Source organism: Caretta caretta, chromosome 2 (assembly GCF_965140235.1).
Source record: "Caretta caretta isolate rCarCar2 chromosome 2, rCarCar1.hap1, whole genome shotgun sequence".
NCBI classification, from domain to species: Eukaryota; Metazoa; Chordata; order Testudines; family Cheloniidae; genus Caretta; species Caretta caretta.
Genome location: NC_134207.1, coordinates 68,233,370 through 68,305,458, shown reverse-complemented (window position 1 = coordinate 68,305,458; position 72,089 = coordinate 68,233,370). Strand labels below are relative to the sequence as shown.

Below are 72,089 nucleotides of genomic sequence, written 5' to 3'. Positions count from 1 at the left end.
GTTGAAACTGCTAAAACCTGATTGAGTTGTCTCCATGGCAGCAGAGTAGGCCGAGAGGACAAATGGGAACCCAAGTCTTCAGTTTCAGCTGGTGTTGCTTTCTTAGGTTAAGAACTTTGGATGGTCCTAGAATCACTTTGCTGAACTCATGGTTTTCCTTTCTGGTGAAGGTCAACTAAGTACCCAATCCAGTCCTTGTGGAGATTGCCAGCACCTCCCTTTGGTGGGACCAGTTGCCAGCTTCTCTAAGGAAATACTTTTTAGGTTTCTGCTAAAAATCTGTCTCTTGGTGCAGACAGTCCCAGCTGTATAGACCTATTTCAAACTCCCTTTTTGACAGACTTTATGGTGAGGCAACTCCAGAAATATTTGGAGGCTTCATATTTCCTTGATCCCAGCCAAACTGGTTTCAGGCCTCATTATGGTAGACAAACTATATTATCTGTTTTGGAGATTATTTCCCACTAGCAATGAACAAAGATTAAGTGTCCATAGTGATCAGCTACAGCAGTAAGAATAATGATGTTTGGGGACATCTGCAGTAGATGGATATACTCCAGAGTGTCATGGCTCTTAAGTTCTAAGAGAACCTCAGGGAGAGTGCTGGGCAATTGTTTGTCCTGTCTAAGAAGGCAGTCCACATCTTAAATGTGTGAGAGACAATCTTTAGGGAATCCCAGCCAAGCTGAAGTTGGAATCTCTTCTCCCCCAGGAATAGGAAATGGGATGATGAAATAAAATCTTCAAGCTCTTGTTTGTCATTTAGGCAAGAATCTTATAATTTACATGTGGATGGAACTTCCCTCTCTTCCAGTGTCTAGCTAAAAAGGGTATGTCTGCACTGAAGAGTTAGCCCAAGGTAGCGTAGCATGGGTGGAGTGTCCCCACTGCACAGTCCTTCCTATGCAACTGTGTCCAAAATGGTGCTGTACTAGCCCATGTGCTGGGATGGATTTCTGGTGGGCTATCCCATGGTTTGCAGTGCATTACCCTGGGTGGCTCCACGAATTCATTCGCAGAGAGGGCTGGCCTTACACTGAGGTGAACTGAGGTGGCTGCCTCAGGTGCCAGACTGGGGGGGGTGGGGTGGGGAGCGCCACTAGGACCCAGAGTGTAGAAAATTGTGTCTGCTGGTATACGTATTCTCTCTGCTCTAGATGCACAGAGATGGTGGAGTGCTGTGGTGGAGGAAGGGATATAACAGGCACAAGAGATATAACAGGCAGGCAGGAGGAAAGGTGAGAGGGAATAACAGAAAGCAGCAGGAGCTGCAGGGAGAGAGAGGAGGAGGAGCTGCTTATGTACCTCTCTAGCACCCCCAGGAGCCTGGACTGATTAACACCAGCTTCTCAGGGAGCTTCCTGTTTCCTGCTGCTGTTTCCTTAACCCACTTGAGGAGAACAGGCAGTCAACTGAAGTAGTAGGAGCCAGTTAGGCCCTTCAGACGCTGATATTTTCCCTCACTCAGGCCCTGCTACATGCCTACTTATTTGTCCCCTTCAATTGAGTGTTGAGAGCCACTATAGCTGGCACAAAACAGCAGTCATGAGTAAAAGAAGAAAACGCCCCTCTGGGGCAGCATTCAGAAAAAGAAAGAAAAGCTTCCTTTGCTTTCTATCTAAGCAGGAAGGAGCTCTCCTGAGATACATAGACACAAATGTTAACGGTGAGCCTTCTGGCCCCAGTGAGGATGTGAGTGGTGAGGAGATGCCTGCTCTTCCAGTTAGTCAGAGTGCAGGTGACCTGGCAGCTACTGCAGTATCCATATCTCCATCTCAAATGGATGTAACCATACACATTCCTGAAGAAAAATGTAGATCAGAGAAGAGTGTGGTGGAGGCACAAGAAACAGCTGCTGCTGAGTTTCGTTCCTTCAGTCTAGATTATCCAGGACTCTGGACCCACTTGAGCAGTAGCCTGAGGGACTTCCTTGTACTGCATGGGCCACAGCAAGTGAAAAACTCCATGTTCCCCAAAGACAATGAAAATAGAAGTTTCCATCCAACATATTACTGGCGTGAAATCCCCAATGGTGACAAAGTGGAGATGCCATGGCTTATGTACTCAAAAACCCAGAATGCTGCGTACTGTTTTTGTTGCAAACTCTTCCAGTCTAATGTTCCAGCCACATTGGGTTCTACAGGAACAAAGGACTGGAAAAATCTGGCTAGAAATCTGGCATGCCATGAGAAGGCAGCAAATCACCAGAGAGCATTCCATAGGTGGAAAGAGCTTGAGATGAGACTAAGGTTAAAGGCCACCAGAGATGATCAGCATCAAGAGAAGATTGCATCAGAGTCTCTTTACTGGCAAAATGTTCTGAAAAGGCTCATTGCCATTGTGAGAATGCTTGCTACCCAGAACCTAGCACTGCGTGGCACTTCAGATCAGCGGTATGTGCCAAACAATGGAAACTTCCTTAAAATGGTGGAGCTGATGGCTGAGTTTGATGCTGTACTCCAGGAGCATCTAAGAAGAGTCACCACCCAAGAAATGTACACACCCCACTACCTTGGAAAAACAATTCAAAATGAGATCATGCAGTTACTGGTAACAAAAGTCAAACAGAAGATTGTGGCAGATCTGAAGTCAGCAAGATATTACTCTGTTATTCTGGACTGCACACCTGACATCAGCCATATGGAACAAATGACTTTAATGGTGCGTTCTGTAACAACAACAGAACCCAGTGAAAATGTCCCTGCAATGGTGACTGTCAGAGAGCATTTTCTAGACTTTAGTGACATTGATGATACTACAGGAGCTGGTATGACAAATGTGCTCCTTAAAAAGATGGAAGATACGGGAATTGCGATAGCTGACATGAGAGGTCAGGGTTACGATAATGGTGCCAACATGAGAGGAAAGAACAGAGGAGTGCAGACATGGATCCGAGAGTTAAACGCTTGAGCTTTTTTTGTTCCATGCAGTTCTCATTCATTCAACTTGGTGGTCAGTGATACAGCATCAGCTTCTAGTGAGGCTGCTGAATTTTTTAATATAATTCAAAGCATCTATCTATTTTTCTCTGCATCCACTCATTGCTGGCAAATTTTGAAGCAACATCTGGGAACATCCTCTCTGACACTGAAACCACTGAGTGCCACATGATGGGAAAGTTGAGTGGAGGCGATAAAGCCTATCAAACACCAAACTGGGAAGATAGATGATGCCATAGTTGCCATTATGGAGGATAATGCTATGACAGGAACTGTTCGTGGGAGAACAGTGGCAGTGGGAAATGGAATCACCAGAAACATACGCAACTTCGAATTTCTGCGTGGCTTAGTATTGTGGCATGACATACTGTTTGAAATAAATGTTGTAAGCGAGAGACTCCAAGGTGTTGACCTTGATATATCTGGAGCAATGGAACAACTGGACAAAGCAAAGTCATACCTACAGTCTTACCGGTCAGATGAGGGATTTCAAAACGTTCTGAAGAGTGCACAGAAGTTGGCAGAGGAACTTCACACTGAAGCTATTTTCCCATCCATTCAGGAATACAAGAGTCACCCAAGAAGAAGACATTTTGATTACGAGGCACAGGATAATCCCATAAGAGACCCCAAACAACAATTCAAAGTTGAATTCTTTAACCAGGTGCTAGCTTGTGCAATACAGTCAGTTGAAGAACGTTTCATGCAGCTCAAGGAACACAGTAGTATATTTGGGATGTTGTATGATATTCCCAAACTCCTCACTATTCCTGAAGAAGACCTACACCAGCAATGCAGGAACTAGAGACAGTGTTGACACATGATGACATGCGCGATATTGATGCGAGTGAGTTAGGTGATGAACTGAAAGCCATTTCAAGATACATTTAAGCAGGACCAACTCCAAAGGCTGTTCTGGAATATATGTGCACAAATAAGATGACCACCCTCTTCCCAAATGCTTTTGTTGCTCTGCGCGTACTTCTAACACTTCTTGTAACAGTTGCCAGTGGAGAATGCAGATTCTCCAAGCTGAAGTAAATAAAAACACATCTACGCTCCACAATGACACAGGAGCGGCTGGTTGGCCTTGCAACCATCTCAATAGATGGCCCAGACTGTGGACCTTCAGCAGGAAGCAGTTCAAATCTTTGCAACCAAGAAGGCACGGAAAGCACCACTTTGATTATGCAAACAGATAAAAATGCCAGTGTTTACTATGCAGACAAGAAAAGTTACATTTGCTGTACAGGTGTTTGAAAGTTCAGTGTTACTTAAAATTTTTGAACAAGGCATTTTAAGTTGTTAGTTCTCCTTTATTGGGGTAGGTAGCAGAGCAGTACCATGAGAGGAGTAGAACAGGAAGAAGGCAGCATTGAGACCTTTCAGAGTTTTGTCCCAAGCGAGAGGGCCTGGGGGTGTCATTTGAGCTTCCCACCTCAGGTGCCAAAATGTTGTGGGCCGGCCCTGTTCGCAGAGACTCTTGCTCTCTCTGCCCTAGCATGGAAGCAGCTTGCCTAGCATACTGTCTGTGACAGTGACATGAGAACAATAATTTAAGTTATTAACTTCCAAGTGCAGTTCCCCATTATTAATGCAGACAGTTCTGAAGGCAAAAAGTAAACTGCATTTGGCAGCAAGACTTTTTAATGAGAATGTAATTAAGCAATTCAGTCTGCAAACCACAAAATTATTTGTAGCGCACCCGACTGATTTCTCTGTCTGTTTCTGCCCTGTGCATTAAATATAAAAATGTCATTTTGGATACATTTCCTAAATTATGGATCTTACTGATATCACACCCCAACTTTAGCAGAAGGCTGGTGTTGGCTTCTGGCCAACTGGCAGCAAGGAAAGAGGATCGCTGTTCAAATGATGTGGAAGCACAGCAGAAATGGAGCAGACAAATGCAGGCTAGAAATACTGAGCTACTGTAGGTGGTTTCCAGGGTAGACTAGGGGAGGAGGTAGATAAGAAGATGCAGCTCAGTTGGATTTGTGAGACAGTATTGGAGGACTCATAGCACAGAGGCTTGATTAGCCTGTATTATCACTGCAAAGTAGGCAGGTTGCCAGTCTGGGCTGAAGTGAAACTTTAGCTCAAGCTTATGCCCTCAGCCACACCTCCTAGCCTGGATTTAAAGCACCCTGTGTGGATAGAAGAGGGGCTGAGAGTAACACACAGACTAGAGCCCAGGCTAACCCTGCTGTGAAGACATACCCTTAATTGTCAGCCTTTGGGGTAATGCCCTATTTCCAGTGCACAGTGGTCTATTCTGTGCTGTTAATCAAGTTACAGAGATTGGAGGGGTGGGTGGGAAAGAGGGTAAATTTAAACGGTAGGAATAGCTATAAACAATAGCTATAATATAATAGCTGAAAGACATAGAAAGCTGAAGAGTCCAGGAATCAAATTTCCTGATCCCCCCAAAGGTGTCCAGTATAGTTTTCACCCCAAATTGGAAACTGTACATTTGTCTGTCTTATGACTCAGCTATACTGCTATCTATATGTGAATAATTTTTTGTTCCTTCAAGACAGAGTCTCTTGTAAGCCCTAAAGTGAAGTGAAAGGTATTAGCTATACTCAGAGAATGTACAGCATATGTCCACAACATTTGGAAGAATTGAGGATTATATTTGTTTTCCCTCAGAATGAATGTTGCACCCTAGAAATGATATGAATTGCATGGAAGAAGAAGAAAAAGGATTATTGGAAGGTATGACATTGAAATATTAAATTAAATTGCTTAAAAGGGGGAAATTCCAGTTATTAGTCTGGGTGAATATAGAAATACAATCGCTGAAATGAATAAAACATAAAAAGACCCTGATAAAAGGATAAAGAAATTTGTTATACACTGTTGCCATCTACTGGCTATAGATGGACATAGCGGAGAAACTGAAGGCAAAAATGAGAGCCCATTGGCAAATATCAGAGGGGAATCCGTGTTAGTCTGTATCCACGAAAACAATGAGGAGTCTGGTGGCACCTTAAAGACTAACAGATTTATTTGGGCATGAGCTTTCGTGGGTAAAAAACCCCACTTCTTCAGATGCATGGAGTGAATATTACAGATGTAGGCATAAATATACTGACATGTGAAGAGAAGGGAGTTACCTTACAAGTGGAGAACCAGTGTTAACAAGGCCAGTTCAGTCAGGGTGGATGTGGTCCACTCTGAATAATTGATGAGGAGGTGTCAATACCAAGAGAGGGAAAATTGCTTTTGTAGTGAGGCAGCCGCTCCTAGTCCCTATTCAAGCCCAAATTAATGGTATTAAATTTGCAAATGAATTGTAGCTCTGCAGTTTCTCTTTGAAGTCTGTTTTTGAAGTTTTTTTTGTTTAAGGATGGCTACTTTTAAATCTGTTATTGAATATCCAGGGTGATTGAGGTGTTTTCCTACTGGCTTTTGTATGTTACCATTCCTGATGTCTGATTTGTGTCCATTTATTCTTTTACATAGAGACTGTCTGGTTTGGCCAATGTACCTGGCAGAGGGGCATTGCTGGCACATGATGGCATATACCACATTAGTAGATGTGCAGTTGAATGAGCCCCTGATGGTGTGACTGATATGGTTGGGTCCTGTGATGGTGTTGCTCTGATGGTGATACAGGGATTGGTTCCTGGGTTATGTTTCTGTGGTATGGTTTGTAGTTGCTAGTGAGTATTTGCTTCAGGTTGGGGGGGCTGTCTGTAAGCAAAGACTGGCCTGCCTCCCAAGGCCTGTGAGAGTGGGGATCATTTTCCAGGATAGGTTGTAGATCACTGATGATGTGCTGGAGAGGTTTTAGTTGGGGGCTGTACATGATGGCCAGTGGTGTTCTGTTATTTTCCTTGTTGGGCCTGTCCTGTAGTAGGTGACTTCTGGGTACCCATCTCGCTCTGTCAATTTATTTCCTCACTTCCCCAGGTGGGTATTGTAGTTTTAAGAATGCTTGATAAAGATCTTGTAGGTGTTTGTCTCTGTCTGAGGGATTGGAGCAAATGCGGTTGTATCTTAGAGCTTGGCTGTAGACAATGGATCATGTGAGGTGTCCTGGATGGGAACTGGAAGCATGTAGGTAGGCATAGCAGTCAGTAGGTTTCCAGTATAGGGTGGTGTTTAGGTGACCATCACTTATTTGCACTGTAGTGTCCAGGAAGTGGATCTCTTGTGTGGACTGGTCCAGGCTGAGGTTGATGGTGGGGTGGAAATTGTTGAAATCTAGATGGAATTATTCAAGGACCTTCTTCCCTTGGGTCCATATGATGAAGTTGTCATCAATATAGTGCAAGTAGAGGAGGGGCACTAGAGGATGAAACCTGAGGAAGCGTTAGTCAGCCATAAAAATGTTGGCATACTGTGGGGCCATGTGGGTACCCATAGCAGTGCCGCTTACTTGAAGGTATAAGTTTTCCACAAATCTGAAATGGCTGTGGGTGAGGACAAAGTCACAAAGCTCAGCCAGCAGGTGTGCTGTGGACTCATCAGGGATACTGTTTCTGACAGCTTGTAGTCCATCCTCATGTGGAATATTGGTGTAAAGAGCTTCTACATCCATGGTGGCTAGTGGTATTTTCAGGAAGATCACCAATGAATTATAGTTTCCTCAGAAAGTCAGTGGTGTCTCGAAGACAGCCAGGAGTGCAGGTAGCGTAGGGTCTGAGAAGAAAGTCCAAATAGCCAGATAATCCTGCTGTAAGAGATGCCTGAGATGATGGGGCGTCCAGGAAATCCACGTTTATGGATCTTGGGTAGCAGATAGAATACCCCGGTCAGGGATCTAGGAGTGTGTCTGTGTAGATTTGTTCCTGTGCTGTAGCAGGGAGTTTCTTTAGCAGATGGTGTAGTTTCTTTTAGTACTCCTCAGTAGAATTGGAGGATAGTGGCCTGTAGAACGTGGTGTTGGAGAATTGTCTGGCAGCCTCCTGTTCATAATCTGACCTGTTCATGATGACTACAGCACCTCCTTTGTCAGCCCCTTTGATTAATAATGTCAGAGTTGTTTCTGAGGCTGTGGATGGTGTTGCGTTCTGTATGGCTGAGGTTATGGGGCAAGTGATGCTGTTTGTCCACAATTTCAGCCTGTGCACGTCTACGGACGCGTTCTATGTAGAAGTCCAGTCTGTCATTTCGACTGTCAGGAGGGAAAAAAAAAAGCAATTTTCCCTCTCTTGGTATTGACACCTCTGCATCAATTATTGGGAGTGGACCACATCCACCCTGAGTGAATGGGCCTTGTTAACACTGGTTCTCCACTTGTAAGGTAACTCCCTTCTTTTCATGTGTCAGTGTATTTATGCCTGTATCTGTAATTTTCACTCCATGCATCTGAAGAACTGGGTATTTTTACCCTTGAAAGCTTATGCCCAAATAAATCTGTTAGTCTTTAAGGTGCCACTAGCCCACTGGCAAGTATCTGATAAGAAATATGAGGATTGTCCTCTTCCAACAAATTCCTGAAACAAGGTATAAAACCCAAGGCCATCATGTGGAACCTCAGAGTTTGCCGAACCCACCAAAGAAGCTGCAGAACCCAGAAGTGTATCCGATGAAGTGAGCTGTAGCTCACGAAAGCTTATGCTCAAATAAATTGGTTAGTCTCTAAGGTGCCACAAGTCCTCCTTTTCTTTTTGCGAATACAGACTAACACGGCTGCTACTCTGAAACCAGATACATGAACCAGTGATGTGGACAGGCTGTCCCTTCACAGGATTACCAGAAGTCAGAAGAAGTGGTGAGTCTTCATTGCCTCTCTCTTTGTGTTCTTTAATATAAGTACTGAATGTTACCTTCTTGAGTCTACACTCTTTCTAGTGAGACATCAAGGAACTGCATTTTTGGATTCTAACTAAGCAATGCTCTATGCTTGTATCTCATTTGCAAGTCCAAGTAAATTGATCTAAGAGAATCTAGTCCATTGCAGACCAAACACTAGACCTATCAGGATCACATTAAGATAAAGTACAACATTACATCTTAGAGAATTACTTGAAGTGTGATAAATGCATTAGAGATACTAAAGAACTGATTATATTCTTACATGATTCTTGGTGACTTAATACACTTATTGGTTAGTTAAGAATAACTAAGTATTCTAATCTGTGAAGTACTGCCCAATGTAAGAGTTGATCTGAGACGAACATAGCATAAAAATTGGTAATCTAATGATCCCTGGACTCAATAAAAAAGGGTTATTATTAAATTCAATTCAGATATTGGCTATAATTAAATTGAAATATCTAGTTTGTTACATTTCAGCTTTAAAAACTAACTGGTACCTCAACAAATTCATAAATTTAACCCCATTCACACTTACATAACCTACATTAACATTATTAATAAATGTAGTATCCAGTGCTTAATTTGTAATGAAAGAGGTGCTGGGGCTCAAGCAATTTTTTTACTTTCATAATTGATTCAGCAAGCCCGGTGGTGCCGGGGCTCAGCCCTCGCACAAATTAAGCACTAGTAGTGTAGAACCCAGTGGGGTGGGAGGGTTCCAGATCTTGGGCTCCCACCTGAGCGTAGAAGTCTACACAGCAATGAAACAGTCCTGCGAGCCTGGGTTGGCTGGCACCAGCCAGCTATGGGTTTTTCTTTGCGCTGTAGACATATCCTTTGACTTTGAAATTCACTCAGCTCAGTCCAAAATGACCTGAATCCGTTGGCTTCTAGTGCATACAGCAAGACCCATCTGTTTCTCAGACCTTTGGAAGTTGATTAGGATAAAGCAAATGGGATGCTGAAGTTTGCTGAAGATTATTTGATCATAGCTGGTTCTGAAAGTGCGAGAGGCTGATTGGAGATTTTATTGTATAATTTTGTAAGTGATTTTAAGGAATGGCAGGGCAGAGAGAGCTTTTAGGGTGTTCTATAAATGGAAACAAATGGCAGCTAATAAATTTTGCCTGCACCTCCCCAGTGTTCTCCTGAATACAATGCCCCCTGACCTTCTGGGTATGGACCTGGGTGGCTAGCCCAAACCACTTCATGTGCCACTATGGCAACACTGTTATTTTTAGGCACTAGCCTGAGCGGAGCTAGTGAGTGTAAAGTTACCTGAGTGAGAATTACACCTTCCAGGGGTTGTGTAGATATACCTTTAAAGGGCCAGCATGCTCTATTAAACACATACAAAGTTATTTTTGTAATTGTAAGATTCCAAAAATTCACTGTCACATATGTTGTCAGATTATGCGAAGGAATGTGAAGAGCACAGGGCAATATTTGAAAAAAGGAGCTTTTTAAAATGTTCCTTCTGCAAAAATTAATAAATATGATTCAGCATGAGAAATGTCAAGGCAGTTAGTATCTTGTTAGGGGAGTACTTGTCTGATTTTTTTTTTTTACCTCAGGCTCATAATGGGAAACTAACTTTAAGCTTGATTAGGCAGCAGCTACCACTCCATAAAAATGTGTATACTCTCTCTTGTTCCAGTATCTTTTATTGAATGATATACGCCCCCTCTTTCAAAACTTCAGATAATGCATTATTCAAAATCTTACACAATCTTGGGAATCAGCATTGTCAATAGTTTCTCCATAGATAAGATGGTATTGATATTTGCACTTAGAGCTGGACTAAAATCCCATTGTGTCACTTATGCATGATTTAGTGTAATCTCCAAATTCAGCACAATAACTCTTCACAGGACAAGTGAATGTTGTGTGTAATTTCTTTAAAATATATTTTACTAAATTAAAATGACTAAAATTACATATTTCAGAGTAACAGCCGTGTTAGTCTGTATTCGCAAAAAGAAAAGGAGTACTTGTGGCACCTTAGAGACTAACCAATTTATTTGAGCATGAGCTTTCGTGAGCTACAGCTCACTTCATCGGATGCATACCGTGGAAACTGCAGCAGACTTTATATACACACAGAGAATATGAAACAATACCTCCTCCCACCCCACTGTCCTGCTGGTAATAGCTTATCTAAAGTGATCATCAAGTTGGGCCATTTCCAGCACAAATCCAGGTTCTCTCGCCCTCCACCCCCCCACACAAATTCACTCTCCTGCTGGTGATAGCCCATCCAAAGTGACAACTCTCCACACAATGTGCATGACAATCAAGTTGGGCCATTTCCTGCACAAATCCAGGTTCTCTCACCCCCCCACCCCCCTCCCAAAAACCACACACACAAACTCACTATCCCGCTGGCAATTTCAGCTTCCCATTGTGGGCTAAATAAAAGAGTCTCTGATCTAGCTACATCCTGACTGTCCAGCAGCCTGAGGAAAGAGTGGCCTCTACTGACAGGCTGGAGACAGAACTGTTTATAATAATCACACACACACACAATATTGTTAAGGTTGCAGAATCAAACACATTATTCAAACCTTGCTCTGAAGATAGAATTATTAATTTCCTCATGGGATTTTGTGTAGTGCTAATCACTAGAGTATCTGAGAGCTTCACAAAACTTAATGTATTTATTTTCACAATACCTCCTATTATATCCCCATTTGGCAGATGAGAACTGAGGCAGAGAGAGATTAGGGTCAAAAGTTTCCACTAATTTCAAGTGCCCAATTTGAGACATCTAGGACCTAATTTTTCAGAGTACTTGGCATTATATAGCACTGCATATGGTCAAAACATTTTACACTGAGTTGCAACTCTGACTGCTCAGCACTTTTGCAAATCAGGCCATGGAGTTCAAGTCAAACATCCAGAAAACGAGGAACACACACTTAAGCACAGCAACCTTAATTCTGGTATATCTTGACTTGAGTGCTTGACTTTGCACCCTTAGTAGTGTTCTTTTAACAATGTTTTGGGTGTGTCAAAGATTTAGTCCCTCTGTAGCACCTCATTGGGGTGTGACAGGATCACATACTTGGGTTCCAATTATCCAGGTTGGGGTAGTTAACATCACCAGACTGAGGACAGAAACTTGGCCCTCTGGCTGACTTCCTCTGGAGTCTGCCCTTCTGAGATTCCAAGAAAACAAAAAGAAAGAAGTCAAGGGGTGGGGGAGGGAAAAAAAAAAAAGGGACAACCTACCAGCCCCAAAAAAGCCATTGGCCACTCTGCCTTCAAGATGCTCTTGGGGCAAGCTGCAATCCAACTCAATACTCTCTGGTCAACCAGCAGAAAATGCCCTAAGACAAGTAATTGTCTATAGTCTGTCCCACCTTTCTCTCAAGGTACTCAGACATTCTATGAAGTGAGCTGTAGCTCACGAAAGCTCATGCTCAAATAAATTGGTTAGTCTCTAAGGTGCCACAAGTACTCCTTTCCTTTAGACATTCTATAGATATGGGAACAGGTACTGCTCTACATCTGGCTTCTCCCTGGGAGCTGTGTGGGCTGTAGAAGTCTGTCCTCCTCCCAAAGCTGCCTCCTACTTAGCTGGGCTCCCCCCCACACTTTTGGGGGGAGAACTTTTCCTCCAGTCCTGACATGCCTTGCAGGCATAGGAATAGCTCCAGTTGCAGCCCAAAGCAACTCCTTAACGCATTCCTGTCTGGTGTGGACATCCATCACAGTATGTAATAATACACACACACACATACATGCTCACTCTAGTTATGTTAAGATAAACACTAGTTAACTGTATTTCTCTGGAAAATATATCAGACACCATTAGCTATTGAAATCTCTCTTCCACAGTCACAAAGGTTCAAACGTTGTATTTAATCAAGGGAATAAATATGGTAACTAATTGCTGCCATCTATACTTTAAAGTATTTCTTGAATTGTAGTTGTCAAGGTTCCTCCCCCACTCTGAACTCTAGGGTACAGATGTGGGGACCTGCATGAAAAACCTCCTAAGCTTATCTTTACCAGCTTAGGTCAAAACTTCCCCAAGGTACAAAATATTACACCCGTTATCCTTGGAATGGCCGCTACCACCACCAAACTAATACTGGTTACTGGGGAAGAGCTGTTTGGACGCGTCTTTCCCCCCAAAATACTTCCCAAACCCTTGCACCCCACTTCCTGGACAAGGTTTGGTAAAAAGCCTCACCAATTTGCCTAGGTGACTACAGACCCAGACCCTTGGATCTTAAGAACAATGAACAATCCTCCCAACACTTGCACCCCCCTTTCCTGGGAAATGTTGGATAAAAAGCCCCACCAATTTGCATAGGTGACCACAGACCCAAACCCTTGGATCTGAGAACAATGAAAAAGCATTCAGTTTTTACAAGAAGACTTTTAATAAAAAATAGAAGTAAATAGAAATAAAGAAATCCCCCCTGTAAAATCAGGATGGTAGATATCTTACAGGGTAATTAGATTCAAAAACATAGAGAACCCCTCTAGGCAAAACCTTAAGTTACAAAAAAGATGCACAGACAGAAATAGTTATTCTATTCAGCACAATTCTTTTCTCAGCCATTTAAAGAAATCATAATCTAACACATACCTAGCTAGATTACTTACTAAAAGTTCTAAGACTCCATTCCTGTTCTGTCCCTGGCAAAGAGCAGCACACAGACAGACACAGACCCTTTGTTCCTCTCCCTCCTCCCAGCTTTTGAAAGTATCTTGTCTCCTCATTGGTCATTTTGGTCAGGTGCCAGCGAGGTTACCTTTAGCTTCTTAACCCTTTACAGGTGAGAGGAGCTTTCCCCTGGCCAGGAGGGATTTCAAAGGGGTTTACCCTTCCCTTTATATTTATGACACGCCCCCCAAATCTCAGCTAGGGTGAAACACTGGCTGGGATTTCTTCCTGGAGCTCTAGGAAAAACAGAGTTAATAAGACACATGCATCTCTAAATATACTACCAAGTACATAAAGACTAACAATATTTTCCACATCTCAAGGACGATTTTAACCAGTTGATTCTGGGAAACTTTCACTAAGCCTAAACAGAGTGCATCAGCCACTTTGTTAGAAGCTCCTGAGATGTGTTGGATGTCGAAATCAAAATCTTGGAGAGCTAAACTCCACCGAAGAAGTTTTTTGTTAGTTTCTTTGACGGTGTGAAGCCACTTCAGTGCAACATGGTCGGTTTGCAGGTGGAAACGCCGTCCCCAAACATATGGGCGTAGCTTTTCCAGAGCGTAGACAATGGCATAACATTCTTTTTCAGTGACTGACCAGTTGCTTTCCCTCTCAGACAGTTTTTTGCTGAGAAACACTACAGGGTGGAATTCTTGATCAGGTCCTTTCTGCATTAAAACTGCTCCCACACCACGCTCAGATGCATCTGTGGTTACTAGGAACGGTTTGTCAAAGTCTGGGGCCCTTAGTACAGGGTCAGACATGAGTGTCGCTTTAAGCTTGTTAAAGGCCTTCTGACACTTTCCGGTCCACTGAACAGCATTTGGCTGTTTCTTTTTGGTTAGGTCTGTCAGTGGGGCAGCGATTTGGCTGTAGTGCGGTACAAATCGTCTGTAATAACCAGCCAAGCCTAAGAAGGATTGAACCTGTTTCTTTGACTTTGGGACAGGCCACTTTTGGATAGCATCCACTTTGGCCTGTAGGGGGCTGATAGTTCCTTGACCCACCTGGTGTCCAAGGTAAGTCACTCTGTTTAGGCCTATTTGACACTTCTTAGCCTTAACAGTTAGTCCTGCCTCCCTTATGCGCTCAAGGACTTTTTGTAGATGTTCCAGGTGGTCTGCCCAGGAATCCGAAAATATGGCCACATCGTCAAGGTAGGCGACTGCATATTCTCCTAATCCCGCTAGGAGACCATCTACAAGTCTTTGGAAAGTGGCGGGTGCATTTCGCAGCCCGAAAGGGAGTACATTAAATTCATACAGCCCGAGATGTGTGATGAAGGCTGACCTTTCCTTGGCAGATTCATCTAGCGGTACCTGCCAGTACCCCTTGGTTAAGTCCAAGGTAGAGATGAACTGGGCCCGTCCAAGTTTCTCTAATAGTTCATCTGTGCGTGGCATTGGATAGTTGTCTGGGCGAGTTACAGCATTTAGCTTACGGTAGTCCACGCAAAACCGTATTTCCCCATCTGGTTTGGGAACTAGAACCACTGGAGATGCCCATGCACTTTCAGAGGGGCGGATTACACCCATCTGTAACATATCCTGGATCTCCCGTTCTATAGCAGTTTTAGCTTGAGGAGACACCCGGTAAGGTTGGACCCTAATTGGGTGAGCATTACCTGTGTCAATGGAGTGATATGCCCGTTCAGTCAGTCCTGGGGTGGCTGAGAACGTTGGCGCGTAGCTAGTGCACAGCTCCTGGATCTGCTGTCGCTGCATACGCCCACGGGTCATGGAGAGGTTCACCTCTTCCACACCACCAGCACATTTCCCTTCGTAGTAAACACCTTCAGGCCACTCAGCGTCGTCTCCTCCCTGGGCTGTAAACTGACAAACCTTTAATTCTCTGGAATAAAAGGGCTTTAGAGAATTAATATGGTACACCTTAGGCTTCCGGTTGGAGGTGGGGAATGCTATGAGATAATTAACAGCTCCCAGGCGCTCCTGGACCGTGAATGGCCCTTCCCACGATGCTTCCATTTTATGGGCCTGGAGCGCCCTTAAGACCATGACCTGGTCTCCTACTTTGAAGGAACGCTCTCTGGCATGTTTATCATACCAGGCTTTTTGCTCTTTTTGAGCATCCTGTAAGTTCTCTAGCAAGGGCTAAAGAGGTTCGGAGGGTGTTTTGTAGGTTGGTTACAAAGTCCAGAATGTTAGTTCCTGGAGACGGTGTAAATCCCTCCCATTGCTGCTTCACCAACTGCAATGGCCCCTTAACCTCACGGCCATATACAAGTTCAAATGGGGAAAACCCTAAACTGGGATGTGGTACAGCTCTGTAGGCAAAGAGCAACTGCTGCAACACTAGGTCCCAATCATTGGAGTGCTCATTTACAAATTTACGTATCATGGCCCCCAAAGTTCCATTAAACTTCTCCACCATGCCATTTGTTTGATGGTGGTAAGGAGTGGCAACCAAGTGATTTACCCCATGAGCTTCCCAAAGGTTTTTCATAGTTCCTGCCAGGAAATTAGTCCCTGCATCTGTGAGGATGTCGGAGGGCCAACCTACCCTGGCAAAAATGTCTGCTAGTGCCTGACACACACTTTTAGCCCTGGTGTTGCTTAGAGCTACTGCTTCCGGCCATCGGGTGGCAAAATCCATGAAAGTCAGTATGTACTGCTTTCCTCTGGGTGTCTTTTTCGGAAAAGGACCCAGAATATCCACAGCTACTCGCTGAAATGGAACTTCAATGATGGGGAGTGGCTGGAGAGGGGCTTTGACCTGGTCTTGGGGTTTTCCCACTCTTTGGCACACCTCACAAGACTGGACATAGGTAGAAACATCCTTGCCCATTCCCTCCCAGTGGAATGATCCCCCCAAACGGTCTTTGGTCCTGTTCACCCCAGCATGGCCACTAGGGTGATCGTGGGCTAAGCTCAAGAGCTTGGCCCGGTATTTAGTTGGAACTACCAACTGTTTCTGAGGATGCCAGTCTTCCTGGTGTCCACCAGAAAGAGTTTCCTTGTATAAAAGTCCTCTTTCTATAACAAACCTGGATCGATTAGAAGAGCTGAGAGGCGGTGGGTTGCTCCGTGCCGCCGTCCAAGCTCTCTGGAGGCTTTCATCTGCTTCCTGTTCGGTCTGGAACTGTTCCCTTGATGCTGGAGACATCAGTTCCTCATGGGATTGTGGACCTAGGCTTGGTCCCTCTGGAAGCGATATAGGGGATGGAGCTGTTTCTGTTGACTGTGAACCGCTCTCCGCTGGTGCACTATGTTGGGATTCAGGCTCCGGCTGAGCCTCTTGGGTCGGGTTATCGGCTGCTGCCAGTTCAGGTTCGGTGGGGCCCTCTGTTGTTGAGGTTGCAAGTACTGGATTCAGTGCCGACACGGGGTCTGGTGTTGGTTGTTTGGCTGGTTCCGGTTCTGGGACTGGTTCCGTCTGGGTCTCTGGGACTGGATCCACTACTGCTGTTGCAGACATTGGCCTGGGGTCCAGGTCCATCACCTCTGACTGGGTCCTGATAGAAGTTTCCGGAACAGAGCTAGGCCTCACGGCTTGTTTAGCCTGGCTGCGGGTGACCATTCCCACCCTCTTGGCCTGCTTCACATGATTGGCCAAGTCTTCCCCCAACAGCATGGGGATGGGATAATCATCATAGACTGCAAAAGTCCACATTCCTGACCAGCCCTTGTACTGGACAGGCAACTTGGCTGTAGGCAAATTGAAAGAGTTGGACTTGAAGGGTTGAATCGTCATTTGGATCTCTGGGTTGATTAAATTGGGGTCCACTAAGGAAGCATGGATAGCTGACACTTGTGCTCCGGTGTCCCTCCACGCGGTGACCTTCTTCACGCCCACACTCACAGTTTCCCTCCGCTCCAAGGGTATCTGGGAGGTATCTGGGCCTGTGGACCTCTGGTGTGATTCCGGTGCAATGAACTGTAATCTGTTGGGGTTCTTGGGGCAGTTGGCCTTTACATGCCCCAGCTCGTTACACTTAAAACATCGTCCAGCTGACGGGTCACTGGGGCGAGGAGGGTTGCTGGAGAACGGGGTGGTGGGACGATAAGGGGTCTGGAGGGTTCTTTGGGAGGTAGGTGGGGCTTTGGGCAGCCCCCGGTAATAAGGTGTGGTCTGGGGTGGTCCCTTCTGGTCTCCGCTCCAACTGTGACCAGTTTTCTTCTTCTCTGCCACCTCCACCCATCTGGCTCCAATCTCTCCTGCCTCAATTACAGTTTTGGGTTTCCCATCTAGGATGTATCTTTCTATTTCCTCAGGAACACCCTCTAAGAATTGTTCCATTTGCATTAGGAAGGGCAAATTTACTGGAGATTCAACACTTGCTCCTGATATCCAGGCATCCCAATGTTTCACAATGTGGTAGGCATGTCGGGTAAATGACACGTCTGGTTTCCACCTTAGGGCTCTGAACCTCCGACGAGACTGCTCGGGTGTTATCCCCATTCTGACTCTTGCCTTGGATTTAAACAGTTCATACTTGTTCATGTGTTCTTTAGGCATTTCAGCTGCCACCTCAGCTAAGGGTCCACTGAGCTGCGGCCTCAGCTCTACCATGTATTGGTCAGTAGAGATGTTGTACCCAAGGCAGGCCCTTTCGAAGTTTTCTAAGAAGGCCTCAGTATCATTGCCTGCCTTGTAGGTGGGGAACTTTCTGGGATGGGAAGTGGTACTTGGAGAAGGATTACTAGGGTTTGTTGGGATATTCTGCTGAGCCTTTATCTTCTCCATCTCCTCCACATACTTCCTCTCTTTTTCCTTTTCCTCCAGTTCTTTGTCCCTCGCTTCCATAGCTCTCCTGTGAGCAGCTGCTTGGTGTTGTTCTGCTTCTCTCGCTGCCTCCCTTTCTTGTTCCTTCTTCAGCCACATGAGTTCTATCTGTCTTTCATGTTCCCTTTGTCTTTCCTCAGCCTGAAATTTGGCTAATTCCAGCTGTAGTCGAGCTGAGGATTTGACCATTCTAACCTCTCTGTTTTTAACTAACTTTACACCCGAGGTTTAGAAATAAACAAACAAAACTTGGCTGTAAAATTTTGCTGTGCTGCAATAGAATACCTATTCTCTGATACTGATTGTCAGCCTACAGAAAAAAAACAATTCCCTTGTCTCTGCTCTGGGCCCAAATTAAAGCAAAAAACCTCCAACTACTTGGAAACCTGCTTACCCAGCCCAAAGAAAAAGCAAATGGGTAGAACACACACCCCCTATTTACTTTTAGGAAGAAAAGAAAAAAAAAACCTCTGGGTTGGAAGACTGTGAATTTCCCTGCAGGAGTTAAGTACCCTGCCTCCAGGCAAAGAAAACCTGCAATTCACAAGATAATCCCCTTTTGTCTCTGCTTGGCCACAAAGCAGAGAGAAACCAAGCTGCTTTCAGTTTCAAAGCTGCTTTCTGGACTTCCTACAAATTCCTTTTTAAAATCTGTATTTCTAGTTCAAAAAATCTCAACTGGATCTCAAAATGATTTCAGGTTAATCCCACCACTGTGCCACCATGTCAAGGTTCCTCCCCCACTCTGAACTCTAGGGTACAGATGTGGGGACCTGCATGAAAAACCTCCTAAGCTTATCTTTACCAGCTTAGGTCAAAACTTCCCCAAGGTACAAAATATTACACCCGTTATCCTTGGAATGGCCACTACCACCACCAAACTAATACTGGTTACTGGGGAAGAGCTGTTTGGACGCGTCTTTCCCCCCAAAATACTTCCCAAACCCTTGCACCCCACTTCCTGGACAAGGTTTGGTAAAAAGCCTCACCAATTTGCCTAGGTGACTACAGACCCAGACCCTTGGATCTTAAGAACAATGAACAATCCTCCCAACACTTGCACCCCCCTTTCCTGGGAAATGTTGGATAAAAAGCCCCACCAATTTGCATAGGTGACCACAGACCCAAACCCTTGGATCTGAGAACAATGAAAAAGCATTCAGTTTTTACAAGAAGACTTTTAATAAAAAATAGAAGTAAATAGAAATAAAGAAATCCCCCCTGTAAAATCAGGATGGTAGATATCTTACAGGGTAATTAGATTCAAAAACATAGAGAACCCCTCTAGGCAAAACCTTAAGTTACAAAAAAGATGCACAGACAGAAATAGTTATTCTATTCAGCACAATTCTTTTCTCAGCCATTTAAAGAAATCATAATCTAACACATACCTAGCTAGATTACTTACTAAAAGTTCTAAGACTCCATTCCTGTTCTGTCCCTGGCAAAGAGCAGCACACAGACAGACACAGACCCTTTGTTCCTCTCCCTCCTCCCAGCTTTTGAAAGTATCTTGTCTCCTCATTGGTCATTTTGGTCAGGTGCCAGCGAGGTTACCTTTAGCTTCTTAACCCTTTACAGGTGAGAGGAGCTTTCCCCTGGCCAGGAGGGATTTCAAAGGGGTTTACCCTTCCCTTTATATTTATGACAGTAGTGTTTATGAAAAGTGCCAGAACACCATTAGAACTGAATGTTCAGTACTTTTGTGTTTTGTATAACTTGTACAGTAAGGCAAGTAGCAGTGTAAACTTTCCCATGCTGCCCCACTGGTATATTTCAAAACTTTTGGTCAAGAACTACTAGGGATGTGAGGGTAGGTTAGCTTCCATGCCCATTAAATCTTTACAGATAACCCCAGCTAAAAGAGTAATGGGGCTAATTGTGATACCCATTCACGAAGGAATGAAGGCAGAGAACACTAACTGAAATTTCATTGGCTGCAATGGAAGTTATGCTTGGTAGCTGAAGAGAGAGAATTTGCCCCTATCTAGTGACAGAATGAAGAAAGAACAGCTTGTACTAAAAATATTGATTAACATGGACAACTAGCAAGAAGAAATACAACATCTTGAAACATGTTAAGTGTCATGTAGAAAGCAACTTAACTACTGAAGTCAAAAACCTGAAATACTAAATCGTATTTCCACAAATTGTTACATGTGAATTTCAGTTTGCTGGTATTTGATATCTTCAATGCATTTGGTTCCAGTCTCTTCTCTTCTGACCTCTGAAATAATCTGGGTTGTTGAAGAGCCCAAGGTGCTGTGCAAGGAGGAATATCATGTTTTCAGATAGAAAGCTGAGGAGAACACACTGCATTTCCGGTTAGTTTTGAAAATTATAAAATCCTTTCACCACTAATTCTAATGAGCAACAATAGATAAATAATAAATGTGTACACACATAGTGCTTTATGTCTCCTAGTCTGTGTAATCTTCACAAGCAAATTTCCCATTCTCATTTTACAGATAAGGAAACTGAGGCAGAGGGGTTAAGAGTATGCCTGGAAGAGACATAATTGCACTAGCTGTCATTGACCTGGCATGCTAAAAACAGAATGTAGCCATAGTGGCATGAGTGGCGGGAAAGGCTGACTGCCACAACTATATGCCAATAGTCTCAGAAGGGTCTGTACTTGGGGGACTACCATGGCTAGATTCTATTATTAGTGCTCTAGCTCGATCGGAGCTAGTGCGAGTCTGCCTCCTTGAGCTGGGAATCATACTCCCAGTCGAAGTGCAGACATACTGTAAGTGACTTGGCCAAGAGTACAGAGTTAGTCAGTAGCTAAAGCAGGTTTAGAACTTATATAACATGTAAATATTTCCAGAAAGGTACCCAGTTTTGATTTGAAGACTTCAAGGTATGTCTACACTGCAATAAAAAAAACAGGGCACCGAATCTCAAAGCCCTGGTCAGCTGACTTGGGCTGGCGGGGCTTGGGCTTCGAGGTGTGAAAGTAGAATGAATTATATTGAAATTATAATTCATTAAAGAAATGCTACTTGAAGGGTTTGTTGAAATATAGTTGTCAGGAAGAGAAACGTTAAGGAGTGTGAGACAATGGGTCCTCAAACTAATGAACTTAGAGCTCCTACTGAGCTAGGAGATTGGTAAACGTTAGTATGCAAATAAGATATGTATGTATATTTGTCAGTTTCTGCTTCCTTTTGTCTCTTATGTTAAATTGGCTTTGGCTTAGCTGTATAAATAAGTTATCTTGAGCCGCAGAGAGGGGCTCACATCTGGGTGCATTGGCAAAGCGCTTTGCTAATAAACAGAGGGGTCTGACAAATTATGTGAGTCCTGAATCTGACTTTGACAATTTGGAGGTCCCACCGAGATGGCAACCGTCTTCACTGGGGCCATGTGACTCCTGACTGTTCTTAGGACGGCCGTGTGACTCCTGACTGTTCTTAGGACGGCCGTGGCAAGCCGGCACCTGGGCATTTGGCCCGAGCAGTCCTCTGCCAGAACAGAAGGGTGCATGACCACAGTGAAGTCTACGCCGTCGAACCTGTTGGTTCCCACTCTGTTCTGGTAGGGATCCTGGGATCTGACATCAGGAATCTGGTCAGGTAATTATTTCTGTGTTTTGTCCGGACTGAGGACTGTCTTGTCTCTGTGTCTATCCGTCCTCCCTGTGGTGTGTTTGAGTCTGGACACCATCTCCATCCGGGGATCGGCTGACCAAAGGGTTCCTGTCCCCACGGTCTGAGTGAGTGAAATCTGCACAATCGCAACCACACCGCGTCTTGGGTAAAACCTTTGGTGTGAAAGCAGGGGCGATTGAGGCAGTATCTTGTGGGCTCCTTTTGTGTGTTGCACCGGGCATCGCTCTGACGAACTCGACTTTCCTTCTTGTGTGATTGATGTGTAAAGTCCTCCTGTATGGGTAACCAGACGTCCAAGTTGGGACAGTTCCCTAAAGGAACGCCAGCTCATTTTATGTATTTTAGGAAGAGTCCGGACTCCTGTAAATTTCTGGAAAAATGATCTAGACTAAGGGGATCAGGTAGAGTGGCTACTACCACCACTACGCTTCTGTCCCCAGAAGTTTTTACAGCTATTCTGAGGGAAAATGGGCCCTTTTCCCACAGAAATGGTCTATAAGGGACTGCTTCAGGCAGCAGGCAGAGAGAGAATCTGATCAAAATTATTTGACTATTGGGTAATGTAATCAAAATCACTAAAGGATGTAAGGGGTTTCTATTGGAACTTAACTTGGCTGCTCCTGGTTGTGTCTAGTTGTACAAGATGGAAGTGTAATCGGGGTACAGTTGTGTAAAAGAGTAATCACAGTGCAAGGGATGTTAGGCAAAAGAGAATTGTGTGTGTGTGTGTATAGTGCTAAAATCTGAAGCTCTGTCTCAGCTATTACCTGAGAATAAACTTAAAGCTTGGTACAGCAGAGAAACTATTGCAAACATGGTCTGTTGCACAAAAGGGGAAACTGAGGTACACCACCTCATGAATTTCATAAATGACCAGTGAGTGGGGTAATTCACTAACCTGACTATAGAACAGCCTGACTATAGAACAAAATAAGTACAGCCTGGAGGTAATTCTTCTGTTTTTCCTGCAATTAGCAAGGAAATTTGTAAAAGAAAGTGGTATTATTATTAAGCAATAATCTGTCCCCACCAGGGGGGTGGAAATTGTTTCTTTTGTTTTTAGACTCTACAAGCAAGCTGGCGCCAGCGGAAGAATAACTCAGAATACCATGGATCTATGTTTTGTGTTGTTTGTCTGTGGTGTTTGTCTTTTGCTAGCATTGTTGTGTTTCAATGAACAGAAAACCTCATGACATGGGTGGGGGATGGCTTCAAAAGGCTGACCTTGGGGGGGTGGGGGGGGAGATGTGTATGGGAATGCAAAAGACTAACTCAGGAGAATCCCAAAATTCAGTGGCCACTATTAGGATCTTGGGACAAAGACCGAGTAGGCGTCTTAAAAGACAAACTCGGCCAACCTAAAACTGAAGTGGCAAAAGGAGAGGCTAAAATTAGCAATGTAGATGTTCAGGTTTGGACTGGAGCCCAGGCTCTGCGACGCATCTATGTCATGGGTTCTCAGTGCCCAGGCTGCAGCCCTAGCTGGACGGTCTACACTGAAATTTTATAGCCCCACAGCCCAAGCCCTGGGAGCACGTCAGCTGGCCAATGCCAGCCACAGGGTCTTTTACTGCAGTGTAGATGTACCCCAAGACACTAAAAATCCAAAATTTCCCTTGCTAATTTGTTCCAATGGGTAATCATTCTCACTGCTTAAAAATTGTGCCTTATTTCTAATTTGAATTTGTCTGGCTTTAACATCCAAATATTGGTTCTTGTTTTTCTTGGGAACTCGGAATTCCTGACTCCCAGGCCTGAGTACATTCCTTCCGATCATGCTGCCTTATAATTCTTACAATTTATGTTCCCGATTAAAATTTTTAAGACAGTGATAAGATAAAAGCCAAAGTGAATATGTGCATTTCCTTTTATATTAAACCAGGATTTCAGGTAAGGGATCAAAATTACAAAAATCACAATCAAAATCATAAACAGAGCTAATTACAATTTTTGTAACAAATAGTTTTTTTCATAAAAAAATGGCCTTTTTTCAAAAATAAAATTTCACAAACCTATCTTCCCCCACGAAATAAAGCTTGCTTTTTTTCAATTTTGTTTGTTACAAAATTTTTCATAACATTTTTATTGACACATTACTAAGGACATTTAAAAAATGCTAGTGACATTTCAATCATCGTTTTGATACAGGTTTCAAGAAGAAAGGGTCATCCATTTGAAAAAACCGCATCCATTTTGAATCTTGTGAAATGGGTACATTTTATGAAATTTCTGAATTTTTCACAAGACGTTTTTGAACAGCTCTAGTCAAAAGTCCAATACATTCGGACATATGTTTTTGCAAGGAATGTTTGTGTTTCTTTGCAGATGGGATTGCTCAGATCTGAACAGAGCGCTGAAGGCTCTGGAGGAGTCAAAGGCAAAGTCTAATCTTCAGTTGCAGCAGGTGTCGCTTTCTCAGGTTAAGATGGCCTGGGAGCCACTTTGCTGTCTCCATGATTCCCTTGCTGGTGAAGGCAAGTTAGGTGCGGGGCCCACTCCTGCTTGTTAATACCTCTCTTTGGGAGGACTAAGTGCTCGCTTCCTTTATGGAAACACTTGTTAGATTTCTGCTCAAGAATCTGTCTCTTGATGCAGACTTTTTATCTTTTAAAGCCAGCAAAGTAGACAATCCCTTATATTCCAACTCTTCCTGCTCTTCACAATTTAAGTGACTTATATATTTGAATAAAGCAAAACAGCTTTTTGCTGCAATTTCACTGCATCTTGTCCAAGAAATGCCTAGCGAGTCAAAGACTTCTCTTAAATTTTCATCCTTTAGTTGGTATAGCAGTCTTCTAATTCTTGTGTTAACCTATTTGTGGACGTGTGCGTGTCTACTCAAATTGGTCCCTGGCTCAAGTAAGCGCCCCATTATGGCAATGCAGTAAAACCACCTTTCTAAATGTCATAGAGCCATGGTCAACCTAGGGAGGTCAAACGAGGTGAATGTAGACGCTGCACGACCTGTGTTGACCCTAACAGTCCTCCAGCAGCTATCCCACAATGCCCCCTTCCTTATGGCACTGAACTCTGTGCTCACAATTGCCCAGGCTGTCACAGAGACTGGAAGTCACTTCCCCCACTCTTTAAAACTCCCATTGTGTTTTTGAAATGTCTTTTCCTGATTGCCCACCTTGATGAGCACACCTAGCAACTCTCCCTTGTTGTTTGCAATTGCCCAACTGAGCATGCTGGCTTCATGCACTAAACACGCTCCTACTTGGAGTAGCCAGGAGGTATCGGATCTCCTGGGGCTGCAGGGAGAAGGAATGGTGTCAGCGCAGCTACGGACCAGCCATAGAAATGTTAACATCTTTGAGTAGATTGCATGGTGGATGCAGACAAAGGGGTACCACAGGGATCAGCAGCAGAGCCATATGAAAGTGAAAGAACTTCACCAAGGAAGCCACAAGGCCAGGGAGCGCAACAATAAATCTGATGCTGAGCCACAGACCTGCTATTTTTACAAGGAACTGCATACCATACTTGGTGGAGACCCCAACAGTACCCTGCAGACCGGAATGGATACCTTGGAGGTGCCCAAGACAAAGACCACGATGTCCTGCACATTGCCGAGTGTCACAGTCCTGTGCAGCAGGAGACGATAAATGGCCTGGCACACTTTCATGACCTTCCTACTCCACAATGATTTCTTGCTGACTAGTAGCAATCCAGTGTTGCAAGCTTCCACAGTGAGATTGCCATTCGCTACTCTACGGTCAGTGCAGCTCTCATTTTTGTGTCCCTGCCTAGGATGGCTGGGGTGAACTCAGCACTCAGATCTAGAAATGTGGCCTTTCCGATCCAAAAGTCCTGTAACCATGCTCGTCATCCCAAACCTGCATTACAAACCAATCCTACTAGTCAGTGGTTGGGCCCAGAAGTGGCACTCCACCATCTGCAGCTGCTCTGGGAATGCCACCAACAACCTTGAATTGTTTTCGTTATGTCCCTTAACAAGCTGCCCTTGAAGAAATCATCATGTCCCCTGTTGTTGTGGTTCTTCTTGTGGGTCTGCAAATACTGGATGATTGTTCTATCTGTATTTGCAACATTCATGAGAATAGTGCAGACCCTGTGTGGGCTCTATGCTTCTGCAAGAGATGGCAACAGCAAAAGTGCTATGTGGATTTGTGGGATTAAAAAAAAAAGATGCAAAATTTATGGGATATGGATGGCATTATGAGATGGAAAATTGCACACTGAGAACTTGATTCCCCAGCTCTCAAAGGTCCCTGGGCAAGTCATTTCTATCCCAAAACACTTTGGAAAAGGCTTCCGAGAAGGCATTACACTAGATGGTAACAACACTGGAGGGTGGCAACCGGGGCATGCCTCCAGAAGTCAAACACATGCATCTCAAACAATACAAATATCAGAGAAGAAATAACGTGTTTGCTGCCCAGCTGGCATGGTCCAACATGGAATAGGCATGCAAAACATGGCTCCTCGACTAGCCACACTGACATAAGCACTCCACTTGCATCACATGTAAAAAACCACAACTCCTACAACAGACTCATCATTATCACAAAAGGAACCCTACAGTTCCATATTGTATCATCATTTTACAATCCTGACCTCAGGCCACAACTGTTCCTTAAACCTAATGAATCTTCACCAGCAGTAGTTAGTCCAATAAAACATATCACCTCACGCACCTTGTCTCTCCAGTATCTTGGGACAGACATGCTACAACAAAACTGTATACAGAAGATACATGTCCACTCCCTCATTAGGCTGTGGCCATGCAATGAAGGGATCAGACATCTTCATCAAGAAGCGATCACACTTCATCAAAAGGCTATTTCACCCCTGAATGCCGGCATGCTGGCAGGACTCCCCAGGCCAGGCAATAAATTCATCCTCCTCAAGACTTCTATGTCCCCATGGTACATTCCAATCACAGCAGATTTCATTTTAACAGTGAGTCAAAGGAAAAGAGGCAAGACACAACCAAGCATGACAAATAGAAAGCATTGCCAATATCCGCAGACATGGCACAGTCCAGCTAGGAAGATCCTCACAAGACATTATCTGGTGTTCAGCTGCCTACTAAAATCAAAAGAGGGACAAGTATATATTCACATGGTGAACTAACACACCCAAAGATCTGTAGGAAGAACAGTGTCAGGTAATGGGATGTGCTTTCATGAAGGCAGAAAACTGTGTATGATGTAAGATGAAGTGTGACTTTCAACTGTTTGCTAAATCTACCAGAAATACACCAGACATATACTGCCAGTGAATACATGTTCTCTATCATTCCATAGAGCATAAACACCAAATGGTACCTTGGGGAAAATCTAACAAGCAGGTCAATAAGCAGCCAAAGAAATGTATGTGTGTGTAGTAACTGGAGATAGGTAGAGCCAGCTCTCTAGGGCACCATGTTCATTTTTATAAATGGTGTAATTTAGATTTGACCAGAATGAGACTTTGTATTGCTGCAAAACCCAATAAGAATAGTGGGCTGGGGATATTCTCCCAGAAAATTTTGAAATAACCAGAGCAATTCCTGCATCTTAGAAGATTTAAACGTTTCAAAAGACAGATTTTGCATAGACTATCCGATACATTATTGGTCTGTCTTTCCTCCAGAGGGGAGAGGAGGTGGTGGCTAGCTTGTGGTGCCAAATCTCTTTCTTTTCTCTTCCCCCTTAGAGTGAAAGAGAAGCAGGTGCGGAGATAGATATTTCTGTAGAGCTTGTAGATAGGCGATTTCTGGCTGGACACTGTCAGGTGCTGCTGCTGCTCCACCCACTAATACCCAGAAACACCTCAGCCAGACATCAGGTTCTCGTGGTTCTCCCACTTCAGATTTCCTAGCCTGCTGAGTCTTCACCTTTCTTGCCAAAGAGGAAGGGGAGCAGTGTTCCCTCAAGCAAAAGGAGAGCGAACTAAGATCCTCCACACTTGCTCTACAAAATAGCATCCTTCGCAGTGTGACCTCACACGCACCATACAGATGAGGTCACCCCTGCGGAGGATGGCATGTCCTGTGGAGCAAAATGGCATCCTCCATACAATGTGAGCTCACATGTACAGTGCATGTGAGGTCATGCTGTCTGGGGTCCCAGGAGGAAATATTTCATCGAAATGGGATTGTGCCAGCAAAAAGTTTGAAACGCCTGGTCTAATGGTTGTAGGGACATGCGACTTGGGGTGACTCGAGGTATTTTGTCATTTACACATCCTCAATTTGAATAAATAACTCAGATTTAATAGGAAATGACATCACAGGCGCCTGGGGACTTGCTTGTGCCTCTGTGAAGCATGTTCTCAAAAACACACTTCTGTAGTGTTATAAAGTTCAGTCTCATTGAGGTGGAATTTCTAAAAATGTAAATTTACACAGATGCTTTTTTTAAAAAAAACTTCAGCTTGGAATAAGGAACTGGGAGCAACTTCAGGCTTGTCCCTTACACAAACCTCTCACCAGTCAGGCTCCTGCATCTGGATCATTAGTTCTACAGGAACTATCAATCATAGGTGGAAGCTACTCTAAACCTTCAGTGAGTCTAATTTGTCTGGATACCATCATATGGGGGAATGAGAAACAATCGTTACATGGTTGCTGAAGCTGAAGGAAGCTACTACTTTGGGGTGGGGAATGAAACTACATTATAGCATTCCACAAGTTCTTTTCCGTTCCAGGGTTGAGGCAAGGAGGCCGGCTTGCTAGGTGTCATGATTATTGATTGCAGACATGCTACAGAGATCAGCAGTACTGGAAGTAGTAGGTACCTATTATGTCCTGCAAGGGAGACAGCATAACATTACACTACGTTCAACAGCGTTTATTGCTGTTTACTCACCTGTTCAGGTTACCTATTGCCCTTGCCCTTCTCTTGCAGTTTTTAATAATTGTACACCACAGTAGGCTATGGAGCCAGTGACCATGAAAACACTCCAGTTGGTTCAGAATGCAACAACTTTCCTACTCAGCACATGACTCCCCACCTCCTCTCTTCTCCTTGTTGGCTCTGAGTGGAATGCAGAGCTTCATAGTTCTAACCAGTGTTGTGTTTCACAGCCACTATGATCCGTCACGCCCAGATGCATTAACTGTTTGTTTTTCCCCATGTAAGCGTTATCCTGTCAACTGTTTAAATAGTAAAACTTGCTGCCCAGGGCCATTGAGAATAAAGATTTTCAGGTTTTTTTAAAAAATGATGGTAGTGATGCTATTGTGAAGATATTTGTTATACTTGGCTCTCTACAATTCTTGCTGGTTGAAACGCTGTTCATTTAAACTGTTTAGTACCTCTGTAAGCAGTGTCAGGATGAGCTCCACCCTGACATCTGGTGGTGAGGTGTGGCAAGTTGTGGAAAAGAATTTCAGGGGCTGATCTCATTTGCATAGGCACACCCACCCTGCCTAGAATGAGGCCATAGCTGCCCAAATGGTCACTTTGGCTGCTGTGGGTTCCTCAGTGTCTCTGTTATTGGGGCAGGAAGAATAAATTATTACCCTGATTTTGGGAACTGTGCTTGGAACTGTACTTGGCCTTTTGTTATGATGGAGGGACTCACCATCAACTAAGTGGCACTCGCTAGGCAAGGGTCATGGGTTCCAAAACTCTGTGAATTGAGAGAGGATGGGGACAAGTATTAATACTTGGTGGGATGGGGCCCCTTGGTGAGGGCCTTACATGCTACTTGCACTTCCTCCTCTCTCCACTGTGGAATATCAGAGCTAATTTTGATTTCATTAGAAGTCTAGTTACAGGCTGCTGAGCTCGCTTTGGGCTAACAATGCACCAGCACTGAGGCTCCCCTACTAATTCACCAAAGAGCTGAACTGACTAAGAACTGAAATCACTGAGCGTTGTGTTAAGTAGTGGGGGAGCCTGAAGATATATTGTGGAGCAGTTTGCGGGACGGCTGGAGTGCCTTGTGGACAGGCTGGTGGAGCAGTCGTAGGATGGCGGGAGCTGCTGGTGGGACGCGGAGCAGTTTGTGGACCAGCTGGTGGAGCAGTTCGTGGGACGGCGGGAGCTGCTTGTGGGCCGCGGAGCGGAGCGGAGCTGAGCTGAGCGAAGGAGTTCGTGGGGCGGCTGGCGGAGCAGAGCGAAGGCCTATGGAGCTGTGGGGTGATCAGCTTCCGATCATGTAAGGTGCCTCTTACCCCTGTCCAATCTCCACCCAGGTTGGGAGGTAAAGCCCCGCAGATAAACTTTCGAACTCTGGGGCTGCCCTGACCAGGGACAGAGACCTTTGGGTCATTGGACTTTTGGGACTTTGGGTGATTTGGGGTTGCTGGACTCAAGAACCAAAGGGAAAGGGGCATGCCCCAATTTGCTTGGGGTGGGTTTTTTTTGCTCATGGGTTGTGTTATGAATCCTGTTGGTGGTGTTTCCCCAACATAATGCCACATTGTTTTTCTCTGTTATTAAAAGGCTTTTTGCTACACTCAGACTATGTGCTTGTGAGAGGGGAAGTATTGCCTCTTGGAGGCACCCAGCGGGGGTGGTATATATTTGTCCCAGGTCACTGGGTGGGGGCTCGAGCCGGTTTGCATTGTGTTATTGGAATGGATCCCCTAGATATTGAACCCGGCCCTTGTTGCTGCCAACTCTGACGGGCAGAAGGGTTACACCTCTTTCCTTACAAGAAGATTATGAAAAAATTAATGTAACATTGTTTGAAATTATACTAAAAGCCCCAGCAATTTAAAGAATCAAGATTACCACAACACCACAAATTCTGCCTTTTTATGTTTATACAAAATCACTAGGCTGTGTCATCGGCATACATGAGGGATCTACACTCTACACCTTGGATCAATATTTCCCAAACTTCTGAAAGGTAAGTTCCCCCTTCAGGAAATGAAACCAATTATGCCTTCCACAGCTACACCATGTGTTATTAAAGGCCTATTAGTTTTAATTGATGTGTCTTCTGCATGTCCCTCCTGAGCTAGCCCTTCATGCCCATTCCCCTACTTCGGGAAATACTGGGGTAGATCTTCACCCATGGTTCTCAACCAGGGGCATGTGTACCTCTAGGGCTTCGCAGAGGTCTTCCAGGGGGTACATAAACTCATCTAAATATTGGCCTAGTTTTACAACAGGCTACATAAAAAGCACTAGCAAAGTCAATACAAACTAAAATTTCATACAGACTTGTTTATACTGCTCTATACACTATAGAGTATACACTGTACTATAAGTACAATATTTATATTCCAGCTGACTTATTTTATAATTATATGGTTAAAAAGCAATTTTTCAGTAATAGTGTGATGTGACACTTTTGTATTTTTATGTCTGATTTTGTAACCAAGTAGTTCTTAAATGAGATGAAACTTGGGAGTATGTAAGACAAATCAGACTCCTGAAAAGAGTTCAGTTGTCTGGAAAGGTTGAGAGCCACTGCCCTATGATACTTCCTCTCTTTTCATAAGTATTTTGACAAGCAGTGAGATAGTTAGTAACATTGACATTTAAAGCATTATTAGCAACATCTGAGTTAGCACCCATTGAAATGCATGGAGCAGTTCACACTTCAGTGCTATTGTTTCAAGGTCTCTGTAAGCTTGGACAGACATCTTTCCTTTGGTTGCACTCCAGATTTTAACAGTTTTCTTTGCAGTATAATAGTTAGAGACTTCATTTCGTTTTAAATGAAAGCACAGACTCTGAAGAACGTTGGAAAGGTCTGTATGAACCCCTCAAAATTAGTGCTTTACTGTCCTCCTTGGACATGTCCCTCACTTTGGGGAAACACTGCCTTAGATACACAGATACAACATTTCAAATTACTGCCTATGCATGGAAGTGAAATATTCTGCAGAACTAAGAAGTAAAGGCAGTGGCAATGCAACTTTTTCTATTCAGCCCCAATTATTGTCCTGGAGGAACTATTAACAATATGAGATTAGGTCAATCTCTCCATGTCCATTAAATCTCACAATCTCTTCGCTGTGAGAGCCCATAAAGGTAACAGCTATGTTAATTTGTGACCTCGATACCCATTACCTATGGTACTGAGACAGGTCACTACATTAACTTTTATTTGCTTTAATGAATTACGTACATATGTTGAGGGGAGAATATGCCTGTACTGATGGAAAGAAGAGAGAACAGTTGAGGATAAAAAATACTGAGTAACAGACAGCTATCAGAACAAGTATGACATCTTTAAACACCTAAAGTATCATATAGAAGAGAATTGATCTAAGGAAGAAATAAACCTGAAGAAATAACCAATTATGTCCATTAACTGTTAAACATGAATTTTGATTAGCTGGTATCTGACATCTTCAGAGCAGTGTGGTTTTGGTCCCTTCTCTTCCGGTCTCTGACACCGTCCAGATTGTTGAAAATACCAGCATACTCTACAGCAAGGAGTAGCACTTTCTTAGGTACAAAGCTGAGGAGACAAACAGCATTTCTAGTTAGTCTTGATGGTATTTTTTAACTATCCATCCACTAATTCTAACTAACAAGGAAATAATAAATTAATACTACATATAAACATAAAATCAAATATCTGTCATGGATGGTCTAGGTATACTTGGGGTCCTGCCTCAGCATGGGTGGATGGTATAGATGACCTCTTGAGGTCCCTTCCAGCCCTATGTTTCCATGATATAATAGTTTACATTTCCAACATTAGTCTTCACACCACATTTAACAATCCAAGTTTACAGATGAGGAAACAGAAGAGAGAGATTAAGCCATTTGACCAAGAGCACAGAGCTAGTCAGAGGCAATTTTAGAACTTGGGAGTTCCTGACTTATGGCTCCAAGTGCCTTTCTGCAGATCACACTGTCTTATAATTTGTGAAAATCCTTGAAATAACTTTTACTTGTGTATACATTTATCTGAGAAGTGTGTTGGAGGCAGTAGTTGAAACCACCCTTTCTTCATAGTTCTGTAGGTAACTAGTCTGAAAATTGATAGCCCAGCATCATATCTTATTGCACATTTTTACTAGCTTTGCATTCTGTTTAGCTACCAGGTATTTGGTGGGGAGGGGGGGAGGGGAAAGAAGTCCCATTCTTACTTTTTCAAAGAAGAAAGGCAATTGGTCAGAGGCATGAACACATAAAACTTCTCCTCTCGAATTGCATCCACGATCTTCCTGCCTGCATACTCTACATCCAAAATAGGAAGTAAAAGTGGCCTCCTGGTAAAATAGGACATGTAATTATTATAAAACTGTAAAACTTTACTCCTGGAATCACTTACTTCAAAACTGATAATTTCCCTTCTTCCTCCCACTTCAAATGGAAAGTTTTGCTTCTTGCAAAAAAGTAAAGATCCTCCATTCTTAGGCCAGGTTTTCACTTAACATTTTTGACCTAGTTACATCACTCAGGAGTGCGAAAGATTCACACCCCTGAGCAACATAGGTAAGCTGGCCTAACCCCCAGTGTAGATGATCTATACGGACCTTCCATAGGGCTTGCATTGACCTAGTTACTGCTTCTCAGAGCGGTGGATTAACTGGTGATGGAAAACCCCTTTCCATTGCTGTAGGAAGCACCTACACTAAGGAGCTAAAGCCGCACAGCTGCAGCACCATAGCTCTGCTGCTGTAGCACCTGTAGTGCAGATCTAGCTTTAGAGTCCCCCTGTAAGTAAAATAATTAGTAAAAACTGTCGAAAACTGTGAAATTTTACCGAATAAATAGCATTCATACAGGGCCCGTGCTGGAGCCCACTGAAGTCAATGGGAGTCTTACCCATAGTTTATTTGGTAAACATTTAACATGTAATGCTCTTTTGTGGCTAAGTTGTCAGATCTCTGTATGTGCAAATGCACCCATAAACTCTGGGCAGCTGTGTGGGCAATTTATGCACTCACATGCACACAAAGAGGTGACAAAATTTGGCCGTACATCAGACTGGTTGCCTTTTATGATCTGATTTTCATTTGGTCTTATCTAAGTACTATCTGTAGCATAACTTCCTCAGCACCTCATCTGCCAACAACGCTTCTTGCCTGCCTGAGTGAGGGCAGTTTGTAATGCCAGCAGGTGTCCACTACAGGCTGATTCAAGAAGAAAATTTTATTTCAAGTAGGCCACTGAATTGATGTGGGTCACTTTGAGATGGAATCTGAAATAGTGACCTATAAGGCAAGGCTCCCTATCTTGCTACCAAATCCAAGCTAGTCATCTGCGTTTGAGTGCACACAGTGCATGAAGCCCACACACAGGATTAGAAGGTTTGTGAATTGTACCTACCCCACAGTGTCTGGTATTATTAGACTATGTCTACATTATGGATCGTATGCCAGCATAGCTATGTCGGCATAGCCCTCTAGCATAGACACAGCCAACACCGAGAGAAGGAGTTTTTCAGTCAGTGTAGGAACACCACCTCCATAAACAACAGTAGCTACATTGACAGAAGCACTCTGCTGTTGACATAGCTGCATCTACTCTGGTGGTTTTGTTGGCATAGCTGTGTCAGTCCAGGGTGTATTTTTTTCCCCCCACAGCTGTGACTGATGTAGCTACGCTGATATAGTTTAAGTGTACACCAAGTCTTAGGCACTTACATAATTATATCTGTCTATTGCATATACCATACATTCGGACCTGTACATTTTTCATGTGTTCCAGTGAATGATTTCAAGTTATCTGCTTCATCAGAGGCAGGGACTAAACCCTGCTGAGCCGTCACTCTTGCAAATATGATGGGGAAGCTCCCCACCTAGGCTCTTGCTGGAATGTTTGTGTGTCTGACATGGCAGGGCTTTCCCCTAGTTTCCAAGCATATGCTGCCATGCCCAGTCTCCTTGAAGTATGAAGTATTGTCCAAACGTAAGCAAGTAAAACAAACAAAAACAAGTCAAACCGCTCACCTTATCCCCTACGGTTTCATGGGCTCCCCTTCCAGGGTCTTTGGTAATCCCCCTCCTTGCAGCTTCCCAGTCCCAGCCAGCTCCCTTCTCAGCCACTCCTTGTTCACTAGCATTGCTCTCAGCCAGCTCTTCTGTTCTTCTGGAACAGCAGCTCGGCTCCAGGGCATCCTTTCTGGGCAGCTGGCCGCTACCACAGGAGTTAGCTTCACTCCACTGTGGTTCCTCTCTCCTAGTTACTCCCCCTCCTCCTGTCCTCTGACAGGCCTTTAGAGGCCCAGGTGTAGCCGCACCCCCTTTTTTTGGCTTTACTGGCCATAGCTGCTCTGACACAGGGAAGCTGGACCAACTTAGCCTGCAGGGGTCAGTTACCCTGTGACAGCATCCTTCTTTACTCTGGGGGCTGGGAAGAGAGCCCTGGAGGGGACACTGGGCAGAGCCCCAGACCTGCCAAGTACTACTTCAGCTGCTTAGGTCTGCATGCAGACAGCACACTGAACTGTCCGAATGGTTACTGACTGATGAGCAGAGCCATTGTGGTAGTGCACAGAAAAACCAAGAACAATTGCATTGCTTGAAGCTGCTAGACCAGTGCTTTTGTCTACATTGGCACTGCAATGGTGCAGTGCCATTAGGGTGGATGACATAGTTGTCAGTCTTGCTCAGAGGAAGAGCAATCACAATGACAGTGTGAGCACCTGTGCACCATTGGTAGCGATTGTATGTGGCCATATGATGTGTTACAGGTGGCTAGGGGGCTGGAAAAGTGATTGCAAGGCCAATATTCTCTAGTGTAGGAACATCATAAACCAGTACATGTTTGACTTCAGTGACCTTTACAGATGTTTTAAGGGGTGACTCAAATAAATTTGACTAAGTTCTGTGTTTCGCCTTCCAGAGAAGCAGCACTAAGGCATAGCTCAGGAGGACAGGAGGCAAAGCTGGCTTTAAACCACCTGTGTATTTCTCACATTTTGAGCTGCTCTGAGGGCTGGAATGGCCTCTGATGTAAATTAGAACAGCTCCAGGACTGCTCTGACTTATGGCAGTCTTCCCAGAGCCATCTATGGGTTACTCCATATCCTAGAACAGACGCAGCTTCCCCTTCTATATGCAACATTCCCCCTTCGTCTTCCTGCATACTCCTATATAAGTTTGGGCATGAGTTCAGGCACTAAGGCTTTGTTTATGCTAAAGAGCCTATGCCAGCATAACCCCCTAGTGTAGACACAACGTACATTGACAGGAATTTTTCTGTCAGCATTGGAAAACTTCCTCCCTGAACGTCATTAGCTTTGTCAACAGAAGCACTCTTCTGTTGGCATAGCTGTGTTTACACTGGGTTTTATTGGCAGAGCTACGTTCCCAGAGGTGTCTTTTTCACACCTCTCACTAACATGGCTAGGCCAGTACCAGTTTTAAGTGTAGACCAAGGTTTAGTGTTCTGCATTTCTCAGGCACATGCAAAAGTGAAATAAGCTGAAATGAACAAAGGCCACTTTACTTCTTAATTAGAGCATCCACCTAGGGGTATAATTCACTTTAACTAATGCACTTTAAATTCAGCTTAACTTCTTGTGTAGACAAGCCTTCGGTTATCAACACACTACCATGCCTAATTTTCACCTGCCTGAAAGAAGTGTCCAGTTCAGGCATTATCCAAAGCCAGTTTAAGTCACTGGGCTTTGGTTCATGCACCTCAATGTCCCTCTTCTTTACAGGTAAGTCAGCTGGACCACACACATGCTGAAGAAATGCATTTCTGAGTAAGAGTCCACAGCCAGTAAGACTTTTGTGCCGTCTGTGCTCGTGTCAGTTACTGGTCATGTGTGCTTAAGTGGACTCATTATTCATGGCTTTGTGCACTTATAAGCCATACAAATGGTATTAAAAAACAAAGCCAACTTTAAAATGGCTGGAGACTGAAAAAATGATTTCTACTGTTTACTAATTATATTTTCATACACGCTGTGACAGACTGACAATTTCCTGCAATGTCCTGAATGAATTTCATTGAATTAAGTTAAACCATATTGAATTACGTTAATACTTTTGGGGTCCATTATATTAAAAATGCAATTGTGTATGTGTTATTGTAGCATTGTATGTATTTCCATAGGAAGAGTAAATAGGAGAACAGCATGGGCTGATAAGGCAAATGCACTCAGGCTATAACATTTTCAGAGAAGCCACTCCCCTTGAGAGGCTCACATATACTAGTTCAAAGTGGTTTATCCAGGGACCAACAGACAAAGAAAAGGTTTTTGGATAAATAACTTGGTTTTCAACTGGCTTGGGCCTTCTTCCTGAGCCAACAAATTGACAGAACCTCTGGTCCACGAAGGCCCCCAATCTTTAGGGTGGGGTTGGAAGGACTGGGCAAACTGAGGCCCCATAAAACTGTGCTTGTTCTGAACTCAAGCTGTGATGAACTTGTGATCACAAAGGAAACCTCTGGATGTGGTGTTGAAGGACTGCTGCTGCCAGAGCCCATGTTAGGATTGGGGAGCAGGGGGAATTATTTGGTAAGCTTATTAGCATGCGTCTAGGTTCTGTATTGATTTTAATGTGTTTTCTCTGTAGTGTTTTTACCTTAAGAATAAAGTCGGCATGCACAGGAAGTGTTGTGTGGTACCTTATTACTGTAGCAATTATACCTGTTAACTGTCTCTGAAGAGAAAACGAACAGGTGTCCTCGGGCAACTTGTCTGTGCTGGGAATAACAGAGTGAAGGCAGGGAACTGTGCTGCTTGGAAATACCTTGGTCAGAAGAGAGAGCTATGTGGATCTCCACACAAGAAATACAACAGCTGGGGAGCTGGAAGCATGAGAGTGGGTGCCCTTGGCTGGACCACTGAGGGAGAATTAGACCACTGAGAGGGCAGTTGCCCTGAATGGTGACAAATGCTAGATCTAAAGCCAACCATTTTTAGTATTCCACATGCAATTGCTTAATATGCAAAATATAAGAAGTTTTACTTACGAGACACGAATACCCGTGGATAATTCTGTATTTACGAAAGAAGGACAGACGATGGTGGTTTTAATGCCTTTCTTTCCTGCAGCCTGTAACTCAAAAGCTAATGACTCCAGAAAGCCAATTATTGCAAATTTACTTGCACTATAATCTGTAAAGAGAAGAAAAAAGGAATATTCAAAACACATCATTAGCATCATAGCAAGTGTTACTGCCTGAATTTAAATTTTTAGAATAAAATACTTAAACTTTGATGATAATGAGTTATGTTATGCTACTTTCTATTTTGTCAAAGGGCCCAGTTGTGCAACCCTTACTCATGTTGGTGAGCATTTATTGATGTGAGTTCAATGGAACTATTCATAAAAGAAAGAGCTCACTAGCATGAATAAGGTTTTCACAACTGGATCATTAGTTTTTCATAGCATAAGACTTATAATCTGACAACATACTCTGACAAGAGTTGCTGAGATGTTGAAACATTTCAGTTTGTTACTGGAGCTCAGGTACAGCACTGGTATGCATGGAAAGAGCATCCTGGATATTTACATGCAAATAACAGATCAAACATCCTATTAGTTTCAGAACACCTGGATCCAGTACTACCCCAAGAAGCTTACACTGGAACAGAAACTATTTCCTTTGCTAAACTCTAAAGGCACTACCTTCTCAATGCTGCCTTTAAAAAAGAGGATTCCCTTCAGACTCTTCATCCAACAAACCACACTTTTTCTCTTCCAAGTTCTCATTAGTGTATTCTTCCCCTAGCTCACCCATTACTCCCTCAGAATCTCCTTTGGTGTCTCTTCATCCTCAATTCTTTCATGTCCAATTCCTTCTCTTCCCTGGATATATCCTCAGCAAACTCATCTGCTCCCAAGACTCCCATTATTATTAACCTCTGGTAGCAAGAACTCTCAAATCTAACTCTTGTCCAGTCTTGTGGCTCTAGTTGTCTTAGACATCTTCTCTTGGATGTCCTTCTGCATGTCAAACTTGATCTTTCCAAAACTGAAATTCTCATCTTTCCTACTAATCCCTCCCCATGTCATCTTCCTCCATTACCAATGGCAGCTCCATCATCCTTCTATTGCCCAGGCTTGCAATGTGGATGTCATTAAGGTTCCACAAACATCCTTAATACAGGCTTTTCCTAACTTTTGGTGTTTGTCTTTTCAACTTTAACAACATTCTTTTAACAAGTTTTTTTTAAAGAATAAAAAGGAGAAATATTATATTATACACAAGTGTAATATTCCTTTCCCTCCACTTGTGCTAGAAGACTAATTTTAATAAATGACAGCGGGTGTAGTCTTATTCTTTGAAACAGTGTGTTACATGTGCAGGAGTAGCCCCATTTTATAGACAGAAAGATTCTGCCAAATCTAACTACTCAGATATGCTGACAGGAAGTGTAATTAAGTGGCTGAGAGTTAGGACTGTCATGTTAAAGACATGATTACATTCTCAGATTCTCAGTGGAGTATGTGGTCTTGCCTAATAGAAGTTAGGAAGAATACAGAATTATTAACACCAATCAGTAGAAGAAGCAAGACATGCTCCTAATATCCTGGCTGCTAGCACAATGGTATTTTGAGAGGAAGTATGAGAAGCTGGATGATCCATTTTGTCTGTGTGGAATGCAGAAGTGAGAGGTTGGGAAGCATACAACATGTGGATGGTTTGTTCAGAAATTTTAATAGCAAGCTTTACTGAGAAAAACACAAAAGGAAAATGGAGAATTTTAACAGCTTATAACTCATTGAATCAGAATGGATTTTCATGGGGATCATAAAAGGCACCTGTATGACACCAGGACCATCCCCCTACTAAATATAAAGTTCTAGTTGCAAACCATGAAGGCAACAGAGCTCTTTGCAAAATGTCAGAAAAAATGATAATGGGAAATATTAGGCAATGTTCCTGAAGGGATCACTGCTGTGTCCCCTGTGATAATTGAATTATCTGTTTGCTATGGTGCATACTGCTCTTTCCAGTCCGTGACGCCTGCAGGGGGCTTGTCTATGCTAAACAGGTATAATCATCACAGTTCTCTCCTTCAGTCTGCTCATAATTTTTACAAATACTTGCAGGTTTTTCATGAGTTTATACTATCTTTGCATAATAGATTAAGACAACGTTCCTTTAAAAAGCTGGATGAGATTTCAGAAGTAAAATGGTTAACTCTGAGTATACATTTACATTAATTCAGAATAGCTCTACAGCACACTAACCTGTCAGTTTATTGGCACCAATAAGTCCAGTTCCACTTGAGATACTAACCAAGTGTCCACGGTTACAGGCAATCATAGCTGGAAGGAAGGCTTTGCAAGTCTATGGAACACATAAGAAACCACACAATTAGGTATCAGTTAAAATTAGTTCATTCTATAATTAGGTTTTACAACTTCAATTACTTTTCAAAGCTTCATTTTTGAAACTAGGAGATATAAGATAAGGACTTTTCAAGGAGTAAGCTTTCCCCTAAAATCATGGAGATTTGTCAGCGCAGAGATTATTCTTATTTCATCCGCTTAGTGTTTCCTTCCGGTTTGACTTTGCAAGACTCACTGAGTGTTTTAAATTAGGTTTCTCCAGTCATAGTGATCCACTAGGGGGAGCTAGAAGCCAACTTGTCAGGCAGACGGAGGCAAAAGGATGGTAATCGCAGGCAGAGAAGGCCTGTTAGCCATGCGGCAATTCTCAAAAAGGGCCATATTTTTGGAGTTTAATGTATCTACCCTAAACAGGCCCACATTACACATCATTTGAAAACTTATTTTATGTACTATGGCAAGACACCTTTCACTTCAGCTGGCTTGGTGTTTCTCCCTCTGGCTGTGGGAGCCTGGTGTAAATCAGTGCCACTCTGGCAGGTTTTTAATTCCTCACTTTGGGTTTTTTTTCAGTATTTACAAGGTGGACTTCAGGGTAGGCCAGAGGAGCTCTCCTGAGCAAAACAAAAAACCAAATTCACAATGCAAAAAGAAATACCTTTCCCTGCCCCCTCTCCGTGGCGTTGCCTTACTACGCTGACTTCTCGTTGATAGTTCTTCCCCAAACAGAAGTTAACTTGGGTCTTTCACCTATGGGGAGGGGAGCAGTCTTCCACCCAGGAGAAGCCTTGCCTCCCTGCTGCAACTAGTCCTCCTGCAGCTTGCTTCTCATCCCTCCCTCACACTAGAAGAGGTTTTTTTTAAGGATCACCAGAGGCCCATAATTGGTTCAGGCATCTCTAGCTAAGCTAAGAACTTCTTTTCTTAAGAAAAGAGGGAAAAGGGCCTTCACCATTCTAGGGCTGATATATCTGCCTTCCACCCTCTCTCGTGCAGGCGAGCCATGCTCGCCTTATTGCCGAAGAAGCGGGACCTCCGTGACTTACGGAATTGGTGTCCTGTCTCGCTCCTCAGCATGGACTACAAAGTCGTAGCCAAAGCCATCTCGCTGCGGCTGGGGTCCGTGCTGACGGACGTGATCCACCCAGACCAGACCTACACCAACCCGGGCTGTACCATCTTTGATAACCTCTATCTGGTCCGGGATCTTCTGGAGCTTGGGTGTAGGGATGGTCTGTCGTTCGCCCTCCTGTCCTTAGATCAGGAGAATGCGTTCGACAGGGTGGATCATGGATATCTTCTGGGCACTCTGTGAGCGTTAGGCTTTGGATCCTGGTTTGTGGGCTTTCTCCAGGTGCTGTATGCCTCCGCGGAGCGTCTGGTCAGGCTCAACTGGACCCTGACCGAGCTGGTCAGCTTTGGGCACGGAGTACGGCAGGGATGCCCCCTCTCTGGCCAGCTGTACGCTCTGGTGATTGAGCCCTTCCTTGGTCTCCTCCGTCGGAGACAGATGGGGTTGGTGCTGTGAGAGCCGGAGCTGCGGCTGGTCCTGTCAGCGTACACCGACGACGTGCTCCTCATGGTCCAAGACCCGGGCGACTTGGTGCGGGTGGAGACTTGCCAGGGCGTCTACTCAGCAGCTTCCTCCGCTCGGGTCAAGTGGGTCAAGAGCTCTGGCCTGGTGGTTGGGGACGGGTGGCAAGCGAGCTCCTTCCCACCCGTGCTTCAGGCCATCCAGTGGAGCGCGGGTCCTCTGCTCGATCTTGGCATTTGCCTTTCTGCCACGCATCCGGCCAGCCGTTGGAGAACTGGCATGGTTTAGAAGGCAGGGTGACAGAGCGGCTCTGGAAATGGACAGGACTACTCCGGTGCCTCTCCCTTCGAGGGAGGGCACTGGTGCTCAATCAGTTGGTCCTGTTCATGCTCTGGCACTGGCTCAACACCCTGGCCCTGGCCCCGGATTTCCTGGCCAACCCCCGGACGGCGATTCTGGAGTTCTTTTGGCCAGGAGTGCACTGGGTCTCTGTAGAGGTCCTCCACCTGCCCCTGGAGGAGGGAGGGCAGGGCCTGAAGTGCCTATGCACTCAGGTCCATGTCTTCTGCCTCCAGGCCCTGCAGAGGCTCCTTTATGGTGCAGGCAGTCCGGCGTGGAGAGTGCTGGTGCACGCCTTCCTGCGCCGCTTCTGAGGGCTCTGATACGACTGACAGCTCCTCTATCTCCATCCTCTCTTGGCTGCTGTTCTTCTACCAGGACCTGCTCCGGACCTGGAAACTGTTCTCAGCGACCAGGTCCATGGCGGCCACCGAGGGGGCAGATCTCCTGGTGGAGCCCCTGCTACACAACTCCCAGCTCCCTGTGCAGGTGGCGGAGTCCCCCTCGGTGCGCCAGAGGTTGGTCCTGGCAGAAGTCACCAGAGTCAGAGACCTCCTGGACCACAACCAGGGAGACTGGCTGGATCCCCTGATGCTTGCTCAGCGCATGGGGCTCTCCAGACCTCATACTCCCGGGTGCATACTTCAGGAGGTGAGGGCCGCTTTACCACCTGCTGCTCGGGTTTACCTCAACCGGGTTCTGCGAGAGGGCATGCCCCACCCACCCTCCACCCCGGGCCCTCTGGACCTTTTCATCGGGCCCCTACCCCATGGACCCAACTGGCCCCTCTGTACCTTCAACATGAGCTGGCTGCATGATTTGCAGCAGGTTCTTTTCCAGACCACGCCAAGGAAACATCTATACATGCTCGCACTCCACACCCTTCACTTTGTCACCCTTGTGTCCCACCCTGACACAAAGTGGCGGGACTTCCTGCCACCTCTCGAGGGTGAGGAGCCCTGGTGGGTCAGCCTATATTCCACCCTGGTTCCGAAGCCCACCGGGGATATCAGTTGGCGGCTCCTTCATGGGGCCGTGAACACAGGCGTGTACTTGGTGCGGTTTACCCCTGTCCCTTCTGCGGCGTGAAGGAGACCCTGGCGCACGTTTACTTGGAGTGCGCCAGGTTGCAGCCCCTATTCCGGCTCCTCAAAAATATTTTGTTATGTTTCTGGTTGCACTTTTCCCCTCACCTCCTTATCTATGCACTCCCTATTTGTGGCCCCACAAAGCCACGGAACCCCCTGGTCAGCCTCCTCCTAGCCCTGGCTAAAATGGCCATCTATAAAACCAGAGAGAGAAGGTTGGTCGATGGGGTCTCCTATGACTGTGGGGCCTATTTCCGATCCTCTGTTCTTTCACACATCTGGGCAGAGTTCCTCTGGGCGGCGTCTGCTGGCTCCCTTGATGCCTTCGAGGAGCAGTGGGTGCTGTGTGAGGTTTTCTGCTCGGTGTCCCCGTCCGGTTCCCTTCGTTTGACCCTTTGACCTCAGTCCTGTCCCTGTTTTTTCATTAGTTGTCCCCCAGAATCAGTTGGTTTCCAGGTCCTGTGGAACTTCCCCTTAGGCTGGGGGGAGGTCCTTTAGCAGTGGGCGGGCTTCCGACCGCCCATCTCCTGCATCCCAATAGGACCACTCTTTTATAGCTGTGAGGTCTGACTTTGCCACAGTACGTTTAGATGAGGTATGATCTGAAGCTGTTAGTGGTGCCGTAAGCCTGCAGGCCAGGTGAAACAATGGTACCCAGAATGAGAAAGTGTCATTTTTTTGCACTGTTCCAGAAACACTGCAACATGATTACTGTTTAAGTTAATTTCAACACCTTACTGTGGTGTTTATTGGTCAAACCTACTAAACGACAATTTAATAAAAGACTTTTATTGGTTTTGCATGGGCAAATTTTTTTTTTCAGAAGTGATGAAGCTGTTTAGCATGTGGCAAAAATGGTGAATATCAACACTTTGCAATTTGCAAACATGAAATACTTTGACAATTAAGAATATGTGATGTGAAAACATCTCACCAGTGATTATAAAGCTTCTATGCAGTATTTTTGATTAAAATTTGCAGGCCAGGTCATTCTCACATTGAAGATATTGCACCAGTATCAGTAGACTGTGTGTCCATAGCCTGCACTGCATAATGGATAGATAGAAATGTACGCAAATTCCTAATGCTTCACCATTAGTAAGCTTTTGTACATACAGCACAGCTCCTAGTCTGCCTTGTAGAAGGTTTTAATTTGTAATTGTCTATGTATGTAGTACTAGCCTTTGAAATATTCTAGAAACTAGCCTTTTAATTGACTTATGCATAGGTCAGTATTAGAGATGACAATACATAGCTTCATATTATGAATATACAAAAACTATGAGAGAAAGAAGTGGCATAACAAAGGTAGTAAAAACAAAGTCCACCAACAAGTCCTTGCTCTGCATTGAAGAGGGGTGAAGAGCATGTTACAACTTTACCACCTGTCACGGGGTAACTCACCACACTGTCACCTCCTGCTGGGCGTTTCAGGAATTTGCTCAGTCCCAGCGGGTGCATCCTCGGGTGGTGGTGGCTCTCCCATCCTTGCATCCATCTACAGACCCATTCTCTCCTTTCTCTCAGCGTCTGCTTCATGGCACAGCCCTCTGGTCATGTGTCCATCCGGTTTCCCCCCCTTCCGGGGGCTTCTTCTAATAATAGTCCAGCTGCTCCTCACAGCGGCTTGGCAGTCCACCGCTGGGCTGCTCCTTCATCATCTAGTGGGGAGGCCCTGGCCCAGGAACCCTGCAAACAGCAGCTTCCTGCTACCTCTTCCTTCGAGCTTACTGTCTCTATTCCCTGGACAATTTCCCCACAGCCCCAGTTCCTTCCGCTCCTGCCTCTGGCTCCAATTCCTTTGCCCTTTTCCCAGGGCCTCAAGCCTATAAGTCCTGGCAGCCTGCCAGGAGCCCTCTAGGAAGCCAGTTGTCTCCCTAGGGCTCCCTGCAGCAGACTCCCTCACTCTGGGCTGCAGCTTCCTTTCATATGGGCCAGCTGGGCCCTGATTGGCTAGTCCAGCTGTCGCCCTTATTGTCCGCAGTCGCCATCCTAATTAGCTGTTTCCCCTGCAGCCACTCCTTTGGCTGCCTTGCACTCAGCCTCCCTAGGCTGGTTTTAACCCTCCCAGGGCCAGTGCGGGGCAGGCACTCCATCACACCACCATATCCACAACAATATGACAAACCCATTTGACCCTGAATCACATCCAGAGGCCCTTATCAACATACCCAGTGGAGTATATGTAACATCAGATGTATACGACTCTACTGAAAACAGCAGATGTTGGTGAAGAACAAATGGAGAGATTTGTGAGAGGGGCACTTGATTCTGATGGGACATGCTGCTTCTTTAGCCCAGTCAAGAAATCTGGCATCAAAACATTTTCTGCCATGACCAAGAAAACCAAATTTAAGTCTGGTAAGGGAAGGACAATCACAGCAACTATCAGTCCAGAAATTTTCTGCAGAGCCCTGTCCTTAGCAAGATGCAGAGATGATATTTCAATGGCAACTGTTCTTAGTCCCTCAGTGGGACCTGTGCCTAAGACATGCATGCTGTTAGACCACTGAGAATAACATACAAAACTGAATTAGGACATCAGCTGAAAGCTCAGGCTGAAAAAATCCATGACCTAAGATCATGCAACAGAGAAACTACAGTGTACAGAGATGCTATGGCTGTCATACAAAATGATGGCTTGAGACAAATTCCACACATGTGATGAACTGGCTGCTGAGTACTTGAGGCAGATCCTAAAAGGATTTGACAAAGCCAGTTCTGCAATCAAAGTCTGACCAATATGACAACAGTAACCCTGCGAAAATTGCAGAAAAACAGCACCAGGCAGGATCTAAGGTTGGCTGCAAGAAATATCAGGTGATTGGTGGATGCCCTGTACATCTATGGAAAAAGTTTCTAAACATGGCATCCAGTAAGCAGTCACTTGTAAAATTCCTCTGTGAATGTATGGTTCAAAATGCAGCTGAGAGTGTAGAGACATATACAACACAAACACTCCTTCTTGCTGGCGGCTTTTCCAATGGTGAAGTAGCAAAGTAGAGGTATCAAAGAAGCCCCAAGGTTTGTACAGTACTCAAGAGGAAGCGGACACAAGGACGCTCTTCATGCTGTATGTGTTAATACAGCTTTTGGATCTCTTAGGGTCAAAGGAACCATAGTAATGATATCACCTGATACAGATGTTTTGGACCTTTCTGTTCACTACTTTCCAAAAATGGAACACATGGATAATATGTGGATTGAAACAGGCACCATTACCAGCACATCGGACAAATGTAACTTCATACCTGCGCATGCAGTTTGTGATGCACACACTCCTGACTTCTGCAACATACTTCCTGCTTTACATGCATTAACAGGAGGTGACTGTGTCATTCCTAACGGGTATTTGGGGGGTGGGGGGCAGAATCTGTGTTTAATGCTGTGAAAACAAAGGAAGCTGACTTCTTCAGAGATCATGCCAAATATGGAGAGTGTGATGGACAATTTCTTCATTAAAGAACTTGGTAGCAGTGCTATATGATCGGAGTGAGAAAGGATAGAAGACTCACAGAGACCTGAATTGCTTGCACCTCAATCTAGCCATCAAAAAAGGACAAGTCACAGGCCAAACTCCTCACCATTTGAGGACAGTTTTGAAGAGCATCTCAAAAGAGCATCTTAGCAAAATAAAGATTTGGATGTCTTCACACATAGGTAAATAGAGTATCAGATCGACACTGCAACATGGATGGAAAAATGTGGATGATTAACTACTTTCTGTATTCTTCATGGGCTCAAAGGCACCTGAGCTTCTACAAGACCTTATTTGTGCCTGTACCAGTAGGGTTTGGTGCACAATCAACTGTCTCTGTAGTCAGAAAATCTTGCTTGCACAGAACTGTATACTTGCCAAGGCAATGAAAACTCTGGTAACCCACTTATTCTTGACAGATATCATGATGATAATGATGACTAGAAATGTCAAATTATATCTGTACAAAGCTAACAGAAATGAATGCAAATATTTCAAACTGGTCAATTTACTGCATTTATGGTGTCATTGTGTATCCTTGTTGCTATGGTACCAGCACCACTTGACAGAGCCACATCATACTTCATATTTAAGTAGACATAATAAGCTTTTAAATTATGTACAATGTGGATGTGTGTAGATAGGATACGTTAAGTTGACCAAATCGGTGGTGCCTGCCATTCACCTATATGAGGCTATAATTTTCCTACCCATGAAGAGCTCAGTCGCAGCAACCTTCTGAGTAAAAGCTTTTAAGTGTAATAAAGCTGTTTTCCATTTTGCCCTTAAATATCAATCAAATAGAGGAACCTGGTAGTCACAGATGATTTTCCACAATCACTAATAGATTCAGTTCGCTCTGGCCTGTTTCATTTCTCCATTTTCCAGCAGGTGGAGACAAAGCAGAACACTTTGCATGACTCCTCTCCAGAACTTTGAAACATGAAAGTTAGCTTCCAACACAGGAAGATGCAGGTTGGATTACCTATTACCAAAATAAAAAGTGCTCTGTCAGAGCAAGCATGCCAAAGTTAAATAGGTACAGAGTGCTTTGAACCTTGCAATGACTAATTATTACTCATTCTTCTTTGTAAAGTAAGCACTCTTTGGCAAATCCTCTCCTTCAGCTTCTCCAGGGCCATGAAGGTCAGTGACAGCTGCAAAATCAGTGTGGACCCTCTGCATATATTGGGAGAAGTAGTATTATAGGACCCAGCACAGAACATCCACGAGTCCTACATGCTGGGAAGCTGTGATCTGTTGAGGCTTATTGAAGTCCAGCACAAAGGGGTGGAGGAAAAGAGGCACAGAGTAAGGAGTTTGCATGGTCTGAGGAGGAGGCAACCCTTGATGGTCTCATAGAATCTTTAAAGTAATCTCTGCTTCTTCTCCTATTACTCAGGCTTTGTGCAGTGACCAGGATTTTTCCCTGTGGAAGAAAATCTTGTGAATATTAATCTGCCAAATCCCAGTGCCCCAATTGGCCAAATTCTCCAGATATTTTCTTTCCCACCTGGTACCTGCAGAAACATTCTGCGAAGGAATTGTTTGCAATAAGGCTCTGTAGAGAACTGGATCTTTCATTACTGGAAACCAAGCACTGAAGGTGGATAAGTGAGTGTTTTGCTTTGTTTCTACAGGCAGAAGAATGCTGTGAGATGAGAGAGTTCTCTACTGAAAACAATATTAGCACATCTGTGAAGTTGCTTGGTGTCTCTTTCCTTTCTATATGCACATAGAGCCACTACAATTACCTTCTCTATCAAAGGCATTCACTGTCCACATTATTTCAGCTACTGCTGTCACAACATTTTATCTCTGGAGGGCTAAAAGCTTGGAACTATAGAGCATGCTTTCCCCCAGTGGCAGCTTCTCGCTGAGCTGGAAGTGTAAATTCAACCTTGAGACATACTCATGCTAGCTCTCATTGAGCCAGTGTGCTAAAAATAGAGCGTAGCCATGGCGGTGTGAGACGTGGGAGGGGAGAGCTGCCTGGAGCACGTTTAGCATCTCAGACAGGTACATGCATGAGTCTGCTTGCCCATCGCGCTCCTCACACCACCACAGCTATACTCTATTTTTAGGATGCTAGCTTCATCAGAGCTAGCAAGGGTATGTCTCCTCGAGCTGGAATTTACACCTTCCAGCTCTAATGCAGACAAAGTCATAATTATCATTGGCCTAGAATGAGAGAAAACTCTTGGATGGGAAGTGCAAATGGCTTCAGTTCTAGTGAACTCGGAAGTAAAGTTACTGATCGACCTCATTCATTCCCAGAGGGCTCAGTTAGGGTGTGCATCAGGGCAGGAATGGGTTGCTGTAGGAGCTGTTACACCAATTCTAAGCCATTGGAGGATCCCCTGTGCTGGGGTGATTGGCTTGTGGCCCCAAAGCCACCATAGCAGTGTATTTTGTGTAGGTTTTCACATTACAATGTGTCTCCAATGTAAGGGAAGATCTGAGCCTATGTCTTCTAAAGGTGTTTTCTAATTTTAAGGAGGCAGGGATGCACTGGGAATAAGATAGTTAATTAAATCTTATTTGCAAGTGAATTAAATATAGAGAACGGAAAGTTAGAGAAGTAATGGAAAAATATGAACTGCGTATTATTACTTTATTATTAATCACTTTTATTACAATAGCACCTACAGGTCCCAGTGAAGACCAAGGCCCATTGTGCTAGGTACTGTTCAAACTCATAGTGAGAGACAGTCCCTGCCCAAAGAACTTGGGACTAGATTTTCAGAGGTATTTAGGCGTCTAAAGGTGCAAATAGATGACTACTGGAATTTTCAAAAGTGGCTAAGTGCCCACTAGGAGCATATGTAACTTGCTTAGCTATTTTGGAAAATTTCACTAGGCACTTATTGTTCCTAAAATCTTTGAAAATCTATCTCTTACAATCTAAATAGGTAAGATACAAAAGCAAGGGGGAAATGAAGTATTATTATCCCTATTTTATTATTGGGAACTGATGTATAAAGAAGTTAAGAAACTTCCCATTATAGGGAAAATAGGGTATTATTTTAAGTAATTAAAATATAGGAGGGGCTCAGGAATAACATTTAATTATTTTTACCTCTACATAGGTTACTCTGGATTGAAGCTGTGAGAAATAAACCCGTTTGGTGCACCTTTTATAAATTTATTAAAAGACTAAGCAAGCAGTTATAGAACAAATATGAATTTAAGCAACGTATGTCACAAGCTAATTTAAGTTAAAGTTTTCCTAACTTAACTTACTATGGTATAATGCAACAGTCAAATTAAGGGTATAATTAAAACATAATCAGTAATTCAATGGTTCAATTTATCTGCTTTGCCAGTGAACAAGTTAAGGAAAACAATTCTGTTAAGATTTAGCAGGAAGGTTAATGGGAGAAGCTATTCCCTTTTATTTAAACCCTTTAGCGAAGGGTCCGTTAAAGGCAGAGGCTATTTCTTGCCTTGATTTTGAGGAAGTACAGCTCTTAAAATGATTTTTTAGTGCCTTCTCTCTCTGGTTGCTTTCTCCTGCTTAGCTTCGTGTTCACAGAAATCACATCAAGCGTCTGTTCATTTACTCTATTTCCTCTCCCCACTTGAACAAAATACCTGCATTTTTCTGGCAGTCATACACAGATATAGAAAGTTTTCTAGAGACCCATACTTAAACCAGTGTCATTCTAAAACTGCCATGACCCAGGATCTCCTTATGTTTAGATAACACTTAGGGGTTTAGTGTCTACTTTGAGAGGCAGTTGCGACACACATGTGCGTGTGTGCGTGCATTGGAGCGATTTGAGTGTCCTTGAATTGCTCTACAGAAGGATTTTCATACCTTCTTCTCAAAGTCTTTAGCTCATAAGAGTGGTCTTAGTTTGGAACTATGTAACCTGGAGTTCTTTTGCATGTGGTGAGGAAAGTTTGGTCTCATATTTCTTAGCTGTAGATTTCAGGCTTGGCTTAGCTGGCGGTCAGAGTCTTTCACCTCTTCTTCTTTGGATGTCTGGTCCAGGGAACAAAGCATGATACAACTTTGGGTGTTGGGTTGATGTCAGAGAGCCTCTCCCTTCTTTCTGCACGGTTAGCATCTTTTGGATCAGTGACTCCTCTACTCAGCCCTAGGGACACTCTTGTCCAATTAGGGGTTCCAGCATGTCGGCTGTAGTTCATTGTGCATCAGTGACTTGGCACCTTGATCTTGAAGTCATCTAGAAGACGCCAGTTCGGTATGTATGTGTCTTGCACCAATTTGTTGATAATCACAAAGAGATATTCTCGAAGACAAGATGCAAGAAGGTGCCATGTGATAAGGAACTGGTAGGCAAACTTCTGCTTATGACCAAGACATGTGTCCTATTTGTTTAAATATAATTAATAGCTATTCTGCATTCACATATCCACTCATTCCCACACATCTTTGTGACCATGAATTAATTATGACAGGGGGAATGTAACTCTGAGAAGTGGGGCAGATCCTAGGGCAAGTGAATGACTGTACCCTAATAACCTGTTGCCTACAAGACAGAACGCTGCTTCAAACATCTCTTAGTAATGCTAACTTTCATTAAGCATTGAACATTAAACTGTCATTAAATATTTCACACAGGACATCTGTAAAAGAGCCAGGAATTTAACCCAGACTGCCCGAAGTCTCAGTCCAGTGTCTTAGCCCAAGCTCATCATCCTTGTTCACAGTTAAGCCACTTACGTTTTCAGTCTTTTTTTTAAAAAAATGGGATGACTACAGCTACAAGACTGTATGGGGTCAATTGTGGCTAATGATTTCCCGTCCAACAAAAGTCAAGTCACTTCAGGCTAACTTGTTCAATTCTGTTTCATTATGTGTGCCTCAGTTTTTGGGTGCTCAGCTTGACACACTATGGCCTGATTCTGGAAAACTCAGAAACTCCAGCTGAAGTCAATGGAAATTGTGAGCACTCAGCAACTCAGAAGATCAGGCATTAGGGGTCAGATTTTCAAAACAGATCAGCTCCCATTCAAACACCAAAATAAGTGGCCAGATTTTAAAAAAATCTTTCAGCACAATGGATAACAATCCAGCCATAAATGTCACAGTGGGAATTACTGGCTGCTGAGCTGTTTTGCAAGTCATGTCCAGAGTTCTAAAAATATGCACCAGAGTTAGACGACACTTTTCAAAAGCTGACTTTACCACTTTGTGCCTTTCTCTGACTTCACAAATCTCTAAAATGGGACAATTCTCTATTAACCATTGAAAAGTGCTTTCAGACCCTAAGAATAAAGGATCTGTACAAATACTGGCTGTTGAGGACAGATGGTACCAGAAAAAAAATACCCCAGAATTTTATTTGAAATCTATGGAAAGCAAAGGAAAATACCAGTTACAGATGTGCAGTCCTGCATACTGGTGTAGGAAGTGTAGTTTAAATATATAACGGCTTGTGTTTTATGAAAGGTGAGAATAGGAAAAGAGACAAAAAAAAAATAGAATTCTATCATCACTAACTGCAGTCACAGCTATTATAGAGAGATTCTGTTTCTTGACTTAGCAATACAAAGCCTTTAGATGTACACCAAAGAGCACTGTCAGATTTTGCTTTTAACGTCAGTGCACATCATTTTTTGTGAGGACAGTTTGGGTGCCTGCTCCTAGTCAATTCATACCTCATAGAGGAGCAGAGCTTGCAAGCTAGTACTTTTTCAGCCTGGCATTTGTCACAAGTTGAACCAAAACCAAATATTGCTCCATTTCTAAAGGGAATTTCTGAATACTAGACAACCTAAGTTGCACACATTTTGCTCACTTCTGAAGAAGTTGGGTGCTAGCACACTTTCACAGTTATCCATGGAAAAAATATATTACCCAGAACTGGGCCATGATGTTCACCCTTATAGTTTTCTCCATATCAGCATCTGGAAGGTCAAGAAACGTCTTCACATTTGCTATGCCTGCATCATTGATTAGGATATTAACATCCCCAACTTCTTTTCTAACCTGAAAGGAAAGAAGGGAAAACCAAGCTATTATATGATATTCATGCTTTATGTTTATAAAAACATATAGTGATCTGTTCTATGTACTTCCTGAATATTTGCCATTATTATTTATTACCAATACTGTGGAAGCAGACCACATTTGATAGGTGTTTTACAAACACGGAGAAAGACAGTCCCTTGTCTTGAAGAGTTTACACTCTCAGAGGATTACTGTCAGATTCACACATGACTTTTCAATTCGTGTACATGCCTAGAAAGGAGTTAATGGAATTGAGGATATTTTATCAACCAACTTCTAACACTTGAGTATGAAAAAACTCTTCAAGGAACAGATTTCTGCCTGTAGTTTAAGGGTGTGATTTCTAAAGTGTTGCACACTAACTGGCCCATGTAAACCCTGCTGGTGAGAACTAAGCACTACATTAATGTGCAGTAGGGAATGTATAATTTGTTTCAGCAGGGTCTACATGGGCCAGTTAGTGCATAACATGTTAGTACACTTTAGAAATTACACCCCTTTAGCACACATTGTTGCACATGTAGACAAGCCCTAAGTCTGTGCTTTTAAGAATAATCCATACTCATAGGAACGCAGAATATTCAAGGTGCTTGATCCCATAATGTTTAGCTGGTAGAGTCAATGTGTTGGAAATTTCATATGGACCTGGAATAATTTCAGTATATTAGTTTACCTGGTAATGTGTACTATGTGCATATGATTATTCTTATATTCCATTTTAAAAAACGACAACAAAACAAACAACATCGTTACTAGCATTGGATGAAATTTTTCAGATGAGTAGTTTATTCATAAAAAAATGCAGTTTTGGGTGGACCCAAACTATTTCCAAATTTGTGTCAAGTTCACCAAATAGTTTCAACTGAGCTGAAAGAGTCTCAATGTTTTGATAATGTTGAAACAAAATGTTTAGTTTTGACCTGGAAAAAATGCTTTTGATTTTTTGGCATTTTGACAAAAGCAAAGCACGGACAAATTAGCTAGAAAAGGAGGTGCTTCCCTTATAAGCTTTAGCCTAGCAGTTAGGCCACTCACCTAGGATGTGGGAAATCTGGCTGCAATTCCACACCCTGCATGATGTGTTGAAGGGATCTGCACTTGGGTCTCCCACATTGCATAATCATTGGGCGATGGGGCTTTCTTAATCTCACCTGTTGAAGTTGTTCCACTTTGGCCACGTCTAGACTACAGACCTATATAACTATGTTGCTCAGGGGTCTGAAAAATCCACACCTTTGAGAAATGTTGTTATACTGACCTAACCCCCCATGTAGACAGTGCTATATTGATAAGAGTGCTTCTCCCCTTGACATACCTACTGCCTAGGGTGACCAGACAGCAAATGTGAAAAATCGGGACAGGGTATGGGGGGTAATAGGAGCCTATATAAAAAAAAGACCCAAAAATCGGGACTGTCCCTATAAAATCGGGACATCTGGTCACCCTACTACTGCCTCTCAGGGAGGGGGATTAACTATTCTGACAGGAGTAGCTTTCTTGTCAGTGTAGTAGCATCTCCACTAAAGTGCTACAGTGGTGCAGCTGCACTTGAAGGAAAGCCCTTAGTATCAATAATTAAATAGTCATGGAGCACTGACTTCAACTTGGGTCTCCCACATCTTAGGTGACTGTCCTAAGTACCAGGCTATAGAGTCATACTCACTCACTTTCCCTGGCCCAATGACTATCCATTGTCATTCACAGTATCGAGTGTCAGTCACAGTCATATAAAAGTGTTTGGGCTAGGGAATGAGACTGAGAATGACTCTATAGCATGGTAGTTACGGCACTTACGTAGGATATGGGAGACCCAAATTGAAGTCCTTGCTCAATGACTATTTAGTGGAAAAGTGGAAAAGCTTCAACAGAAGAGACTGAGAAAGCCCCACACCAGAAAAGTCCAGTGGCTAGGCACTCTCCTGTAGTGCTGGAAACCCAAGTTCAAATCTCTTCTCCACATCAGAAGCAGGGAAACAAACACAGGTCTTCCGTGTGAGTGCTTTAACCACAGGTCTAAAACTTATAAAGGGAGACACCACTATCATCTCCTCATCCAGCTTTGAATACTTTGCTTTTGTCAAAATGCCTGCAAATCATAATGGATTTTTTGGGTCAAAATGAAACAAAACATTTCAATGTGACCCAAACGTGTCAACTCTTTTTAATGTTTTGATTTGCTGAAAAGTGTCATTTGACAAAAACATTTTTTTTTCAGAATTGCCAGCAAACCAAAAAATACATTATTCACTCAACTCCACTCACTACATTCAGGAGTCCGTTAGAAAATGCTAATGTTAAGATTGCGTATACCAGCTTAACTGCCACTTTTGTATATGCTTTCTCAAGAGAAATAGAGTATATGGAAATTCAGACTTCATATTAGTTTTTAAATTGTATTCTTAAATGGTTTGATCTTGATAGGTTTTAAAGTAACTTCAAGATGAAGATTCCAGAAGATAAGTTGTCTGACGTACAGCCCAGTTTCAAAATAGAAAGATTACCGTAAATTGTCTTGTTTGCAAGAAGAATGATGCCACTGATCCTTAGTTGTTTAACCTTATTTTTAATTTTGTGAAGGATGAATGTTAAGTGACTGATTGAAATAGATTGTAGCAACAATCAGCTAATTTTATAGGACTTTTGTTGAACTTTTCATAACCTGGTGATTCCATATCATCATAAGACCTTTTCACCTAAATAAGACCATGTCAGCTTCCTCAAAAGTAGTCTTGTGTTCTGGGTTTTTTTGGAGGAGTGGGGGAAGCATGGGGGAAGGACACAGTCTAACATTATCTGTGGTATGTGAAACACTGAATATTTTTTAAATTGCTGATTTAAGTGGGACTTTCCCCAATATAGATGCTAGCTCAGGCTAACCTAATTTAAACCTGATTGAACCAAGTTTCATGGCTCTAAGGTAGGTCTCGCACCCTATGTTTATGACAGCCTTAGAGACAGGCACTGCAAGGCAAAGTAAGCAAAGTTTGCAAATCATAAGAATCAAGGGTAAGGCTGAGAAGCCTTTACCTTTTGGGTCAACAAGCCACCTGAGGGAAGACTGATGTTCCTGAATCCTCAAGACCCAGCCACCTTGGGGAGAAGAAGTCAAGACATCAACGAACAGGCCATGCCAGCCTTTGACCAGTCTCGCTACAAGAAGGTTTGCTAGCAAGAAGCGCTGTGCCAGTAACATCATCGTCTGGTTCCTTGACGGCATACTCTATGAGAGAGACAGAGTGGATGAGGTAGTGTTTTTAAATGGACCAACGTCTGTGGGTGGAAGAGACAAGCTTTTGAGCTGCACAGAGATCTTCACCAGAAAAAGAGCCTTGTGCAGTTCAAAAGCTTGTCTTTTCCACCAACAGAAGTTGGTCCATTAAAAGACATGATCTTACCCACCTCGTCGCTCTCATATCCTGGGACCAACATGGCTACAACAATGCTGCATACTCTATGAAAGTCCAGAAGACTACAAAGGTTTAAGAGCTCACAACACCTTTGTTATCTTAAGTATCTTAGTTTTCCTTTTTTCCTGTTTTTGTCTTTTGCATTTATTAGCTGGTAGAGATCCCAGCTTTTTTTTTTTTTTTAACATTCTTTCATTTTAGAGTGTGAAAGTGTGGCTGTGTGCATGCACCTGGTGTATAAATACCCCAAAAGTCTAAACAGAGACGACACCAGAAAGTAAGTTCTTCAGGTCTAAACAGCCCTAAAAGTTGTCTCATAAAACCATTCATTGAAGTGTGTTCTGTGTTTTAATGTCCTGGCTTACATTGGCTTGAAATTGTATTCTGTAATTTCTGGTAAGCAAGTGTTCTCAAACTTCTGCTTATGAAGAGTGTTCTGTTAAAGTCTGTACTATAATGTCTCTTTTGGGGCGTGGAAGGAGGAAAGCGTTAGCCACCCCATAGCAACAGAATTCTAAAAAGAAATCTTTACAATTGACTTTGAGGATGTGGTTCAGACAAATAAAAAATTAGTTTCAGTATTAAGATTCCAACAGGTACCAAGTTGTAAATTTGACTAAAGTTGGTAAAATTCTTTAGTTGGGATTTATAACCAAATAGACAGCCACATTCTTAATCAATCCTTAGAAATTCTAGAAAGTTTTTATTTGTACTTAGTTAAATCCTCTGATTAATTGATTATTTCATTTTATTCCAAGCATCTTCTTATTGTACGTGGAGCTTGCCAAACCAATTTGCAGCAGCCCTCATCAGTGAAGTGCAGAACCGTCAGACCACCATCAAATCCAGTCATCAGTGATGTGTGACGTTGTCTGTCTTTAGACACAGCCACATGTGGGATCCTCTCATTGGCCTCAGGTGTGAAGGCTGGCTGCACATTGACCCTGGCTTATTGAAAATTGGTTCAGAAGGCCCCATGAGCAGAATGGCAAATCAAAGCCAGATACACACATGGTTAAGTCAGTTGTAAGAGACTGGTTTCTGACATCAATGGCAGACCATTCTTCATTCCACATTGACATCACAGAGAAAGTAGTGTCAAGTAGGACCACAACAGGTGTCTCAACAATATGCACACTCTTGGGAGGTTGAAGAGGTCTGTAAAGTGATTGGTTGTGAAGATCAGTGCAAACCCAAGCCTTTCTGTATTTAGCATCCTCACAATGGATGCGAGGAGGAGGATGTTACTTAACACAGTAAGCCATGGTACTGGGGCTGGTCAAATTGTCCCAGTTACGATGTGCATGGTTGAGAGTAGTTGTGTATCAACCCAACTTGATGTGAGACGAATGGAGCCGACTGTGTTTCATGGCATTTCTCGGTCTGAAAGGATGAATCCCGCACTGCTCTCTACTATTGTGATCACTGTTATGAACACACTGTGGATGGTCATGCAGTATATCAGGAGCTCCCACTCTGAACAGGAATCAGAGTTGCCTGACTTGCTGTGTGCCATGGAAAGAAACACCAGATTACTTCTGGCATTCACGGAGCAGCAGAACATGGCGGACCGTCGCTTCTGGGCTCGGGAAACAAGCACTGAGTGGTGGGACTGCATCATTGTGCATGTCTGGGATAACGAGTAGTGGCTGCAGAACTTTTGGATGCGGAAAGCCACCTTCCAGGAACTGAATGTGGAGCTTGCCCCAGCACTGCGGTGCAAGGACACCAAAACGAGAGCTGCCCTCTTGCTAGAGAAGGGCATGACGATCATTTTGTGGAAGCTGGCAACTCCAGACTACTACTGGTCAGTCACAAATCAGTTTGGAGTCACGAAGTCGACCATTGGGGCTGTGTTAACGTAAATGTGCGGGGCCATTAATTGCATCTGGCTATGAATGACTGCAACTCTTGGCAATGTGCGTGAAATAGTGGATGGCTTTGCGGCAATGGGATTCCCTAACTCCGGAGGGGCGATAGATGGCACACACATTCCAATTCCAGCCCTGGACCATCTTGCAACGGAATACATCAATAGAAAGGGGTACTTGTCTATGGTGTGGCAGGCAATTGTGGATCACCATTGGCGTTTCACTGACATTAACGCGGGGTGGTCCGAGAAGGAGCATGATGCTCGAATCTTCAAGAACACTGGCCTGTACAGAAAGCTCCAAGCAGGGACTTTCTTTCCAGACCAGAAGATTCCAGTGGGAGATGTTGAAAGGACATAGTGATCCCAGGAGACCCAGCGTACCCCTTACTTCCATGGCTCATGAAGCCTTACACAGGAAAACTGGACAGCAGCAAGGAGCACTTCAACAATAGGCTGAACAGGTGCAGAATGACTGTGGAACGTGCCTTTGGCAGATTAAAAGTGCGCTGCCGCTGCCTTTATGGCAGGTTAGGGCTAAATGAGGAAAACATTTCTATGGTCATAGCAACCTTCTGCACGCTCCATAATAGTTGAGAGGCTAAGGATGAAAAGTTCCCCCAGGGGTGGAGCGCAGAGGTGGATTGCCTTGCTGCTGAATTGAGCAGCCAGATACCAGGGCTACTAGAAGGGCACAATCGGGGCTATTCAAATCAGGCTGGTGTTGGAGGCAACATTTTGATAAGGTGCCACAAGTACTCCTTTTCTTTTTGCGAATACAGACTAACACGGCTGTTACTCTGAAACCTGTCATTTTGATAATGAACACCAGTAATGTGTCTTTCTATACAGCACTCTGCCATGCTCTGTTAACTTGCAGCCTTGCATGAAATTGTGATGATTCCTAACTGGGATTTGTAGTCAGCAAATGATCAAACAGCCACTATGTATTACGATCACTAGCAACCACACGTGTAGAAGACAAATAAAGATTGGTTATCTTTCAGAGAGTTTCTTTTTATTAAATACCAATTAACAACACACACAAAAGGCTTGGTTGGAAGGGAGATGACAATTCAGGGCAGTGTAGGCTCTCATAGCTGTGTGTAAGTCCGCTGTCACTTTGGAAGCTGTCCGAAGGGGTGGAGTGAATGGGGTACTGAGACGTTCCGGGAAGTTGCAAAGAATATGTGGGAGGAGTTTGGAGAGCATGGGAAGCAGTTCTGTATTGGCTGCAGGTGGGGTGAGCACACATGTGTTTGGCCTGGAGCTTGATTAGGGACTTCTCTGTTTGATCCTCTATCACTTTTATCATCTACGCCTGGCCCTTTATGTTGCGCTCCTCACTCTCCTTTCTGTCCTGCCTTTCTATTTTAAATTTTTCCTTCAGGGTCTCTCTCTACTCCCTGCATTCTCCTTTTTCGGCCTCTGAGGATTGGAGCACTTCTTGGAACATGTCCTCCTTGCTCCGCCTTGGTTGCTTCCTTATCTGGCAGAGGTGCTCTGCCAGTGTACAGTGGGTTCCCCTGAAGTCCACATCTGCAGAAGCACAAGAAACAATATACAGAAGCATGACAGTTAGTTCATGCACAGCATTGAATCATTACAGTAAAATACACCTCTTAACATATGAATCACTTTCCCACTGTCCCTTGGCAAGCACACATCTTGGCAAACACCTTACACATGGTGAGTTCGGCCTGGGTGGGAGTTGGGCATTCAAGATGGAGCAAAGGGTCTACGTGTTTTTTTAAGGGGATCAGTGCATGCAACTAGGGACAATATTGTAAATTCCGCATGAGAGCAACTTCAGACCCAGGCCCTAAGCTGCTTGCCTGCGTGCCACTTTGGTACCTGCACAAGAGATTGCCGATTGGCGTAGGAAAATTTCCTACAATGGGGGAAGGAACAAAGCAGTTCTGCCAAGGAACCTTCGGCAGAGGATTGTCAAGTGCCTCCAGGAAAGTTTCCAAGAGATCTCTCTGGAAGATTCCCGTGAAATCTCAGTGTGCATTAACACATTGTTCTGCCGCGCTGCTTAGCTGCACAGGGGAATGTGGAGCACACTCAAACACAGCTAGTCTTGTATGTTTCTATCCTTTCGCCCACTTCTAGATTATACAGAGCAAAGGACAGCTCTACCACACATAACTGAGCAGCATCAACTCAAAAACATCACTTACCAGGGCTCTCCTCTCCTGCATCATGCACGCCAGAGATGGACTGCTGGGACTGGCTAGATCCCTCTGGAATGGAAAAGAGGTCCTGACTTGCCATGCCACTGGACGACCCTGTTGTGTTCTCCACGTTGTCCTCCAACTCAACCTCCTCATGCACAACTTCATCCTTGGGGTTGAGTCCACTGTCCACTGCCTCCAGCCCATCCTAAGTATCCATGGGGCTCTTGGTGGTGGAGGTGTGGTCGCCACCAGGGATAGCATCCAGCTCCTTAGAGAAGTGGCAGGTCTTTGGTGCAGCATCAGAGTGATGGGTTGCCTCCCTGGCCTTCTGGTACACCTGCCTCAGCTCCTTTATCTTCGCACAGCACTGCTGCATAGCCCTTATCCAACAAGCCATGAGAAATCTGATTGTAGGTACCGAAGTTCCTATGGCTAGAGTGGAGCTGGCACTGCACAGCCTCCTCTTCCCACAGTGCCAGCAGATCCAACAACTCAGGTGTGGTCCAAGAGTGAAAGCATTGGCTGCATGGAGCTCTCATGGTCAGCTGGGCAGATGCAATGTGAGCTCTCCACACTGAGCAAACAGGAAGTGGAATTTCAAAAATTCCTGGGACTTTGAAAGGGGCAGGGCAGAAACCTGTATACCTGGGTGCAGGGCAGCGGAGTTCAAACTCTGGACCAGAGTTTCAGGATGGGCATTGTGGGACACCTCCTGGAGGCCATTTACAGTGACATAACCAAGGAGCCCTCTCAATATAACTTTGCCACAGAAAGCTCTACGCCTCTCATCGAGGTAGTTTTATTTTGTTGGCAAAGCAGGAGAGTTACATGGGAAGAAGGAACATTGCAGTGTGTACACCTCCACTGTTTTGTCAATGAAACCTGACTTTTGTCGACAAAACTGTGTAGTGTAGATAAAGCTTTAGTTTACTTAAGATAGGGCAGCAGAGCAGCAAAAGTTAAGTTTGTAGTGAGGTTCTATTATGTCTTATTTTCCAGCTTAGGCTGAGTGAAGAATAAGTCAAACTGTACATCAGGAAAACTAGGATGAGACCCTCCTAGTTGCTTTTTTGAAATGGTTAGATCCCAAGACATCCTTATTTAACTATAATTCACTGATCACATGGACAAATAGCAGAAAAATCTCTTTACTCTGTTTTACTGTTTCTCAGTAACATTTGCAAATTTTGAGTCTCAGCAATGAACATGTGAAGTCAACTACTATCATATGCTTTACCATGGTTTTGATCTGAAGCAACTAATTACCTTTAGAGGGAAAACTCACAGTATTTCAGTCTCCACAGTACATTAGATCAAACCCAATTATTTTATTACAAAAAATAGATTAAGCTCCATTTAAAATACCTTCAATTTTTTTGTTAAATTGCAATAAATGGACATAAGTGGTAAGTCCTCTTTATCAAACATTACTGCTTCTAAAACTAATGATTTGAAAGAGATATCTTTTAATCAGATACAATATTATACTGGAAACAAAAACAACGTAAAATATTACCTGATCTGCCACTCTGTAGACTTCTTCCCTATTGCTGCAGTCACACTTGTAGGCATAAACTCCTTTGGCTCCATTTTCTTTGGCCAGTTTAGTCGTCTCTTTGTTACCTTCTTCATCAATGTCCCAGAAAACCAGGGTAGCCCCAAGACGAGCAAAATTTAAGGCAATCTGCCTTCCAATCCCATTTGCAGCTCCTGTAATAAGCACTATTTCACCAGCAACATTCTTTTTACATGGAGGACAAATTAACAGAACGAAAGCCTCAAAGTAGTAATATCCTAATAAAATCAGGAATTCAAGGGTCTCCAAGATGCTGTTTAACTTGCACATGATTTTTCAGATACGAAGGATAATTTTTCTGATTAAAAAGATAAAACAAAAATGCTGCATTGAAACTTCAGAGATATTAGGGTTAAAAAAAAAAGAATTAGCTTGTACCCTAAGGATCTAGTTAGTTAATAGGTCACAATTCTTTTCTGCAAAAATGCATTTTATCGCTAGATATATTTATTGTATTTTCCTAGGGAGTCATGGAATAGTGCCAGCTGTTAAAGACTGCTTAGGCCAGAGGAGCAAGATCCCACAAGTCTCCTATTCACTTCGTTTTAACACTCCATTTTCCATTGGCTGTAATATCATTTTATATACATATGTGGGCTTTTGTATACACACATTTTGTGTAATTGTTCACATTTCTGCCAAAAAATAGATTGTTTTCGTAGTAGTTTGTTTAAAAGGAGTAGTTTGTTTAAATGGAGTGAAAACCACCAAAACACTCAGACTGCATTAACCTCAGAAGATAGACTGCTAAAAAAGTTTCCTTCTCCCAAGAGAAAATGTGAATCACAGTTTCAAAGCACAGGAGATAATGATTTGTTCAAACACTGCAAATTTTCCATTGATATTACTATTTGTATTTTCATGGTACCCAGGAGCCCTAGATTTAAAAATCACACCCAGTGTTTTATATTATGGTAAAGTGCACCAATGCTCCTAAGCAGCATAGAATTACAATCTTACAATTTTATTATGACAGCACATCATTTTGTTTCCTTTACATTGTTCTCTACTGTACATATCTATTGTGTCTTTAAATTGTAGGCTCTTAATTCTAGGGACCTGTTATAAATTTGGTACATTTCACTTCTGAAGTTGCTGTATGTAAAAAGCCAGTTCTATGTAGTTAGTTTGTGATAAAACTATCTTGGATTTTTGTAGTTACTTTGAACAAATGGGTGAAATCTCATCCTCTCCAGCATCACTCAAGATGTGATGAAAAATGATGTTTGTCAAGTGGAACAAAGCAGCAAATAAGTTTTTTTCCCCCCATAGATGACAAGGCCAGAAAGGATCATCATAATATCATGATCTTCTAATTTGACCTGCATAAGACAAGCCCTATCTTACCCAGCAATTACTGCACCCAGCAGATAATTTCTGTTTGAATGATAGCATATGTTTTTAAAAAAATATCCCATCAAGATTTAAAGACTCAGTGATCAAGAATCCACCCAGTCCCTAGGTAAATTATTCCAATAGTTAATTACCCTTACTGTAAAAACCTGTGCATTATTTTAATGGGAATTATGAACTAAGAAAAAATCACTTGTCTCTGTCCTTTTAAATCCAGTTAAAAAGCTCAGTATAGCAAGCTATGAGATATTGTGACATTATAAAAAGGAGTACTAACAATACTTTTTTAAAACCATCAAGACCTAAACAGTGACAACATATATAAGAAAAGTACAGTATTGAGTCTCCTCTTTCTTCTATCTGTTGCAGTGGCCGTTAAATACGTACAACAGTTTTTGTGAATAATTTTCAACCCTCCAAGGTTTATGCGGATTTTGTTACCAATGTTGTAATGACAGGCAGAGGATCTATATCAAAAATAAAGGAGTACTTGTGGCACCTTAGAGACTAACCAATTTATTTGAGCATGAGCTTTCGTGAGCTACAGAAGTGAGCTGTAGCTCACAAAAGCTCATGCTCAAATAAATTGGTTAGTCTCTAAGGTGCCACAAGTACTCCTTTTCTTTTTGCGAATACAGACTAACAGGGCTGTTACTCTGAAACATATCAAAAATAGTAGTCCAAAGCTAGATCTAAGGGGACTGCCCGCTATTATACCTAAGGCTAAAAGCACTTTTCAGATTTTGCCTTTCTAAGACCTGTACTTTATGGGGTGGGAGAGGGGGACGGAAGATCTCCCTTGTACAAGGCAGCGCTGCACACCATTCTAAGGTACCACTGAAAGGTACACTGTGTTTATTAGTCCCCTGCACACTTTTAACTGTCTTCTGACAGAATCGCAGCTGAGGTAGCTATTGTACTTCCCAGAGCCTGCAGCCGATTTTCCTCCCAGCCCAGGAGATCCCACAAAGCACACGTTTGCGGGCACGCGCCCATTGGGCACCAACAGCATGCACAACTGTAAAGCACTGGAAAGATCAAGTTTTCCTGCCCCCTCCTTTAAGATCCGCTGCGGACAAGTCCCCAGAGCCCGCTCCTCCGCCCACCCCCCTGACAGACGGGAGGGGCTGATTTCCCCCCGCCCGCGTTTAGTCTCCCCTCCGCGGGCGCGCTCAGCAGCGGCAGGAGCCCCGGCGGGCGGCTCCCCCCGCGTGCCCTGCCCCGCGCGCCGCGCCCCGGGCTCCCGCCATCCCGGGAGGCGCAGCGAGCCGGCGCGGCTGCGAGCGGGGGGACACGCCTGCCCCGAAGCGGCGGCGCAGCGCCACTGGGAGAGCCGCCGCCGCCGCCGCCGCCTGGCTCCGGACGGCTCGAGGGGACCCGGCCCCGCCCCGCCCCGCAGACCGCGTAGCTCCGCTCCCCACTCACCGCGCGGACAGCTCCCTGCGGCGCGCGGGCTCCGCATAGTGCCGGGCGCCGCGCGCGCCAGCGGGGTAAATAGCTCCCCGGCCCCCGCCACGCCGCCCTCAAGCGGCCGCCCCGCCCGGGCCCGCTGCCCGCCAGCAGCCGTGACCCAGCGGGGCCGCCTGGCCAGGGATTGCAGCCCGCAGCGGCCGGGGGGCACCCAGGGGCCCGCGGCAGAGAGCAGGGGCGGGTGGGGGCTGGAAGGGGGGGCAGTTTCCCCTGTGCTCCCCTTCCCCCAACTATCTCCCGCAGTTGGGGTGGGGGTGGTTCTAAAGCCAGGCGGGCGAGTCAGTGGCCACTTTGGGTGAGTCTGCACCGCAGTTTAAGCGGAGGGTTAGTGGGACTTGAGTCAGCGCTGACCTGTGGTAGGGAGCCCTGGTCTCAGGGTGACCAAAGATCCCAGTATTAGAGGCTTTGTCTTATATAGGCAATTATTATTCCCTTCCCCTGCCCTGAAAAAAAAGTCTATACACTTGCTATCTGGTCACCCTACCTGGGCTTAAGCATCTACATTGTATTTTAACCTACCTTAACACTTTTCCAACTTGTGCTCAAACCTAAGGCTCTGGTGTCCATACTGCAATGCCCAGATGTGAGTCAAAGTAACCATATCCCAGTGTCTCTAGTGCCTCCTCCCCCGAATATGGCTGCTCTAGCCCTAGGTGTGCAGTGAACTGTAGAAACAGCTCACTGCTTGCCCTGCACATTACCAGGAAGTAGCTTGCTTTGCAAAAGGCTTGTTCGGTTCGTTCGGGCAGCAGACCAAGGAGACTCTCTGACAGTGAGCTTGCATATCAGTGATCAGAAGCGACTGGGTTAATGCTGACCTGAGCTGCTGCTGTTTGCAAAGGGTGACATCTGTTTTAAATAGAGTGGATTGAATATTGTTGGGATAAAGAGGACTAAGAAACTTGTCCCATGGAATTTTGGGATACTTCTGACTGACTGCTGGGGCCTGAGTCAGGTGGGGCTGCATCTACAGTGCAAAGCAATAAGGCTTGGACCGTGCATCATGGCTTACCTTGAGCTCGGAGCCTCAGCCCTGCAGGGTTCTGGGACCTTGGGTTCGAGTTCTGGGTGAGTGTAATTGCAGTGTAGACAGAAGGGGGGTTAGGCTTGAGCCTGGAATCAAGCATGGGCTTATGTTGCAGTGTAGACATACTCTGAGGAGGCAGCTGTGTGCCTGGCCTTTGTCGCAGGTGGCTGCATAGTGCCTGAAAAGAGTAGCAATGAGAGGGCTCCTCAGCAAGGGGCCGGAGCCCTAGGGTCATCAGCGTCTTGCTGCCATTAGAAAGTTACAGCGGGCTAGGCGGTGGCTCTGAGGAGTTGTATTAGCCAACACTGTGCTACCCCCAGCGGTGCACTTAAGGCAGACAGGATCAAGGCATTGCCCCTACCCTCGTCCCATCCTCCACACTGCTCTGCAAAGAGGCATCCCTGAGCTGAGGTGCGGAGTCCTCCTATGCTATCTTGCTGCATCAGGGCTCCCATGGGAGCGGTATGGTGCACAGACATCTCACTGGGATGGACGAAGCCTCCTGAGTCAATAGATGCACTCTACTAAACTGCCGAGGGGGCTCTGCCCTTAATCCCCGGATGGAGAGGAGGCCTTGGGGTGAGTGGAGTAGGGCTGGAGAACAAGTATGCCTCACACTCACTGCACAGTAAGAGCTCCTGTGCTGTGGGTCTGGGCCAGGCTGTCCTCTCGAGGTGCTGCGACCTGGTGCATGGGGCTGCAGTGCCATTCACGTGTGGCTCAGTGATGCTGGAGGGCCTTCTGGGCCAAACCTGAGTGGTGCTGTGACCCTGTGTGCCTGGTCCCAATGCTTAGAGAGGGGAGCCCTGCCCATCCCCACAGGACAGGAGTCACTGCTGCAGGTTGAGCGTGTCACAGGCTTGCTCTCCTGACCAGGTTATTGGCAAAGGGTATAGTTTTGTAGTGGGGCAGTGAGCAAATCTGGCATCCTTTGCCAGTGCACCCAGTTATTACTTTTCCACATGAATCTGCCAACAAGGTTGTTATACTTAATCCGATGAGAAGGATGCCATTGTTCATTACATGGAGTGGCTGCCTGCAATAAGTTGTGAACCCTGAGTTTGCTTAATTTCTTCAGCATTTGTGATGACCTGTGCCTTGCAGTTGCATTATATAATATTGTCTGGAGACTTCCTGTGTCCTTTCAGAGTGAGTCTGGCTGCTGGAGCTACGAGTGAGCACTTTGGAGCCCTCTCTAATGCAGTGTGAGCTCTGGTGTACTGGTTACCGGCCTGTCCATCTTGGTACATGATAGGAGGCCCGACTTTCTGTAACAAGGCTGCCTGCTGCCACAATGAGTGAGTACAGTGTACCTACACATCACCCAGCTCTGAGTCAAGTCAGAATAGAGAGTAGCCGCTTGCAAATGTATTTATTTGTTGATTTGTATTACTATAGTACCTAGGGGCCCTACCATGGTTCAGGATGCTACCGCATTACGCCCTGTACAAGCACAGAACAAAAACGTGGTTCCTGTTTTAAGGGGCCTACAATTTAAATATAAAACAAGAAACATAGATACAGACAGACCAGGGAGAACACGGAAAAAATAAGGTGATATTGGTCAGCATGTCAGGCAGTGGTATCAGCACACCCGCAGCTTAACCAGTGCCAATTTTTTATAGGCATCACAGCAACGGAGAGTTTTCAGGAGGGTTTTGAAGGAGTGTAATGAGTTAGTTTTGTGGATGTTTATGGGCAGCACTTCCCAAGCACGTGGGGCAGCATGGGAGAAAATATGAAGATGTTGGTTTGAAAATTTAACAAGTGGGCAGTGGAAGCTGGCATCATGTGCTGATTGGAGGTGAGAATCGACAGTTTGGTAGTGAATGAGAGACGATAGGTAAGGTGGAGACTATGAAGAGACCTGAAAGTCATTATAAGGAGTTTGTATTAGATGTATTAGAGAAGGAGGAGCCAATGGAGGGATTCAAAGGGAAGGTTGATATGGTCAAAGTGATGGGCTAGGAAAATGATCTTTGCAGCAGCATTCTGAATGGATATGAGTAGGGCAAGACTACATTTGTTAAAGCTAGAGAGAAGGATATTGCACTAATTGAGACTGGAGAAGATGAGAGCTTGGATGATAATTTTAGCTGTGTGGATGGATCGCAAAGGCTGTATTTTAGAGGGATTATTCAGAAAGAATTAGCAAGTTTTAAAAAGAGCCTGGCTGTGAGGCCATCGAGAGAGGTCCAAGTCAAAGATGACACCCTGGTTGCACCTTGGGGAAGCCAAGACTGAGGGTGCCCAGGAGAGCTTGGAAAGTACATGTTTGTATTCTGAACACCATAGCAGTGAGAGTAGAGTCTCATTTTTGCATCACAGGAGGACAGAACTTGGAAGAATACCACTATCATCCTCTCCCCCACTTTGATCCCTGTCGTACAGCTTGTCCCCATGCAACAGAACTAAATTGCGTCCCCTGCATTCAGATCTGCAGGGGAGAGGGAACCATATATTTTTAAAAAAGGAGGGAAAATGCCTGTCACAATTGACACAATGTGGTTCAAGGTCAATCATGGAGAGATCTGTAAAGTAACTATTACAGTTGAACTTGCTAAACACAATAAAGGGTATGTTAATGGTTTCGCAACACTGAAAAATACATCTAAAGCAAAGCAACTAGCTTACTCTTGTTTCAGGTCTTTAAGGAGACACCCATAGCAGTCAGTTTTCCTTCAATCCTAATTAAAACTATTCCTTTTTGCTTAGTAATTATGTGAATGCTTCTATGACATTTAATTTAATCTAGCATTTTACATACCTTGCCTTAGACAGTAGTCCTTTTAAAACTAGTTTCATTCACTTTAATTAATATTTGTATGCAAGAAGATCAAACATATGATGGATAGACCCACCTAAACGTCTCCCATTTTACTGTGTATAACATTAGTCACTTCTGTCCACACATGTACTTCCTGCCTATTTACCTCATGATCATTTTAACAGCTTCCATGGTATAAATTAATGTTTACACCTTTTGTGTTTATTTAAAGAGGTAAGTAAGGTTATTGTGATGTTGCACTCCATGTGTTTTATGGAGATATGCTTATGAGTGTAAATATGATGTAAATGGAATATGCTTTATGCAAAAGGTCTCTTGTAAGGTATCATAACAAAGGTTATAACCTACTGAATATATTCCTCCTATTTGTATGCATGTATCTTTCTTGTATCTGAAGCTAGAAAGATGAAGTATAACTCTGAGGTCCTATTGTAATTATGCAAAGTGTGGGCCATAAATGGTGGTTTAGAATCTTGATGGCTCCCATTGACTAGGACGAATGGTTGTAAATGGCTCTGTTTACCTGCAAGCCATCCTGTGTACGTGTAGGCCAGCCCGTGGGTAATGAAGAATGAGGTCTGATATGACCTGATATACCATGTCACCTGATACTGGAATCCATCTTAAACCTGGTGCTTTTCCATTTAGAAGGAGGGGTGAGGACCCATAGAGACAAAGGATTCCCTCCTTGTGCCAAAGCTATAAAAGGGGGTGAGCAGGACAAGGGGGGGGTCCCAGTCATGTGAAAGCCCCTGCGTAACACCTAAGACATCTGCTGGAACTAACAAGGACTGTACCAGGGGGAAAGGATTGGGCCCAGACTAGGAAGGCATCTAGTCTGTGAAAGAAGCTTATTGGAACATCTCTGAGGGTGAGATATTACCTGTAATGAATTTCTTAATGTATTAGGCTTAGACTTGTGTGTTGTGTTTTATTTTGCTTGGTGGCTTACTTGGTTCTGTCTGTTATTACTTGAAACCTCTTAAATCCTACTTTTTATACTTAATAAAATCACTTTTGTTTGTTATTAAACCCAGAGTAAGTGATTAATATGTGGGGGAGAAAACAGCTGTGCATATCTCTGTATCAGTGTTATAGAGGGCAGACAATTTATGAGTTTACACTGTATAAGCTTTATACAGAGTAAAACGGATTTATTTGGGGTTTGGATCCCATTGGGAGCTGGGTGTCTGGGTGCTGGAGATAAGTAACTGGTTGACCTGTTTTCAGTTAAGTCTGCAGCTTCAGGGGCATGGACCAGACCCTGGGTCTGGGTTGTACCAGGCTACCGTGTCTGGCTCGGCAAGACAGGGTTCTGGAGTCCCAAGCTGGCAGGGAAAACAGGCTCAGAGGTGGTTTCAGCATGTCAGGTGACAGTCCCAAGGGGATCTCTGTGACCGAACCCGTCACAGTTATTTCGATCTCTAGATTTCCATTTTTGAATAAAAGTGTTCTGGTCCCCTACACAGTCACGAGGAAGGCCACAGAGGGAGTGGATTTTTTAAAAAGTGCTAAAATTAAGTTGAATTCCATAATATGCTTTTTCTATGCAGTATCATTAGATATTTTTCATTTCAAACATTTAAATAAAATAGGTTTTAATGTAATTGAAGTTTGAAAATGTAAGGGCAAATTCTGCTCTGTAAGCACTGATAGCATATTGCATAGGGGGTATTTAATTAGATTTATAAGTAACTACTGTACATTCCACCTACCTCCTATCTGCTTATTGTGGCAGAAGGCAGGCATGTCTTTTGTATTCTAGTCAGGTTCCTTATACTTTGCTCATCACAATAGCATCTCAGCACCTTCCAGCAGTGCACTAAGCAATGTTACTGCACATCTATCACATGTTGTGTCATCTCTTAACCTCTCCACAGAGAATGAAGTATGTGCAGTGGAGGTTTCTTTTAATGTAAATATACCTGTTGCTGTGTATTTATGTAAGAGAAGGCACGGTCAAAGAAATGCACCTTACATTTGGAGTGGAAAGTGGTGAGGTTTGTGATGGTCCTTAATTCCTGGGTCTTGGATCATCTCCGGAGAAAGTCTGTCTCCCACACAGCCAAGCTTTACTCTTATAGTAGAGAGTTCTGTTAATGTTCCTGTGGCAGAAAAAACACCACAGCAGCCCAACGCTGTAGCATTTAATTTCAGAAAGGGGATCTACACAAAAATGAGGAGGTTAGTTAAACAGAAATTAAAGGCTACAGTGCCAAAAGTGAAATCTCTGCAAGCTGCATGGAAACTTTTTAAAGACACCATAATAGAGGCTCAACTTAAATGTATACCCAAAATTAAAAAACACAGTAAGAGAACCAAAAAAGAGCCACCGTGGCTAAATAACAAAGTAAAAGAAGCAGTGAGAGGCAAAAAGGCATCCTTTAAAAAGTGGAAGTTAAATCCTAGTGAGAAAAATAGAAAGGAGCATAAACACTGGCAAATGAAAAGTAAAATTACAATTAGGAAGGCCAAAAAAGAATTTGAGGAACAGTTAACCAAAGACTCAAAAAGTAATAGCAATTTTTTTTAAGTACATCAGAAGCAGGAAGCCTGCTAAACAACCAGTGGGGCCACGGGACGATTGAGGTGCTAAAGGAGCACTCAAGGACGATAAGGCCATTGTGGAGAAACTAAATGAATTCTTTGTGTCGGTCTTCATGGCTGAGAATGTGAGGGAGATTCCCAAACCTGAGCCATTCTTTTTAGGTGACAGATCTGAGGAACTGTCCCAGATTGAGGTATCATTAGAGGAGGTTTTGGAACAAATTGATAAACAGCAACAAGTCACCAGGACCAAATGGTATTCACCCAAGAGTTCTGAAGGAACTCAAATGTGAAATTGCAAAATTACTAACTGTAGTCTGTAACCTATCATTTAAATCAGCTTCTGTACCAGATGACTGGAGGATAGATAATGTGACGCCAATTTTTAAAAAGGGCTCCAGAGGGGATCCCAGCAATTACAGGCCTGTAAGCTGGACTTCAGTACCAGGCAAACTTGTTGAAACTATAATAAAGAACAATATTGTCAGATGTAGATGAAGATAATTTGTTGAGGAAGAGTCAACATGGTTTTAATAAAGGGAAACCATGTCTCACTAATCTACTAGAATTCTTTGAGTGGGTCAACAAGCATGTGGACCAAGGGGATGCAGTGGATATAGTGTACTTAGATTTTCAGAAAGCCTTTGACAGGGTTCCTCACCAAGGGCTCTTATGCAAAGTAAGCTGCCACAGGATAAGAGGGAAGGTACTCTCATGGATTGGTAATTGGTTAAAAGATAGGAAACAAAGGGTAGGTATAAATCAGTGGTTCCCAAACTAGGGGTGCTGCTTGTTCAGGGAAAGCCCCTGGCAGGCCGGGCTGGTTTGTTTACCTGCTGAGTCCGCAGGTTCGACCGATCGCGGCTCCCACTGGCCATGGTTCGCTGTTCTCGGCCAATGGGGGCTGTGGAAAGCGGCAGAGGCCTAAGGACGTGCTGGCTGTCCTTCCCGCAGCCCCCCTTGGCCTGGAGTAGCGAACTGTGGCCAGTGGGAGCTGCGATCGGTCGAACCTGCAGACACGGCAGGTAAACAAACCAGCCCGGCCTGCCAGAGGCTTTCCCTGAAGAAGCGGCGCCCCTAGTTTGGGCACCACTGGTATAAATGGTCAGTTTTCAGAATGGAGAGAGGTAAATAGTGGTGTCCTCCAAGGGTCTGTTCTGGGACCAGTCCTATTCAACATATTCATAAATGATCTGGAAAAGGGGCTAAACAGTGAGATGGCAAAAATTTGCAGATGATACAAAATTACTAAAGATAATTAAGAGCCAGGCAGACTGCAAAGAGCTACAAAAGGATCTCTCAAAACTGGATGACTGGGCAACAAAATGGCAGATGAAGTTTAATGCTGATAAATGCAAAGTAATGCACATTGGAAAACATAATCCCAACTATACATATAAAACGATGGGGTCTAAATTAGCTGTTACCACTCAAGAAAGAGATCTTGGAGTCGTGGATAATTCTCTGAAAACATCCACCCAATGTGCAGTGGCAGTCAAAAAATCAAACAGAATGCTGGGAATAATTAAGAAAGGGATAGATAATAGGACATAAAATATCATGTTGC

The 72,089-nt window shown here is 44.0% G+C and overlaps 1 protein-coding gene across 2 annotated transcripts; it reads right to left on the bottom strand.

Annotated features, from left to right (window-relative positions):
* Positions 1-30,865: 30,865 nt before the first annotated feature.
* Positions 30,866-64,751, bottom strand: LOC125632471 (epidermal retinol dehydrogenase 2-like). Of its 2 annotated transcripts, none has more exons than XM_048840720.2 (7): positions 64,680-64,751; positions 61,278-61,635; positions 52,152-52,283; positions 39,781-39,880; positions 37,553-37,697; positions 32,764-32,886; positions 30,866-32,126 (listed from the first exon to the last, which is right to left on the bottom strand). In XM_048840720.2, exons 2-7 carry the CDS (start codon positions 61,605-61,607, stop codon positions 31,997-31,999), a joined length of 960 nt encoding a protein of 319 aa, XP_048696677.1. In that variant the 5' UTR covers positions 61,608-61,635; positions 64,680-64,751; the 3' UTR covers positions 30,866-31,996. The 2 variants fall into 2 exon arrangements, with proteins under 2 accessions (XP_048696677.1, XP_074981304.1); XM_075125203.1 differs by lacking the exon at positions 64,680-64,751 and adding an exon at positions 64,116-64,190.
* Between the last annotated feature and the right edge of the window lie 7,338 nt (positions 64,752-72,089).

Bases quoted from the DNA above. Each gene is read 5' to 3' on its own strand.
- LOC125632471 (XM_048840720.2), bottom strand. From the start codon at position 61,607: ATGTGCAAGTTAAACAGCATCTTGGAGACCCTTGAATTCCTGATTTTA. The intron at 52,284-61,277 runs GTAATATTTTAC...CTTTCCTTTCAG, and splicing joins TCTACAGAGTGGCAGATCAG to GTTAGAAAAGAAGTTGGGGA. The intron at 32,127-32,763 runs GTAAGAATGGGA...TTGTCTCCTCAG, and splicing joins TGCCTTTCTTCTTTGAAAAA to CTTTGTACCTAAGAAAGTGC.